At 38.9% G+C, this 67,881-nt stretch overlaps 1 protein-coding gene across 1 annotated transcript; it reads left to right on the forward strand.

The window, feature by feature from the left end:
* Nucleotides 365-49,592, forward strand: TMCO1 (transmembrane and coiled-coil domains 1). Its single transcript, NM_001167585.1, has 7 exons — nt 365-545; nt 972-1,049; nt 6,260-6,319; nt 16,403-16,449; nt 18,647-18,714; nt 29,966-30,110; nt 49,437-49,592. The coding sequence occupies exons 1-7, from the start codon at nt 476-478 to the stop codon at nt 49,533-49,535; spliced, it is 567 nt and encodes a 188-aa protein (NP_001161057.1). The 5' UTR covers nt 365-475; the 3' UTR covers nt 49,536-49,592.

Consider the following 67,881-nt stretch of genomic DNA (forward strand, 5'->3'; position numbering starts at 1 on the left):
ACCGAATTTCGGTGTTTGCGAAAGTCAATTTCTCCACTTTACACAAAACTTGGCTGAACTACCTACTTTGTCTTAGATGTGGGGCTGAGGCAGAAATTCGGACAAGTCCAAACAAGCGGATTTCGAGCGAGAAGAAGGAGCACACCCACAACAACCACAACCAAAAGCTAAGGAGCCAGATCCCACCAAGGCAACACGGTCCCAGCTGCTCCAATTGCAACTCTCGCGAGATTCGGCGTCAGCGACAGCCCCCGACACTTGCTGCTCCGTTTCCTCTGTATTCTCGCGGCTACGCAACAAGCCAGCGCGAGCACTTCCGGCGCTGCGCGCAGAAAGCGGAAGTGTTACTTCCCGTCTGTCAGAGTCGGTGTGTAACTCGGTGGTCCTGAAGTCTAGGAGTCGTGTACATTTTGCTTTCCCTGGCTCTCGAGCGCTTCCCCCCTAGCGGGTGGGAGTGCAGGGACGGAAGCGCGAGATGAGCACCATGTTCGCGGACACACTGCTCATCGTTTTTATCTCCGTGTGCACGGCTCTGCTCGCCGAGGGTGAGAGCGGCCGCTTCTCTGACGTTTGCTCAGTTCCTGGGGTGGGGGAAGGATCCCGGGCCCAAGGTCCCTCGCGCCACCAAGGTCGCGAGCCTTGCTTCCTTTGGCAGGGGCGGGGGTGGGGGTTCGTCTCCTCAACTCCAGGGAATCTTTCCTCCAGGAGCCGAAGGGATGGTGTGGAATCGATTGCCGAGGTTTCTTTGGCGTAGAGTAGATTTCGCTTGGATTTCTGTGGAAGCACCTTCATATAATGTCACAGTTGTTTTGGGTGTAGAGTAGGTTATCTTCACAGTTGAAAAAAGTTAATTACTGCTGAATATAAGGCAAAAAGTTGGAAAGCATTCTTATCCAACAGTAACCACCAATAAAGGCTGTTGTAATTGTTCCAAACATTTCTTTATTAGCCTGTTGCTTCTAATATTTCAGGTATAACTTGGGTCCTGGTTTACAGGACAGACAAGTACAAGAGACTGAAGGCAGAAGTGGAAAAACAGAGTAAAAAATGTGAGTATGGCAACATCCTTTAGAAATAGTTGCAACACATCAAGCTCGCTGAGTGGCTGTTCACAGTACATGTTTAAATAGCACCAACTGATATAAAAACCTTATAGTGGAGTTCCTGTTGTGGCGCAGCGGAAAGGAATCCGACTGGGAACCGTAAGGTTGTGGGTTTGATCCCTGGCCTCGCTCATTGAGTTAAGGACCCCTCATTGCTGTGAGCTGTGGTGTAGGCCTGCAGCTGTAGCTCCTATTGGAGCCCTAGCTCTGATTGGAACCTCCACATGCCTCAGGTGTGGCCCTAAAAAGCAAACAAACAAAAACAACAACAACTTTATAGAGATACAAAGGTGAATCCAACCTGAAGTCTCTTTAGATGCAAAATATGTAATATAAACATCAGCAGAGCAAAGGACCTGAGGGATACTTAATGTGGTGTGGTGGTTCTAAAGAGATCCCATTGGTTTGTGAGGGGCCATGGAAGCCGTTGTGATGCAGATGGCCCTGCAGTCCTTCTTGGATAGTTAGAATTTGGGTAGAGGACTAGATGGGGGAAGGAATTCCAGGCAAAGGAAATAGCATATGTACAGAAATATGGAAATTTTAATCAGTAGGGCGTGTTTGGAAAACAGTGGGTCAGTACGATTGTCTTGGGGATAAGCCGGCTTTCAGTTAGGTATGATGGTTGAACGAGTATTTGAAGAAAGGGTTAAGAACAAGTTGAGTTTGTTTTTGAAATAAAACAGGAATTCTGTAGGATACAGCTGAGGGGGCTACTAGCAATGTAGAATGAATGGTTCGTCATAGGCTTGATTTGGCTTTCAGTCTTCTACCTCATCTTAGGACTTTATTCTATGATTTTTCTTTATGTCTTCATAAGTGTTTGAAATTTTCGTTCTTACAATATCCCATTTCCAATATCCACATAGCAACTGTTTGTGGTCAGTTATTCTCCCTTTAAAGAAAAGAAGATTGAGACTCAGAAAGGTTAAATGACATATTAATGTCACAGAGCAAACAAAGAATTAGAAGCCAAACTCAAACCTTTTAAATTATGGGTTACTTATTTACTTATTCAGTGTTGATAGAGCACTTCAGCATATTTAAAAACCAAGCTTATTATCTTACCTTCACTCATGTGATCCTTTCCCAGGATTTCCCTGTTTGGTGAGCAGAATCTCCTTGCTTCCAGTGGTGCAAGCTAGAAACCTTGCTATGCTTTCTTCATTTGGCTTTTGATTTTGTTCTTATTTTGTTGGTTGGTCTTTTTTTTTTTTTTTTTTTTTTTTTCTTTTCAGTTTCCTTGTTGATCCTGTTCTTGACCTCCTGCTATAGAGAGTAACCCAAAATTTATTTTTTTTCCTCTCTACTCACCCCTTTGGTGAAGTCATTCATGTGCTTTACTTGTCAGTGACTCCCAAATTTATATCCTTAGCCCACTCTCCTGAATGTTGTATTCACATGTCCAACTGTTGACTTGTTAATTCTGCTGGAATGTCTGACATACATCTCAGACCCAACCTGTCCAACTGAACACTTGTTCGTCACTTCCAAGCCTGTTACATTGGTAGCCTTCACAGTCTTGATCAATGGTAATTCTGTCCTTCCCGTTGTCAGGACATAATCCTTGTGTAGTTATCTTTGATTCTTCTCTCACAGTCCATATCCAGTACTGTTGGGCTGCCTTCAGATATATCCACAATCTGACCATTTTACATCACCTTCACTGATAACTACCATAGTCCAAGCCACCGTCATCCTTTGCGTGAGTTATTGTAATAACCTCCGACAAGTGTCCCTGTTTCCCTATAGTCTGTTCCCAAGATAGTAACCAGAACTACCCTTTTAAAAGTGCATCAGATCATGTCTCTCCTCTGCTCACACCCCTGTGATGGTGTCCCATTTTTACTCAGAGGAAAAGCCAACGTTTTCACAGTGGCTACAGAGCTTTCCTCTTATGATTCTGATATTCTTTCCCTCTCATTCACTCTACTCCATCCCCACTGATGTGCTTGCTGTTCCTCACTATATGTTGGCCTTACTCCTATGCTAGAACCTTTCTAATGACTGTCCCCTCTACCTAGCATATTCTCTATGATAGCGGCTTACCTGCTCTTCATATCTTCTTCATATCTTTGTTCAGAGCTCACCTTAGTGAGTCTTAACTTGACCACCCTGTTTAATCAGCCCTCCTCCTCTACCATTGATGCTCCTCATCTCTCTTATCCTGATCTGTTTTCTATTTGTTTGTTTCATTCACCTGCTAGAATGAATGCTTCACCATGGCAGTGTTCTTTTTTATGATTGATGTGCCTCATGTACCTAGAAGAGTGGCTGGCACATGGTAAATGTCTATTCAATATTTATTGATTTGAATACTTTCTTCTCTCACCTTGTATGTGCACACTGTATATGTCTACTGTTGTTGTTTGGCTTTTTAGGGCCATACCCACAGCACATGGAAATTCTCAGCCTAGGGGTTGAATGAGAGCTACAGCTGCTGGCCTACACCTCAGCCACGGCAACTCGGGATCCAAGCTGCGTCTGTGAACTACATCATATTTCATAGCAACGCTGGATCCTTAACCCACTGGGTGAGGCCAGGGATCAAACCAGCATCTTCATAGATACTAGTTGGGTTTGTTACCACTGAGCCACAGTGGAAATTTCCTGAAAGGTTTTTTCTAAAAGGTACCAAGTTTTGATTCAGGTGATCTCTAGACTCATGAGTGTGCTCTAAATGTCAGTAAGACTTCTTCCATTATGTTACTTTTATAATATAGACAGTGAAAGAACACTTTAATAAATGAGAAAGAGTAAAGTATTATAGGTAATTGGATTCTTGTAACAAAATTAATTATTTGAAAACATTTATTAAGTACAAAGTATAAAGTGTTTCTTTTGTTTACAGTGGAATAGGATAAAGCTTTTAGGATAATCTATAAACTGAGAACACTAGAATTCAGAATGCAGCAATTACCAGGTCATGGGCAAAAAAGTATTTAATAGTAGACATCTTTTATTTTTTGTCAACTCTGCTATCTCCATTTCTTATGGGGTGAAGTTCTGGTGAATATGTATCAGCAAAAAGAGTTTCTTTACAACTTTATGAGGTTAAAAGAAAGGTAATTTTTATTAACCTTAGAAAAGATTTAACTAGTTTCAATCTAGTTTGCTAGAAGACCAGGTTAATTTTCATAGTATCATTTTATGTTTCTATACTCTAGTCTTCTTTTTTGTCCTTTTGTCCTTTTTTTTTTTGGCTTTTTAGGGCTACACCTGAAGCACATGGAAGTTCCCAGGCTAGGGGTTGAATTGGAGCTACAGCTGCCAGCCTACACCACAGCCACAGCAACACCAGATCTGAGCCTCACCTGCAACCTACACCATAGCTCATGACAAATGCCAGATCCTTAATGTACTGAGTGAGGCCAGGGATCGAACCCGCATCCTCATGGATACTAGTCAGCCTTGTTACCACTGAGCCACAACGGGAACTATCAGTAATACCAATTCTGCTTTTAGAATTTAGGCAGCAGTCTTAATATACTAGGGGAAAGATTCCTACCTGCCAATTCTCTTTAATCAGCTTTTAGAAATAATATATGTACTCTACTGTTTGCTAGTAAAGGAAGTATACTAAGATAATATAAGAAACAGATAATGTAAATAAAGTAAAAGTAATTTTTGGTATACCTATTGCTAATCTATTCGTAGGTGATTAAAGATAGTAAATATAAAATATAAATGTTACACTAGTCTTCAGAATCTTACTATTATTCTATTGTCATATTAATTGAAAAGCCTCAGAAAAAGCTGGTCTTAGATTTTTTTTGGCTTTCCTGATCTTCCTACCCTGTGCATGTATTTATCTTGCCAGTTGCCTGAACTATAATTGTTACTTGATTATCTGCCCTCACTAGCTTGTTTTTTAGAGGGCAAGGGTCATGTTTATCTTTTTATTTACCTAGAACAGTGCCTGTTAGGCAGCCAATAACTGAATGAATGAATTTCCACCTTCTGGAGTGAATATGAGAATGGAACTACAATTAATCATCAGAGAGCAGAATTTTAAAATTGTGTTTTGATACTTTATAAGGCAATAATCCTCAACCAGTGGTTTGAAAATCATTTCAGTTTTTTTTTTTCTTTTTCTTATTAAATGGGCCATGTTTAATTCTACACTCATTTTCTCTAGACCACAGTGTTTGGTCATAGATTCATAGATCAGTTAACACAAGCAGCAGCTATTTCACCAACAGCCTTGCTGTCTTTAAGCAGCAGCAAATGTCAAAAGTTCAGGAATAGGCCCAGAAGGATGATGAAAAGAATCAAGAAACATGTCTTACCAACTGTCAAAATAGCAGAGAAAAGCATCTGGTATCCAGAACAGCAGGTAGAAAGGGCATCAGCAATGACAGGCCTAACCCTGTAGGCTTGTTGGAGTAGCTGTCCCTACTTCCCAGTTCTGTCTTAAGGGACAAACCAGGGAACCTCATAAAAGTCCACATAATACAAATTAGTTATTTTGCCATAAGTCCCATGTAATCATCAGTTTTAATCAGAGTAGGTTTTCTTGAAAACTTGCTTATCACATTGATCTCTCCAAGTCTCAGTACCAGGATGCCACACATCTTTGTGCTAAGGTTTCCTTCTTGAACTGATCATTGATCATCCATTTTCAGGCTGCAAAATCTCTGAGGATAATGCCAGTCACTAGAGTGTCTTATCAGCTGAGCCTCAGTGTTGTTAAGAGCCATCCTGGTTCTATCAGCTGTGCCTTGGTTTCTCATGTTGAACATCAAGGATTCAGAGAACATCAGCATAAGACAAGGCCACTCTGTGGGTCTTCTGGGGAGGCGAGGGTTGGTTGTGGTCACTGGGGGCAAGGACACGGTGGCGGAAGACCCAGGGAATATTCTTTGGCATGAGTTCTCCAGGTGGTCGCCATCCTGGCCCGTTTCAGTTTTGATAATGACTTTGTCTTTATAAAGTCTTCTATGGGTATTTGATTAAAAATATTTACAATATAACTGTTTTAGTCTTAGAATTTTGTCTAGCTTTTTACTAAGTTAAAGTTAACTTAATCATGATCATAATCAAACTCATTGTGTAACTTTCTTGTAAGCTTTCATTGGTTCAGCTGTGATAAAGCAGCCTTTGTTCCCTTAATGTACTGCATAATTAATTTTTACAAGTTACTATGTTGTTCACAGTGGAAAAGAAGAAAGAAACAATAACGGAGTCAGCTGGTCGACAACAAAAAAAGAAAATAGGTAAGACGAGTTACTGGTATACACAATATTGAGGTTTTCCTGGGGAAAAATTCTTGGATGATGAAACTATAAAAGTTATTAATAGTAGTAACTCATGTTTGTATATAGGTTTATGGTTTATAGTGCTTGTATACATTATTTTACTTGATTTTCTCCACTATTTTATAGGGCAAGTTCAAGCAGTTGCTTGTTTTTTGCTCTTAGCTTTGAAATTTGAGTGTAGTAAAATGATGTTAACAGTCATGACTTTTGAACTTGGCTGAAGGTTCTTGGCATAGTTTATAAAAACGTATTGTTTTTCTTATCTGAGATGATTATATCCAATTAAGTCTGAGGTACTTGTGTTTATTGTTGCCATGGCTTCCTTACCGGTGATGGAACTCCACCAAGGCGTAGGAAATTATCTGCTGAGTAATTTTACCTAGTCTGAAAAATAATTATATGTCTTTGATTTTTCAGTGTAATTTAGAATTTAATTACAGAACGTAATTCTGTTCTAAAAAGACAGTTTATAAACGACTACATATGATTTGTATTTATACTTTATGATGCTTCCTGATTCTAAAATCAGGAAAAAATTGTTGTGAAATTGTGTATTTGGTTTAGCAGCTATGTCTGTATTCCTAGGACACTGCTATTAAATCTTAGGAGAGAACTCTACCAGGCTAGACTCTACCAGTGTCCTATTCTGGTTAAAGCTCTTCAGTTTAGCGTAGGGGTATCAGATTTTTTTTTTTTTTTTTTTTTTTTGTCTGCAGCATATTGAAGTTCCCAGGCTTAGGGTCCAATTGGAGCTGTTGTTGGGGGCCTACGACAGAGCTACAGCAACACGGGATCCAAGACTCGTCTTTGACCTACACCACAGCTCACAGCAACCCTGGATCCTTAACCCATGGAGCAAGGCCAGGGATCAAACTGCAACCTCATGGTCCCTAGTCAGATTCGGGATTTGTTTCCAACACGAGGGAACTCCTTAACCTCATTTTTAGAGATGAGAAAATTGAGGCTTAAGTAACTTCCTCTTGGTCATTCAGTGGTATGATAGGATTAAGTCAGTGGTAGAGAAGGGGTTTGAACCTGGTCATTTATAACTTTAGAATCCACCTTTTTAAGCCCTGTATTTTCTAGGCAGAAGGATAGGCATATGCAAAGGCACAGAGGGACCAAATAGCAAGGTATATACCTGGATCTATAAACAGTTTAGTATAACAAATAAAAGAAGGGGTGTGTGGAATATTAGCAGATGAGGCTAGAGAAATAAGTAGGGCCTAGTTCATAAAGGTCTTTATCAGTTAATCTAAGGTAAGGAGGTTAACTCATATCCTGAAGGCTTCCCATTACCATTAAGGGATTTAAACAGAAGTTTGAAAACAGATTTTAAGGAAGGCAAGTCTGACAATAGGTTGGAAGATTGAAATCAGAGGGCATCATTCTAGAGGCAGGGAAGTTCAAAGACTTTTTAAAGTATCCTAGGCATAAAAATGGCAAGAACCTGAACTTGGCCAATGACAATGGGAAAGGGAGTAGGTGGTACAGAGCCAGTGGATATAGAGGAGGTAGATATAATAGGACTTAATGACTTTATTTTGGTGTATGCTACATAGAGAGGAGTAAATTTGGGAAGAAGCCCAGATTTCTGATTAGGAGAGGAAATATCAGAGGAGTAGCAGATTGGCATGAGGAAGAAGAGAAGAGGATTTCTGTTTTGAACATGTTGGAGTTGTAGTGCCTGTCTTATAATAGGGTGGAAATATTTGGTACACTGTTGGATGTTTGGTTTGGAGCTGGAAGAGAGATAAAGCTACAAATAGATTTTAAAATTATATGCTTATAAATTGTAATTGAGCCCATTAGGTAAATGAGATCACACAGGGAGACCAGATAAGAGTAAGAAAAGCCAAGTGCTGAGGATGGAGAGAGTCTTGAAACAATGAAATTTAAGGGATAGTAGAAGTAGAGCTCTGAAAAAATATTGCCAGAGAAGTTGGAAAGGAGTTGCATCACAGAAGTTGAAGGGAGAGTTTCAGAGGACAGGAAGGGTCATAGGGTGGGTGTTAAATATCTAAGAGGCATAATGGCGACAATCAGGGATTTAGCAAAAATAATTTCAGTGGCATGATAAGGGGACAGAGCCAGATTATATAGATTAGGGAGATAATGCATGGTGAGGAAGTAAAGACATTGAACATGGGCAGTTCTTTCAAGTGTCTTTGCTGTAAAGGATAGGCAAGATACAAAAATAGAAAGCAGGAGTTCCCATTGTGGCTCCACGGGTTTAGGACCTGATGTTGTCTCTGAGGATGTGGGTTTGATCCCCTGGCCTTGCTCAGTAGGTTAAGAATCTGGTGTTGCTGCAAGCTTCGGCGTAGGTCGCAGACATGGCTCGGATCCCATGTTGCTCTGGCTGTGGTGTAGCCCAGCAACTTTAGCTCAGATTCAACCTAGCCTGGGAACTTCCCTGTGCCACAGGTGCAGCCCTAAAAAAAGGGGGGTGGGGTACAGATTATCCCCTGCCCTTAAACTGACAACACAAGGTATCTTACACTCAAATTATTTTAACATGGAATGCAACCTTGAATTGTTCGCTCACCAAAATGCCAAAATGTCATCAGAAGGTAAAAAAATACATATTTATGAAGAGTTGCTTATCAAAATTTTAACTGGTTATAAGACAATATTTATTAGGAGTTGCTTGACGGACAAACATCCTATCCATTCTTTTTGTTTGTTTGTTTGTTTTTGTTTTTTAGGGCTGCACCTGTGGCATTATGGAGATTCCCAGGGTAGGGGTCTAATTGGAGCTACAGCTGCCAGCCTACACCACAGCAATGCAGAATCCAAGCCGAGTCTGCAACCTACACCACAGCTCACAGCAATGCCAGATCCCTAACCCGCTGAGCGAGGCCAGGGATTGAACCTGCAACCTCATGGTTCCTAGTCGGATTTGTTTCCACTGTGCCATGATGGGAACTCCCATCCTATCCATTCTGTAGATTATAAATTTTACTCTTAAATTAAGCTAGATGATCAGAAATCTGTAAACCTAAACTTGCAGTATTTTGGACTTGACAAAATTGCTTTTCCATTTCACCTTGGCATTTGCACCATTGGGAATGTCATGAAAAACTCAGCCAGATAAAATATATTGTAGTACTACTGTGGAATGTTTTTGAAAACCTTGTGTACAAGGTGATACTCCTTTGACAAAAAAATATGGAAACTTTCTAGTAGTTTTCAATGTCAAAAAAGCATTGATTCTCATAAATATTGATTTATTTTTAGCTTATCGACACTATGCTTGAACTGATGGTTCCCTCCAGCCCCTGCTTTGAACCGGCTGCTATTAGAGTCAGATTTGCTTTTCATCCCCAGCAACTTTATAAGACCACTTAAAAGGGTTTTTGTATACTGCCCCTATCTACCATTTTTTGATTGTTGCAACTCTTACTTTCCCTTTGCTTATATTCCGCACTTGGGCTTCTTTACAAAAGTAGTGGGTGGACTACAAATAAAGAGTGATACTGCTGCCCTGAAAGAATCAAGTTCTCAGTAACTGGAGAGGGAACAGCATATTCAGTGTTTCAGAGAAGCGAAATGTTGATATCACTAGGTGAAGCTCTTTCCAAGAGCTTCAAGAATGATCTTGGATAGAGCCATTAAATTTGAAAGTGAAGTGTCTGAAGATTTTATGTTTCTCATTCTTAATTTCAGGAGCAGATATTTTCGTTATTTTTCATTTCCTTCTCATAGACAAGAAACAAACTACTTTTGACGTATGAATTTTATTTATTTATTTGTTTGTTTGTTTGTTTATTTTTAGGGCCACACCCATGGCACATGGAGTTGCCCAGGCTAGGGGTCTAATCAGAGCTACAGCTGCTGGCCTAAGGCACAGCCACAGCAACTTGGGATCTGAGCCTTGTCTGCAACCTACACCACAGCTCAAGGCAACGCCAGATCCTTAACCCACTGAGCAAGGCTAGGGATCAAACCTGAAACCTCATGGTTCCTGGCCGGATTCGTTTCCGCTGCACCACAATGGGAAGGCCTGATGTATGAATTTTATTTATTTAGTTCTTTTGGCTGCTGTCAAGTTACCTCAAGTAATGAGGAATTTAAGGATATATGTGATCCAGAATTTAGGAAAAGCTGAATTGATTAGTCACAAGAAAGCAAGAACTGTGTGAAAACAAGTGCTGCAGGCAGAACAAGCCCTGAGATAAAGCCAGACGTTGGGCTCCATTGTTAATTCTCAGTACTTCTGTTGTTGAGCTTTCCTACTTTCTCTGCGGTGCTTTCCTAGCATTTAGTTTTTGTCTGCACCTAACTTGGCTTGTGTCCTGTGGTTCTTTCTATCTTGGTACTATTCATAAAGTGCTCTCCAGGATACCTGTATCACCGCTGCTTGAGATACTTGTTATAAATAAAGGGTTCTGAGTTTTACTCCCAGGCTTTACTGAAACAGAGTTTCTAGACATGCAACCCGCGAGTCTGCCTTTTTAATAAGCTGCCCAGGTAAATCTCAGACAAACTAAAGTTTGAGAGCCAATACTATATTATTATTTTTCTGCTTCTGTTCCTGTTATTAAATGATTTACTTTTTCAAATTCCTGGAAGAAGGAATCCAGTTAACTCAGTTCATCTTTTTAATGCCATAGGTCATGGGAAAGACCATGGATTGGGCTACCTTTTTGGTCCATTGTGGCAGGACAGGGGGTGTTAGGAATCCTCCTAAGGTTGAACCTCAACAAAGACTGTGGTGAGAGGCAGATATTCCCCAGAAGGTGGCCAGCAAAAGGAGGGCAGGCATTTGCTAAATGAGATATGTATCTCCTTTCTTGGTGACTTGGAAATGTGGGCAGACGTTTTTGAAATTTATTTGGGGCCCTGAATTTATATATTTATTCTAGGCCTTTATCTATGCTTTTTGGACTTTCCATAAAAGAAGGTTGTATCAGTCATTTCACTTAAATTTTGCTTCTCCTAACATACATGAAATTTTAAAGGCATGTTGTTAATTGGTCTTCCATTCAGTACAACTAAGAATATAGAATATATACCTAACTCGTTTAATCTGTAGAGTGGCATCTGCTATTTTGATCATCTCTTCCTTATTTGAAAATGTTCCCCATCTCCCAAACTGATCAGTTGGATCAGGCTACCCAGCTGCCTCCTGAGTCCTTTCATTGATTTATGTTCTTTGACAGAAAAGACACTGGTTATTGACTAAGATAAATGAAGTTTTCCTTCTTGGTTAAATTATATTGTCTTGTAAAAGCCTACTGCTGTCAAATAAAAATATGTAACAGATTGGCTTGAGGTTTGTTCATTCTGTGGTCAGAATGAATGTCATCATTGCTATTAGTTTATTCGGTAGCTATAAAAATACAGCCTTTTTTTAGTTGGCGTGTTCCCCTCTAGAATTTTAATTTTTCCTTTTGTCTGTCATTTTGGGTAATAAATCATTCTAGAATATAAATATATCTTTTTCATACTTCCAGTTTCTTCTCTCCATGAAATTTCTTCAAATTTCACGGAGGTTGTATTCCAAAAGTTAAGTAGTAGATGGGTGTATAGAATTCCTTTCAAATGGAGGAAATGAGGTAAGCTTGTCCTCAGTATTAAATCCTGAGCTTCTAGATGTCATACAGCAAAGGATAGTTCACACAGGACAAGTGAACACTGAATGACACATAATATTTATTTACAGCTGTATTCATCTTTAAATTCAAGATCTTCAAGGGAGGTATAGAAGGTTTTAGAAACATTTTCACCCTCCTGTTGTCACCCTAACAGAATATGATAGAAACTCTAAAGGGTGTTTTAAGAACTTTTAAGGACTTAAATGTTTCATTTCTTACCGTGTCTTAACAGAATATCCTCACAAAACTTGAATCTTATATTTTAAATAGTGAGAATTAGTAGAATAGATCTTTGCTTAGCAATTATTAGAGTCAGGGTTTGGTAGTCACAATGGAAGAGAAATAAAGAAGGAGTTTAGTAATTTTCTAAGACCCGAAAGGAAAAAAGAGGGTAAAAGATAATGTGGGTCTTGGGAGAGAGAGGGAGAATAGAGCGTCTGAGATGGAATTAACTGAACTGGGATAGGAGAAAAATGATAATGGAAAGACTTCAGATTAGGCATTTCTCCCAGCAATTATTTAAAGGTACCATCAGTTTGGGGGGTTAATGGGAAGAAATGGAGGTATGTAAACCTAGCTGTGGCTTCATGGGGATATTTACAAGTGTGTTGTTCATAACTTGGGGAGTACCTGAAATCGCTTCCCTATTGGTTACATTTCCATTTGATCAGATTCGCTCTTTCCCAAATGGGCTTTTTTTTTTTTTTTTGATTTCTGAAGACTCTTACATTGTCTAGGACTTTTAATATTAAATTCCTTGTCTTTTGTAGTGTTTATGCTTCTTGAGGCATCTTAGCGTTTCGTATCAGCTAAACAGTTCAGGTTCATTCCAGATGGAACTTTGCATGCGTAGTTGACCCTTGAACAACATGGGGGTTAATCTATGTGTGATTTACAGCCAGCCCTCATATCTGGGGTTCCTATGCGTCCCTGGATTCAACCAACCACAGAATGTGGAGTATTGAAAAATATCCATGTATGAGTGGACCTATGCAATTCAAATTTGCGTTGTTCAAGGGGCAACTGTATAATAATTCCCTGTTTAAATATATATCTGTTTAGTGTGTTCCTTTATCCTCTTTTACTTTTTTTCTCCCTTCCCTTTTTTTTTTTTTTTTTAACAGAGACCTTTGGTTTGTTTTTGTCTTTTTAACCAAATTTACCTTTTTTATATAGTATCTTTTTGGTTCTGTTCTATTGAGAATGATCCCTAGTGAATGGTGAAATCACTGGAACACATAATACACACTTTTCAGGTTGCCACAGGCACAGCCGTCTTTTAATTATCCATGAGTAAAATACCTGTGCTGAGAATTAGCTTTAATTTCTTCTACCATACCATCTAGCTACATCTTGAGTGGTGCTATGCCATGAGTCTTTCAGAACAAGTCAGGAGTGAAAGCAAACATCTAAGAAACCTGACTCTGTTTCTTTTACCCCCTCCAAATCCAAATGAACATTAACTTAAAACACTACTAAAACTTACTTATATGGTGGGCACTTAAAAACAGTTTGAATTGAGAACTCTTTAGGCACAGCAGTATTGGGATGTATCATAGAGCTATGCTGTTGTATTCTTGTTAAGCTCTGGATACATATAATCTCCCTTGACACTATTTATGGTTAAAGTTTCTGTTTGGACGTAATTGACAAAAGTAGAGTCAAACTTCAGAAAAACGATGTCACTTTATTGTACTCTCAGCCTTTTAGGCTTTTTGTGCCTCTTCAGGCCATCAGCTTTATTATAAAGGACTTCCGAAATCCTTTGAAAGGGATTTTTGGTATAATGTGTTTTTGTATCAGCTCTTATTATATTCCTGATTCATTCATGAGGCAATATTGAGCATATACTACAATACTGAGCAACTAAATACATGCCGGTTACTGAGCAAACAAAGAAGAAGAAGGCATAGGTAGTCCTTGTCCTCTAAGAGCCTACTTTCTAGTTGGGTTGTTGAGAACATAAGCAGATCATTATAACAGAAGGTAAAATTTCAATGCGTATAGTGAGAGAGGTGTGCTTGGAATATTTTGGAAGCATAAAATAAGGACTTTAAATCCAGTGGCTAACACTGCATTGCCCTTATAACAGCCTCTAGCTACATTTGACTGTTTAAACTATAAATTAATTAAAGTTAAATAAAGTTAGAATTTCAGTTCCTCAATCATACTAACCACATGGTAACTGTATGTAGCTAATGACTACTGTATTGCCAGCACAGATATAGGATATTTTCATGATTGTAGAAGGTTCTTTAGAATAGCGTTGCTTAAGGAATTAAGATTTTCAAAAGGAGGTGACACAAGAGCTGATGCTTCAAAGTTGAGTACAGGCTAGCCAGGAAAGGATTGGATGGGGTAGGATAAAACATTCAAGGTGGAGGTAGGATAACCAACAATCCCAATTTTCTAGGACTGAGGAGTTTCTTAGGATGTGAGGTTTTCAGAGCAAAAACTGGAACAGTTGGGGCAAACTGGGACAGCTGGTCACCCAAGGTAAAAGAGACTTTATGAACAAAGACTAAATCAAGAGAAAAGCATCACATGTAGAGGAATTTAAAGTTGTTTGGTGTTGTAAGAACATAAAAGTTGATGGGAATGGTTGGGGATGTGGCTGCAGAAGTAAGCAGGGGCCAGATACAGGACTAGGAAGTGATATTGAAATATGAACTTCTGGAGTTTCCGTTGTGGCGCAGCAGAAACGAATCCGACTAGGAACCATAATGTTGCGGGTTCAATCCCTGACCTTGCTCAGTGGGTTAAGGATCCAGCATTGCCATGAGCTGTGGTATAGGTCACAGACACGGCTTGGATCTGGAGTTGCTGTGGCTCTGGCGTAGGCCGGTAGCAACAGAGCAGATTAGACCCCTATATAACCTCCATATACCGCAGGTGCAGCCCTAAAAAGACAAAAGACAAAAAAGAAAAAGAAAAAGAAATGATCTTCTAAGGATAAAAATCCATGGAGTGATTTTAAGCTGGAGAGTATCGTAATTGTGTTCAGTTTTGCCTTTTAGGTAGATTTGACATGGATTTATGTGGAAAGTGGATTTGAGGGAACAAGTTTGGAGGCAGTGAAACCTGTTAGGAGAGCTGAAGTAATAGTAAGAGATGTGAGAAATCCTAAGGAAGGAAGGAAGTATATTAAGGAGGAAGCGAGGAGGTGGATTTCATAAATTATTTATGAAGTATAATTGGTAGGACTTGGTGTTTGATTGGACGAGAGAGTAGGGAGTCAAGGATGCACCAAGGTTTCTAGCATAGATGCTTTTCTATCCGTCTTTTCATGTCTCAGTGGTAGTCCTTTCCCCCTTCTACTTGTTTTATGCCTCTTTACCTTTTAGTCAACTCTTAACTCCGATCCTCAAACTCCCAATTTTAAAAACTTATTGCATTGTAAGAGAACTGACTGCTCAGGTAGAAAAGGAGCTCCAACCCCTGGATACACCTTAGCTCCATCTCATTTTGCTCATGTTCTTCCATGTATCTTCACTATCCCCACTCTCTCCTGCCTGTATCCTTTCATCTCAGGGAGAACAAATTGGATAGGAGCCTTCAGGAAAAGGGATCTTATATTACACCATGTACTGTTTGGAAACTGCAATCTAGTCTGCAGTTCCTGTAGGCCTGTTCTTCTTCCTTTTCTTTACCTTCCTGAATTTGCCAGCCCTTAACACCAGTTTAATATATTCCAACTGAATATTTTTAATTGCAAATGGTATTACATTTTTATTTAATCTCTTCCTATGAGGGTGCAGATTCATGTGTGTTTTGTTCATTTCTCTCTTGTGCTCAGAAAAGTGCTTGGCATGTAGTAGGTAATCAATAAATATTTGTCGAAAAATAAATTGATCCTGGTGGTAAAGTTACATGATCAAAGAAAGCAAAAGCATAATATATAGAGAGATCATTAGGTTAGGAGTTAATAAACTTGGATTCTAGCCCTGGCTTTGCCATAAAACACTTGCGTGGTCTCTGAGAAGTCACTTTTCCTTTCTTGGGCCTCAGTTCCTTCATAGGTACAACAGTGAAGTCCCTTATGTTGATGGAGTACAGTAAATAAGTGCATTAATGTGCTGCTGAGACTTCTTTAGCACTTTCGGTTTTGTGTATATAACAATTTTCTTGAAATATATGTCAAATTGTCTAGCTTTCTAAGTAACTTAACTATGAAACTATGCTTATTTTTAGATTGACTAAACTGTAATATGAAAGAACTTGAGTCTTAAAGTCATCTTAATTAGCTTTTGATTTTTAGACTCCGTGCTCTCTAAAAGAAACCGAAAGGGAGGGAGAAAATATGAGATGGGTAATTAATGTCTGAAACCTAAGTATATTTTAGGTATTCAGCTTATTATTAAGTTATACCAGTCCGTGACAGTTTAACATTTGCTTTGTGCTCAGCACTGTGTATACTGACCAGTTGATTAATTCTTTGCAGAGAGGCAAGAAGAAAAACTGAAGAATAACAATAGAGATCTGTCAATGGTAAGAGTCTTAAATATAACTTTGTCACAAACCACATGTTTTTTAGAAAAAGACTGTGATTTGCATCAAGTACACTCTGCTTATCATTTCAGAAATTTATAGTTTATGAAAGCTATAAATAATATCATGGTTGTTGCTGGACCATATAGAAGTGAACATATGCTTACTGGGCTGAAGCTTCTTGTGAGTAATATGAATGAATAGCTTTTTTAGGCTGTCGCAGAGGTCATAATTGGTCCCTTTCACACAGTTTTTATTAGCTTCCCCCTTAAGTTTTCAAATAAAGTAGCTGACTTTCTTTTTCTTCCTCATGTTATTCATGAGTCTTTGGCTTTATGGTGACCTGTAATCCCAACATAGGAGTTGGAGCATCATAGATAGCCTTTATTGTGGCCATTATGATTATGATTAGCTGCACTTGCGGAAGTTCCTGGGCCACAGATCAAACTCGCACCACAGCAGTGATGCAGACTGCTGCAGCGACAACACCAGATCCTTAACTCAGTGCACCAGAAGGGAATGAACTGAGGCCTTTATTTTTTAAGAGGCTTTTGGTTCTAAGGGTCAGGCAGACAGAAAGGAAAAGTGATTTTCTTTTTTTTTTTTTTGTCTTTTTTCTTTTTGCCATTTCTTGGGCCGCTCCTGCGGCATATGGAGATTCCCAGGCTAGGGGTCTAATCGGAGCTGTAGCCACCAGCCTACGCCAGAGCCAGGCAACGTGGGATCCGAGCCGCGTCTGTGACCTACATCACAGCTCACGACAATGCCCGATCCTTAACCCACTGAGCAAGGCCGGGGATGGAACCCGCAACCTCATGGTTCCTAGTCAGATTCCTTAACCACTGAGCCACGACGGGAACTCCTGATTTTCTTTTTAAAAGAAAAAGTGATTTTATTAGCCATTTACTCATTTTTTTACAGTTATTTTATTTATAAAAAGTAGAGTTTGTTTAAGCATGTCTTTCTGAGGCTAATTATATTGCTTGACTAATTTTTCTTTTTTTCCTTTTTTTTTTTTTTTTTTTTTTTGTCTTTTGTTTTTTTGCCATTTCTTGGGCCGCTCCCATGGCATATGGAGGTTCCCAGGCTAGGGGTTGAATTGAGCTACAGCTGCAGCCTGCTCCACAGCCACAGCAACATGGTATCTGAGCCGCATCTGCCACCTACACTATAGCTCACCAAAACGCCAGATCCTTAACCCACTGAGTGAGGCCAGGGAGCGAACCTGCATCCATATGGATACTAGTCGGGTTGGTAACCTGCTGAGCCACAACAGAAACTCCCTGTTTATTTATACTTTTATGGCATAAGTAATTAAGATAGGTGTTAGCTACAGGTAACAAAATACCTAGTAGTGACTCAAGCATATGAAAGTCTTTTTTATTTGCTCAAGAGGTGCAGAGATTGGTAGTCCTGGGCATGGTCATGTCATTAAGGACTCAGGTTAGCCTTCCTTAGCTTATAGTTGTTTGATGATGTTTTACTGTCAGGCATTTTTCATTCTAGGCAAGAAAAATGGGCAAAAGGTCTAAAGGGATGCTAGCCAAATTTGTCCCCTCTCATCTTTTTTTTTTTAATTAAAATATAGTTGATTTACAATGTTGTGCCAATTTCTGCTGTACAGCAAAGTGACTCAGTCATATATATATATATATACATTTCTTTTTTTAACATTCTTTTCCATCATGATCTGTCCCAGGAGATCAGATATAGTTCCCTGTGCCATACAGGAGGACTTTGTTGTTTATCCATTCTAAATGTAATAGAACTACCAACTCTCAGTCCATCCCTGTCTCTCCTCCCACTCCACCCCTCTTGGCAACAAGTCTGTTCTCCATGTCTGTGAGTCTGTTTCTGTTCTGTAGATAGGTTCATTTGGTATTTCTGTCTTTCTCTTCCTGACTTACTTCAGTTAGTATGATCATCTCTAGCTGAAAGGTGTGTCCTTTTTAAAATTCTGGTTAGTACATGTGTTTGTAACTCATTGGCCAGAATTGGGTCCACATGGCCACCCCAATACTATTCCTCAGAAAAGGACAAGGACAAGAGGCCTTGAAGGTGGAGGGTGGGTTAGCCAATTAACAAGTTTTTGCCAAGGAGCACCTTATAAAAATGAAATGAAACCAAAACTTTTGGGGTATGCTTTAGTGGTGGTTTTTCTTTAGTGTGAAATGACAATTCGTTGGTCTCCTTATAGGTTCGAATGAAATCCATGTTTGCAATTGGCTTTTGTTTTACTGCCCTGATGGGAATGTTTAATTCCATGTGAGTATCCTTTTATATGGTTTTATCTAACTACTGCTATATGTGTGTGTATATGTGAGCAATTAACTTTTTTTGGTAATATTTTGTTTTGATGGTTCAAATTTGCAGAAGTATTAAGAATAGCATATCCATTATCCAGGTTCACAGTTGTTAACATTTTGCCTCACTTGCTGTCCTTTTTTCTGTTTCTCCATATCATATGTGTACTCATTCATACATTTTTTTGTGTATTTTTCTTAATCATTCAGGGGTTTGTTACAGGCTTCATACCTCTTTACCCATAATTACTAAAGTGTGTATTTCCTAAGAACATGGACATTCTCTTAATTAACCTCAATCCAATTATCAAAATCAAGAGGAATTTAATTTTGATAAAATACAATTATGATAATTTTTTCACCCTCTTAATATTGGGGATATCTTACGTATAAGGTAATGACTTAGTATTATGGGGCCTCTAAAAAGAGTTTAATATATCCTTGGGTTTTTAAGTTCCTTACTAGCATCCTGCTTCAAAATGAAGGTAGTCATATAGAGATGCTTTGGCTCTTAAAATAGAGCCTTAACCACTATAATCTTGTTTAATGATAAGGTAAGTTATTATTGTCTAAACCAGCATATAGTAGGCCTGAGTGATTGTGAGAGACTGCTTTTGAGAGAAGCTGAGAACATATCCAAAAACAACAAGCAGTCATTTATCACTTTTCAAAGCTCACCTGGACTGTCCCATGTCTATTAGAATCCTCCTCAGTCACTCTTTTCCTTCCCTTTCTTCTACTCTTCCTCCCCTGCTGCTTTCCTCTCTGTCTCTCCCTCTCTTTGTACCCATGTCTTGCCCCTACCTCCAGTCAGTACCTCTCCCTACCTGTTAGAATGCCTACTTTTGCCAGGCATTCTAAGTATTAGAATATAACAAATAAGATAAGTTTTCTGCCCTCAGTAATATCGAAATTTTATGGGGAGAAAAAACAAATAAATAAATACATGGATGGATGTTACAGATATGTGTCTGTGAAGTATAGTAGGCAGAAAAAAAGGAAGCGGTTATTTTTACCCTGGTGAAGGACTAGAGAGAATGTCCAAAATGGTTTTAATGCAGAATTTCCACTTAACTGATGACTGCTAAAATCATAGATCTTTAGAGCTGAAACAAACCTTTGGAAGAGTAAATAACTTGCCCAAAGGATCTAGAAGTCTCATAATTTCTAATTTCTAATTCTAAACTCAGTATTCTCTTTTCACTGCTATACTGTCTCTCATTTCTTAGGTATATATCACCATGGATTATCAGACAAACCACTGAAAGTTTTTATAGTTAACTAGTAAGTTTCATTGGTGTAACTCAAATATTCATAAGTTTGTCACATTCTGGACAGTATAGAGCTGGCTAAATACTCTTTTTTTTTTTTTTTTTTAAAGCTATTTAGGGTTGTGCCCCATGGCATATGGAAGTTCCCAGGCTAGGGGTTAAATCAGAGCTGTAGCTGCTGGCCAACACCACAGCTACAGCAACCTGGGATCTGAACCACATCTGCGACTTACATCACAGCTCACAGCAATGCCAGATCCTTAACCCACTGAACGAGGCCAGGGATCAAACCTGTGTCCTTATGGATACTAGTCAGGTTGGTTACTGCTGAGCCATGATGGGAACTCCCTACTCATCCATATTTTTAAAATTTGATACTTAACTGCTTATTTTTTAAAATAATATTTTTATAGGTTAGTGATGTGTGTGTATAGTTATTCTTACTGGTCTTGGCTTTGCTATGTGATAACTACAAATTTGAATCCTTCCTTTGTTTAAAGTTCAGCATTTGATTTTATTCCTTGGTCTTATGTACAGATGGGTTCTAATGAAATAGACTGACTAAGAAGTAACTGTGGGGAATATAGCCAATCTTTTATAATAACTCTAAATGGAATATAATCTTTAAAAATTGTGAATCATTATGTTGAACACCTAAAACTTATGTAATATTGTAAATCAGCTGTACCTCAATTTAAAAAAAAAGAAAGGATGGTGGCCATTTCTACCAGTAGTAGTGTTGCTTTGTACTCATGTGATTTCCTTTCTTCTTTTTTTTTTTTTTGTCTTTTGTCTTTTTGTTGTTGCTGTTGTTGTTGTTGTTGTTGTTGTTGCTATTTCTTGGGCCGCTCCTGCGGCATATGGAGGTTCCCAGGCTAGGGGTCGAATCGGAGCTGTAGCCACCGGCCTACGCCAGAGCCACAGCAATGCGGGATCCAAGCCGCGTTTGCAACCTACACCACAGCTCACGGCAACGCCGGATCGTTAACCCACTGAGCAAGGGCAGGGACCGAACCCGCAACCTCATGGTTCCTAGTCGGATTTGTTAACCACTGCGCCACGACGGGAACTCCTGATTTCCTTTCTTAATGTTATTTGTGAACATATTGCTGTAAGAAAGGGGCATCTACTTCAAATATATTATTTTCCCCCAAGGTGGAACCTTTTTCGTTACTTTTTTCCTCTAATTATTGAAATAATACATTATTTCTGGAGAAATTCCAATAATATATAAATGTATAAAATATAAAGTAAAAATCACTCTGCCTTCCTCAAATAGAGTAAATGTCCTTCAAGATTTGTACTTTTTCACTCTGTGTACAAACAGTTAGATATTTGTATGTATTAATTTTCATACCCCTAGATGATTATTTTGTAACCTGTGATAATTTTTTAAATACAATAATGTAACTCTTACATAATCATTTTTAATGTCGTAAGTATTCCATTGAGTAGATGTACCCTAACTTTTATATAATCTTCTATTAATCTTCACATAGAATATTCAAGATAGTTTGTACACCAGTGTATACTTATTTTCCTCAGGTATATCGTAGAAGTATTGCTTGGTTAAAATTTTGATAGAAATTGTTCTCTAGAAAGGTTTCATTAATTTATATTTTTAGATTATTACCCCCCAGTACTTGTGAGTGATTCTTTCTCCATATACCTGTCATCACTAGGAATTATATATCTGTTTAATATTTGTAAATCTAATAGTTGAAAAATAATATTTCTTTTACAATTTGCATTTTTTGTGAGATTTAGCATCTTTTCATATACTTACGTTTTCCCCTTATTTTCTATTTCTAAGAATTCGTTATGTTTTGAGACTATTAAACTCTCTTTTTAGAGCTATATGGAAAATATTAATTTTTATGTCTAATTTGTTACTCTTTTCTGTTTTATAAATAATGCCTTCCTCATACTGGATTTTATAAATTTTTTTGTGTGTCTTTTTTTTTTTTTTAGGACCCTACCCATGGCAAATGGAGGTTCCTATGTTAGGGGTCAAATCAGAGCTACAGCTGCTGGCCTGCATACCACAGCCGCAGCAACATCAGATCCGAGCTGCGTCTGCAACCTACACCACAGCTCATGGCAACGCCGGATCCTTAACCCACTGAGCAAGGCCAGGGATCAAACCAGCATCCTCATGGATACTAGTCAGATTTGTTTCCCCTGAGTTATGACAGGAACTCCTAAATTTTTTTCTTTCTATTTTTTATATTTAAATTTTGTTTAATTTCTTCATTTTCAGCTTTACTAAATTCTTGGCCATTGTCAATATCAGGTAGTGAATAAATAATACGTATTTTCCCCAATGATTTGAAATGACTTGTTTATTATATATCAAGTAGCTTCCTAAAGCTTATGCAGTAGGTCTTAACCAGAAGTATGTTTCAGAATAAAAGTTTAAAAAAAGAATTTTCTTTCTTTTTTTTTCTTGTTTTTTTTGGCCATACCCACAGCATGTGGGCCTGGGGAACCATAGCAGTAACCTGAGCCATAGCAGTGACAAAGTCACATCCTTAACTGCTAGACCACTAGGGAACTCAAAAAAAAAAAAAAAAAAGGAATTTTCTTATACTAGTAATACACAAATACTTCTAAAAAATTCAAACAATGTAGAATAAAAAGTAAAAATGGGAGTTCCCACCATGGCGCAACAGAAATGAATCCAACTGGGAACTATAAGGTTGTGGATTCGATCCCTGGCCTTGCCTAGTGGGTTAAGGGTCTTGTGTTGCCATGAGCTGTGCTGTAAGTTGTAGATGCAGCTCGGATCTGATGTCGATGTGGCTGTGGTGTAGGCTGGCAGCTGTAACTCCAATTAGACCCCTAGCCTGGGAACCTCCATATGCGCAGGTTAGGCCCTAAAAAACAAAACAAAAAGTCAAGGTGAACCCAAATGAGTTGAAAACTTATGTTCATGCAGAAAGAAACCTGTACACAGATGTTTACGGCAGCTTTATTGATAATTGTCATAATTTGGAAGGAACCAAGATGTTCTTAAATGGGTAAATGGATAAACTGTGGTTTGTCTAAATGGTGGAATATTATTCATTGATAAAAAGAAGTGGGCTTGGGCATGCAAAGAGGAACCTTAAATGCGTATTACTAAGTGAAAGAAATCAACCTGAAAATCTTACATAGTATATATAACATTCTAGAAAAGATAAAACTATGGAGACTGGAGTTCCCGTCGTGGCGCAGTGGTTAACGAATCCGACTAGGAACCATGAGGTTGCGGGTTCGGTCCCTGCCCTTGCTCAGTGGGTTAAACGATCCGGCGTTGCCGTGAGCTGTGGTGTAGGTTGCAAACGCGGCTCGGATCCTGCGTTGCTGTGGCTCTGGCGTAGGCCGGTGGCTACAGCTCCGATTCGACCCCTAGCCTGGGAACCTCCATATGCCGCGGGAGCGGCCCAAGAAATAGCAACAACAACAACAACAAAAAGACAAAAAGACAAAAGACAAAAAAAAAAAAAACAAAAAAAAAAAACAAAACTTTGGAGACAGTAAAAAGATCAGTGGTTGCCAGGGGTTAGATGTGAGGGAGGGATGAATAAGCAGAGCACATAGAATTTTTAGTGTAAAACTGTTCTGTATGTTAATTAGTGGTGATAACATGTTGCTATACGTTTATTAAAATCCAAGAGTGAACCCTAATTAAACTATGGACTTTGGGTGATAATGAAGTGCCATTGTAGGTTCAGCAGTTTACAGTTATGAATAATGCTTCTATAAACATCCGTATGAAGGTTTTTGGTTTTTTTGTTTGTTTGTAGGGCTGCATCCACGGCATATGGAAATTCCCAGGCCAGGGGTCAAATAGGAGCTACAGCTGCTGGCCTACACCACAGCCACAGCAATGAAGGATCTGTGTTGCATCTGCAACCTATACCACTGCTCACAGCAACACTGCATCCTTAACCTACTGAGCGGGAGTACAGAGATCGAACCCGCATCCTCATGGATACTAATCAGATTCATTTCCACTGCACCACATTGGAACTCCTGTGTACAGGTTTTTGTGTGTGAACATGTTTTCAACTCCTTTGGATTGATACCAAAGAGCACAATTGCTAGGCCGTATCCGTGTTTTTATTCTGTTCTTTGTGTCCTGAACAGTTATATATATATATATTTGTGACTAAGACTGTGAGTACCTAGAAGTTAAAGGCTATATATCTATTTTTATAAATGGGCATATGAAATTCAATGTCTAGTACATATTTTGATTGTATTGAACAATATTCATTCTTTACCAAAATGTCTCTTAGTTTCACCTTGATCATCTGTTTATTGTAAAATGGAATGCATTATGTCTAAAATCCACTGTATTTATTTTTATTTTTATTTATTTTTTTGTCTTTGTCCTTTTAGGGCCGCACCTGCGGTGTATGGAGGTTCCCGGGTTGGGGGTCTAATCGGAGCTGTAGCTGCTGGCCTACACCACAGCCACAGCAACGCTAGATCCAAGACACATAATGTGATCTATGCCATAACTCACGGCAATGCCGGATCCTCAACCCACTGAATGAGGCCATGGATCGAACCCGCAACCTTGTGGCTCCTAGTCAGATTCATTTCCACTGCCCCATGACAAGAACTCCATTTTTGTTTTTTATTTATTTATTTTTTTGCCATACTCATGGCATGCAGAAGTTCCAGGTAAGGGATTGGACCCTCATCACAGCAATGACTCGAGCTACAGCAGTGACAGTGCTGGATCCTTAACCACTAGGCTGCCAAGGAGCTCCTCTAATGTCTATTGCAGTCTTAAAAGTTATTGAGAAGTCAGATTAGACTAAAATAGAAAGGATTTGGGGAGCTCCCATAGTGGCACAGTGGAAACTAATCTGACTAGGAACCATGAGGTTTTGGGTTCAATCCCTGGCCTCGTTCAGTGGGTTAAGGATTCGGTATTGCTATGAGCTGTGGTATAGGTCGCAGACATGGCTCGGATCTGGTGTTGCTGTGGCTCTGGCGTAGGCCAGCAGCAACAGCTCTGATTGGACCCCTAGCCTGGGAATCTCCATATGCCTAGGATGCGGCCCTAAAATGACAAAAGAACAAAAACAAAAAGGAAGGATTTGAGCTCCTAGATTGCCAGAGAAGCCATAGGAGGCACCAGATTTAGCTATTTCCCTTTGGTTTCTCTTCCTGGATCATTTCCATAAATCTGAAACAGTATAATCTTTGAATTAGAAGCAATCTTAAAAGTCATTTAACACATTGCTTCTGTGTTAATACAGAAATCTCTCCAATATACTGTAGCAGATAATTTTCCATCCTCTTTCTAATTACTTTTAATGATGAAAGGCTTAAGGGTTTCTGAGATAATAATACAGTTTTGTTGAGTAGTTTTTAGGGTTTAAAAGTGGTTGCTTTTACTGAGCCAAAATAAGCTTCCTTGTTGTTCTGTTCATGAGTAGTGGTCCTACTCTCTAGAATTGCAGAATAAGTACACTTGAAGAAATAACTGACCTATTATACGCCATCTCTCTGCTCCTTTTTCTTTTTGTTTTTGTTGTTGTTGTTGTTTTTACTTTTTAAGGGCTGCACCCGTGGCATATGGAGGAGGTTCCCAGGCTAGGGGTCTAATTGGAGCTGTAGCCGCTGGCCTACACCAGGGCCACAGCAATACCAGATCCAAGCTACGTCTTCGACCTACACCAAAGCTCATGGCAACGCCGGATCCTTGACCCACTAAGCAAGGTCTGGGATCAAACTTGCAGCCTCCTGGTTCCTAGTCAGATTCGTTTCTGCTGTGCCATGACGGGAACTCCTCCCTAGTTATTTTCATTATTAGGCTAGGCACCAATTCACTTAGCTATTCCTAAGGCCAGCTTTTAGTCTCCTGGAAAAATGAATTCAAAGGAATTTTTTTTCCTCCACGTTTGTGGCTGATTTAAGGTCTCATGCATGGTAAATGTTCAGTTTCACATAAATGAATAACATAGGACATAAAAGTTTTTTTCTTTTTTAAAAAGCTTTTTCCAGCTTTATTGAGACACTTAATTGATACATAATATAGAATATTGTGTATGTTTAAGGTATACAGAGTGACAATTTGATACCCATATATATTGCAAAATGATCACAACAATATGGTTAGTAAACAGATCCTTTATCTCACGTAAATATCATTTTGTGGTGGTAGTGGTGAGAACATGTAAAATTTACTCTCTTAGCAACTTTCAGGTATATAATACAGTATTAACTATAATTACCATGCTGTACATTAGATACCTAGAACTTACTCATTTTTTTTTTTTGGTCTTTTTTTGCTATTTCTTGGGCCGCTCCCGCGGCATATGGAGGTTCCCAGGCTAGGGGTCCAATCGGAGCTGTAGCCACCGGCCTACGCCAGAGCCACAGCAACGCAGGATCCGAGCCGCGTCTGCAACCTACACCACAGCTCACGGCAACGCCAGATCGTTAACCCACTGAGCAAGAGCAGGGACCGAACCCGCAACCTCATGGTTCCTAGTCGAATTCGTTAACCACTGCGCCACGACGGGAACTCCAGAACTTACTCATTTTAAAACTGGAAGTTTATACCCTTTGACCAGCCTTTCCCCATTCCTCCTCTGGTAACCACCAATTTAATTGTCTATTTCCAAGGTCAACTATTTTATTTATTTTTATTTTTTTGCTTTTTTTAGGGCTGCACTTGTGGTATATGGAGGTTCCCAGGCTAGGGGGTGAATCAGAGCTACAGCTGCTGGCCTATGCCACAGCCACAGCAATGCCAGATCTGAGCCGCATCTGTGACCTACACCACAGCACATGGCAGCGCCAGATCCTTAACCCATTGAGCGAGGCTAGGGATTGAACCCACATCCTCATGGGTACTAGTCAGATTTGTTATTGCTGAGCCACAGTGGGAACTCCCTGAGTTCAGCTTTTTCAGATTACACATTTAAGTAATATTGTACAGTATTTGTCCTTCTCTGTCAGACTTGTTTCACTTAACATAGTGCCCTCAAGTTTCATCCATATTGTCACAAATGGCGAGATTTCCTTTTTTTATTTCTGAAAAATATTCCGTCGTTTATGTACAATATATGTATTACATTTTCTTTATCCATTCAGCTGTTGGTGGATGCTTAGGTTATTTCCATATCTTGGCTATTATGAACAATACTGTGGTGATAGAGAAGTACAGAACTCTTTGAGATAGTAGTTTATTTCAGTTCCTTTGGATAAGTACCTAGACATGGGATTTCTGGGTCACATGGTGGTTCTGTTTTTAATCTTTTGAGATACATCCATACTGTTTTCCATAGTTACTATACCAATTTACATTCCCACCAGAGGTACACAAGGGTTCTCTTTTCTCTACATCCTTGCTGGCATTTGTTGTCTCTTGTCCTTTTGATAATAGTCATTCCAACAGGTGTGAGGTTTTGCTTTACATTTCCGTATGGTTAGTGATGTTGACTACCTTTTCATGTACTTCTTGGCCATTTGTCTGTCTTATTTGGAAAAATGTATATTTAGATCCCTTGCCCACTTTTTAATTGGATTATTATTGTTGTTATTATTATTAATGTTGTTGTTGTTGTGTTGTTTGTTTTGTCTTTTCTAGGGCCACATCCGTGGCATATGGAGGTTCCCAGGCTAGGGGTCTAATTGGAGCTGTAGCTGCCAACCTACGTCAGAGCCACAGCAATGAGGGATCTGAGCCACGTCTGCAATCTACACCCCACAGCTCACAGCAATGCCGGATCCTTAACCCACTCAGCAAGGCCAGGGATCGAACGCACAACCTCATGGATCCTAGACAGACTCGTTAACCACTGCTAATAATAACCATGTTATTATTATTTGCTGTTCAGTTGTATGAATCCTGTGTATGTTTTGTATATTAACCCCTTATTAGATATATAGTTTGCAAATATTTTCTCCCATGCCATAGTTTGCCTTTTCATTTTGCTATTTCTTTTGCTGTGCAGAAGCCTGCTTTTAAAATTTTTTTTTATTTTTTTGTTTTTTAGGGCTACACCTGCAGCATATGGAAGTTCCCAGGCTACGGGTTGAATCGGAGCTGCATCTGCTGGCCTGTGCCACAGCCCCAGCAATGCCAGATCTGAGCTGCATCTGTGACCTACACCACAGTTCACAGCAGTGCTGGATCCTTAACCCACTGACTGAGGCCAGAGATCAAACCCGCATCTTCATGGTTTCTTGTCAGGTTCATGACCTGCTGAGCCAAAATGGGAACTCCCCAGAATCTTTTTCATTTGATGAGTCACATTTATTGACTTTTTTTTTTTCTTTTTTTGCTTGTACTTTTGGTATCCTTTTTAAGTCCTTAATCCATTTTGAGTTAATTTTTATGAGTGGTATATGATAGGGGTCTAGTATCGTTCTTCTGCATGTGAATATCCAGTTTTCCTGCACCATTTATTGAAGAAGCTATCCTTTTCCCCATTGAGTATTCTGGGCTTCCTTGTCAAATATTATTTGACTGTATATGTGTGGGTTTACTTCTGGGCTTTCCATTCTATTCCATTGGTCTACATGTCTGCTTTTATGTCAGTACCATATTGGTTTGATTACTGTAGTTTTGTGATATAGTTTGAAATCAGGACCTTTGGTGCCTCTAGCTTTGTTCTTTCTCAGGATTGCTTTATTTAGGATCTTTTGTTATTCCATATTAGTTTTAGTATTGGTTTTTTTCTATCTTTGTGAAAAGTAGAGTTTTGATGGAGACTGTATTGAATCTATAGATGGCTTTGGACAGTATGGACATTTTAGCAATATTAATTCTTCCAACCTTGACCATGGATATCTTTCCATATATTTTGTGTTTTCTTCAGTTTCTTTATCAGTGTCTTATACTTCTGAGGGTATATATAATATCTTTTTTGCTTCCTTGATTAAGTTTATCCCTAAGTATATTATTGTTTTTGATTCCATTGTAAATGGGATTTTTTTTTTTTCAGGTCATTCATTGTTGGTATATAGGAATGTTGATTTCTATCCTGAAACTTTACTGGATTTATTTATTAGTTGTAGAAGGCTTTCTTTTTGGTTACAGTTTCAAATTTAAAATAGCAAGGAGCATGAAGACAATCTACGATAAATTTGTTGGGTGTATATGTTAGCAATAGGAGAGGTAAACATTTTGGGCTCTATTTATTCCAGCCCTCTTTTCACAATTTAACTCCAACAGAGGATAGTAGAGTAGCATACCTAGAAAGCATACTGTTTATAGCATATAACAAGAAAATATTGGAACAACTGTGTATCATACTTCTTGTGAGCAAATGAGAATATTTCTTCCTGGAAAAGTTATTATTTTTGTTTTGCTTTGTAAGGTTAGTAGAAGGGAAAGATTACTTCAAGCAGATTTTAAAGTATTTTTGTCATATCCAAGTAATGACATTTTGTGATTGAGCTCTTTCCTATGTAAATATATGCTAGTAGTAAGTGGACAGTCATGCATATATAGAGAACATGTCAAATTCATTCTGTCCTATATTCTTTGGAGTTCAGCTGTATAAGAAGCTCTTTACAACCACAATATAGTTATTTTCTATAAAAATACTTGTGTTAACATATAATGAAAATTGCTACCTTTTAAGTGATTTGGTAAATATTTTAACATTTCTCAGTTTTTAATTTATAAAACAATAAATATTGATGTAATCTCTAGACAAAACCATTTTATGGCCCATAATAATTTTTCAGTGTTAAGGGATCCTGAAAAAATTTAAGAACCATTAGTTTAGAAAAAGGTTGATTGGAAAAAAATCTAGGCCCTTCTTTATATCCTTGTACTGCAAGTCTCTTTTTAGAATGTCACCCTTTCTTTGTTTTTTAGAGATCAAGGGACTTAAAGTTCTATTTCTGTCCCAGATTCTTCTCTGAAACTAAGAAGCTTGTCAGTCTTCCAAAAATAACTGTTCTTTGTTTTTTCCTTTTTAGATTTGATGGTAGAGTGGTGGCAAAGCTCCCTTTCACCCCCCTTTCCTACATCCAAGGACTGTCTCATAGAAATCTGCTGGGAGATGACACCACAGACTGTTCCTTCATCTTCCTGTATATTCTCTGTACCATGTCAATTCGACAGGTGAGTGACCACATCCACTATTTAAGATGTATATCCTTCCTTGCTGTCATGCTGTAAATTAGTCTACTTCTGTAATACTGAAAGAATCTACCTCTTGCTACTGAGATCTTTCAGTTACTTGATTTAGAATTTCAGTATATTGGAGTTCCCATCATGGCTTAGTGGTAACAAAGCCAACTAGTATCCTGAGGACACGGGTTCAATCCCTGGCCTCACTCATCGGGTTAAGGATCTGGCATTGCCATGAGCTGTGGTGTAGGTTCCAGATGTGGCTCAGATCTGGCATGGCTGTGGTGTAGGCTGGCAGCTGCAGCTCTGATTGGATCCCTAGCCTGGAAACATCCATATGCCACCGCAGGTGTTGCCCTAAAAAGCAAAAAAAAAAAAAAAAATTAAAAAATTTAGAATTCCAGTGTATTATCTAAGGCTGCTTTAAATGTGTGTTGGTTTAAATTACTCATCCGAAGGAATGGGGAGTAGCCATAAAATCAAACACTGTTTCCACATCCCATTTTTAAAGTTCTCGGTTTGTTTTGTTTTTTGTCTTTTTCTCCTTTTAGGGCCACACCTATGGCATGTGGATGTTCCCAGGCTAAGAGTCTAATTGGAGCTGTAGCTACCAGCCTACACCAGAGCCACAGCAACGCCAGATCCGAGCCACGTCTGGGACCCACACCACAGCTCATGGCAACACTGGATCCTTAACTCACTGAGCGAGGCCAGGGATCAAACCCACATCCTCATGGTTCCTAGTCAGATTTGTTTCCACTCCGCCAGGACAGGAGCTCCAAGTTTGTTCTTTATTGCAGCTATTTAAAGGTAGAAAAGTAAAGAGTGGGGTTTGTCTTCTCACTCATTTCTTTATTTATTATACACTAGCTCCTTTTGGCACTTCAGGAATACAAGTCAACAGAATAATTTGGTGACTTTAAGTTATTCACTGTTTTTTTTTTTTAATTAAGTTATTCACTGTTGAGATGAAGTCTAGTTGTAGAATTTACATTCGAGCAACATGATCAAATGCTGATAGTGAAAAAGAAAGAGTGGTATAGGGTTTTGAGAGCCTAGAAGAGAGGCATGGCATTTAATTAGTGGGGGATGATTCAGGCAGAAACTTTGAAAGAATGAAGTGATTTTTAAGATGGGATTTTTTTTTTAATTAAAATATAGTTGATTTACAATGTTGTGCCAATTTCTGCTGTACAGCAAAGTGACTTGGTCATACATATATATACATTCTTTTTTAAATATTCTTTTCCATCATGGTCTGTCCCAAGAGATTGGATATAGTCCTGTGCTATACAGGAGAACCTTGTTTATCTATTCTAAATGTAATAGTTTTCATCTGCTAATCTCAAACTCCCAGTCCATTCCACTCCCCACCCTGGCCCTGGCAGTCACAAGTCTGTTCTCCATGTGTGTGTCTTTTTTTATTCTGTAGATAGGTGCATTTGTACCATATTTTAGATTACACTTATAAGTGATATCATGTGGCATTTGTCTTTCTCTCTCTGACTTAATTCACTTAGTATGAGAATCTCTAGTTGCATCCATGTTGTGCATTGAGATTGGATTTTTAAAAGTAAAAGAGGTTAATTAAAGTCTCTGGCTCAAGAACCATTGATATTTCAGAGCTTGATTCAGGTTTTGAGCGTACTGCCATTCAGCAGGCATTGTAGTTGGGAGGCTGACACATGCAATAAATATGAATGTGTTGATCATTTCAATGTTTGTTACATAAATGAGACCTTCAGAGTTGTTTTTCTCCTTTTTTTATTTTATTTTTTTAAATTTGCTTTTTAGGGCCGCGCCTGCTGCGTATGGTTTCTAGGATAGGGGTCAGTCACATCGGAGCTGCAGCTGCCAGCCTACACCACAGCCACAGCAACGTGGGATCCCTAACCCACTGAGCAAGGCCAGGGATCGAACCTGCAACCTCATGGTTCGTAGTCAGATTCATTTCCGCTGTGCCACAACGGGAACTCCTCTCCTTCTGAACGTTGTGTATAGCAGCAGGTTTTTTTGGTTGGTCTGGCACGTTGGAATCAATAGGAAATGGAATCATAGTTTGAAGCTCACAAAGATCTTTATGATCTTACCAGTTAATCTTTCCCTGCCTCATCTCTTACCTCATGCAACACTCTAGCCATTCTGACTTGCCTAACAGGTTCCGTGTTCCACTCACCAGACTTAGACTTTCTGTGAATGCCTTCCTTCTATCTGGATGCCTCCCACCTTCTTCTTTTGCATATAAATATAACTAAGTTTGAAGGGCTTCCTGGGATCACTTTCTGACACTTACTGCATTTTGTAGGATAGATGTGAGAGGGACATGACCAGATGCAGAAGTACCAGAGACTATTACTATAGTCTAGCTAAAAGCCAACATGGTCTAAACTATTTCAGTGAGGAAAGGGATGCAAAGGAGGGGACAAAGTTGAGAAATGCATAGGGGTAAATCAGCAGATCTTAGTGATTGATTTAATGCAAGAGAGAAAGGAGACACTAAGGTGGTTTCTACATTATGACTTTGGTGACCAAATGCAGGGTGGGAATAGAGGAAAGAAGAGTAGGTTGGTTAGAAGACTTGCTGTTTCAGGTGCTTGTGGGGCAGCTGAGTGTGTATGTCCACCAGGAAGTTGTATTCTTGTATAGCTGAGGTGTATACTACATTTTTTGAAATGCTTTAGCATTTTTGCTTATCCACAGGTGAAAGCCAAGACAGTGACAACACAGATCTCTTTGTTGGTTTAACAGAGGTCCATCGATAACTAGAACATTTGTCTTAAACTTGATTGAATATGAAATATTAAAATTATAGCTAGAAAAAAAATGTTGATGAACTACAATGATATGTACATTCTACTTTAACAGAGAGGAATTCTATTTTAATTACATACAGATGTTACTACTTTATTTGTAATGGCTCACAATAGTGATTTTAGATGTACCATTTGCGCTGCTGCCTGTTCATTGTTACCTAGAAATCACCAAAATCAACATCTGAAACTGTAAGTTTTTTTTTTTTTTTTTTTTTTTTGTTTGTCTTTTTGCTATTTCTTTGGGCCGCTCCTGCCGCATATGGAGGTTCCCAGGCTAGGGGTCAAATCAGCCTACGCCAGAGCCACAGCAACGCGGGATCCGAGCTGCGTCTGCAACCTACACTACAGCTCATGGCAACGTCGGATCGTTAACCCATTGAGCAAGGGCAGGGACCGAACCGCAACCTCATGGTTCCTAGTCGGATTCATTAACCACTGCGCCACGAAGGGAACTCCTGTAAGTTTTTTTTTTTTTTTTAATATTGAGACTTTAATAAACATCTTTTAGTAATTGATAGAACAAACAGATTAAAAAGGTACTAGACATATAGAAGATATAGAAGACCTGAACAACATGTAGAAGATATAGAAGACCTTAACATATAAAACTAGCAAAACCTAATAATTGCAAAATAAATGTTTTTTTTTACAAGTAACCATGAAGTACTTAGCAAAATTGATCATTACTAGCAATGAAACCATCTTAACATGTCATAGGATTCAAACAGTATTCAGCTAGTTCCCAAATCAGAATGGAATTAATCTATAAAGCAGATAAAACAAATACCTGAAAATCCCCAGATGTTTGGAAATTAAGAAACAAATTTCTAAATAGAGAAATATGCTTCATAAAGTGAATTCCAGTAAAAATTAGAAAATGTATTAAACTCAATGTGAATAAAAGAATTATATATATCTCAACATGTGAGATGAAGCACAGATATGCTTACAGAGAAATTTTAGCCTAGGGAATTCCCATTGTGGCGCAGCAGAAACAAATCTGACTAGGAACCATGAGGTTACAGGTTCGATCCCTGGCCTTGCTCAGTGGGTTAAGGATCCTGCATTGCTGTGGCTGTGGTGTATAGTCCAGCAGCTGTAGCTCTGATTCGACTCCTAGCCTGAAAACATCCATATGCTGCCAGTGTGGCCCTAAAAAGCAAAAAATAAATAAATAGATAAAATAAAAATCCTTTTCCAAAAATTACATTAACATCGGATTTAAAAAAAATTTCATTCAGTATAGTTGACTTACAATGTTGTATTAGTTTCAGGTATACAGCAAAGTCAGTTATACACATAGCCATTTCTTTTTTCCCATATAGTTAAGTAGATTTCCCTGTGCTATATAGTAGGTCCTTGTTAGTTATCTATTTTATATACAGTAGTATGTATGTGTTAATCCCATCTTCCTAATTTATCCCTCCCCTCCACAGTTTCCACTTTGGTGACCACAAGTTTGATTTTGAAATTTGTGAGTTTGTTTCTGTTTTATAAATAAGTTCTTTTTGTATCATTTTTATTAGATTCTACATGTAAGTGATATCATATGATATTTATCTTTGATTTAGTATGCTCATACTAAGATTAGCACTTAGTATGCTAATCTCTCAGGGCCATCTGTGTTGCTGAAGATAAAATATTTCATTCTTTTTTATGGCTGAGTAATATTACATTATATCTATGTACCACAACTTCTGTACCCATTCTTCTGTTGATGGACATTTGCTTCCATGTCTTGGCTACTGTAAATAGTGTTGCAGTGAACATCAGCATACGTGTATCTTTTCAAATTACAGTTTTCCTTGGATATATACCCAGGAGTGGGATCATATGTTAGTTCTCTATTTAGTGGGTTTTTGGGTTTTTGGTTTTTTTGGCTGCACCCACAGCATGTGGAAGTTCCTAGGCCAGGGCTCAAACCCATACCACAGCTGTAACCAGAGCCACAGTAGTAACAATGCCAGATTCTTAACCTGCTGAGCCACAAGGGAACTCCTACACTTAGTTTTTTAAAGAACCTCCATACTGTTCTCTATAGTACTACACAAAATTACATTCCCACCAAGCCAAAAAAAAAATTGTTTTTGAAAGGAGTTCCTGTTTTGGCTCAGTGGCCACTATGAGGATGCAGGTTCGATCCCTGGCTTCACTCATTGGGTTAAGGATCCCAGCTGTGGTGCAGCTGGCAGCTGTAGCTCCAACTCGACCCCTAGCCTGGGAACTTCCATATGCCACAGGTGCAAGCCTTTTTTAAAAAAGAAAAAAAAAAAAAAAATCCCACCAACAGTATAGGAGAATTCCCTTTTCTCCATACCCTCCCCAACATTTATTGTTTGTGGACTTTTTCATGATGGCCATTCTGACTGGTGTGAGGTTTTGATACCTCATTGTAGTTTTGATTCGTATTTCACTAATAATTAGTGAAAGCACATCTTTGCATGTGCTTTTTGGCTATCAAACTTTTTTTTTTAATGAAATAAATGTTACAAATGATTATTGAGAAAGTTCATCAAGCTGATCTTTAAACTCCTTTCAAAAAATCTGATGAAGCAAAAAAAAAAAAAAAAAAAAAAAGGAGTTCCTGTGGTGGCTCAGCAGAAACGAATCTGACTGGTAACCATGAGGACACAGGTTCAATCCCTGGCCTCGCTTAGTGGGTTAAGGACCTGGCGTTACCATGAGCTGTGGTGTAGGTCACAGAAGCAACCTGGATCCCGCATTGCTGTGGTTGTGGTGTAGGCCAGCAGCTGCAGCCCCTAAGCTGGGACCCTCCATATGCCGAGGGTGCAGCCCTAAAAAGACCAAAAAAAATCTGGTGACGTGTATGTGTATCAATGAATTATATCAGGTTTGCCATGGTCATACAGTGATCAGCAAACTTTTTCTCTAAGTGTCTAGATGATAAAATATTTTTACATTTACTTTTCAGACCATATTGTGGCTGTCACAACTACTCAACTCTGCCATTATAGTATGAAAACAGCCTTAGACAATATGTAAATGCATGAGTGTGGCTGTGTTCCAATAAAACTTTATGTACAGAAAACAGGCAGCAGGCCAGCCACAGTCTGCAAATCCCTGAAGGTTCAGGCAGAGACTGCTACAAACTCTGCCGGTATGGCGTGAAAACAGTCCTGGACAATATGTATGTGAATGAGTGTGGCTGTGTTCCAGTAACACCTTATTTATGAAACCAGTAGACCAGCCATGCTAACTTCTGAGAACCAGAGGGTATAAAATGTGCTACAAAGTTAAAAGTAGGAATATCTACAGATACTAGACTGGTAGAGCTTAACGACATAATTGCTTATTGAATACAAAAAAGGGGAGAGGGAAGGGGCAGCACAAAAACACAGAAGAATTCAATGTGTTTGTTTACAGCCATGGAGTATGTATGCTCATATTTTTAATTTCCACTTATCCAGTTCTATACATTGAATAAGAGAAAAGTATATAGGGCTATAGTATAAGTATCCTGAGATAATAAAAATCTTGGGGAAAAAATCACTGAAATGGCCTCCTTTTATAATTAGGTGCAAAGAGTTTCTGTACTGTTTTCCACTGTTTGTTAGTTTGTATACTGGATAATTATGAATTTGTATCCAATCTGAAATAACTTTAGCTTTTGAAATATTACTATGGAATGTGTGTTTCTTTTTTTGCATTAAAATGCTTGCTTGCTCTTGCTCTTTCCATGCTTTATTTTAATTTGTTGTTTTATTTACTTTTAGGATCTTAGGTTACATGGTAGTTAACTCTACATGCCTGTGAAATCAGCCATCATAAATTGAGGCTTTCAGATTATAGAATGCAGTATGAATCCCTCAATGAGGCCATTCTTAGGCAGAGAAACAGGCCATTTGGTTTCCAGCTATACACTGAAGCATAACGTAATTTTGAGAGAACATAATGAATTGTTTTTTTTTGGTTTTGGGTTGTAAATTTGAATAGTGATTGGTCATATTCTGCCTTATAAGATTTTTTGTCTACTTGTAATTTTCATCTTTTGCTTTCCTCTCCAACTCTTTTAAGGGTTCTCAATTGCCTGTATATACTTGAAAGTTTACACCAAGAAGGCACATGTGAAACAAACAGTAGATACTGCACTTAAATATAAACTTATAAACTTGGCCAATTGAGCATACCATTTTTTACTCCCTAGAGCAAGGTATGAAAATTCATGTTTCCCCTAAGATCTTGTAGAAATGGTCAAACTTTAGGAGTTTTACCAATCTAATAGATAAGAATTGCTATCTTGTTATAGTTTTAATTTGTATTTGGATTGAGCATCTCTACTGTCTAAGAGCTGTTCATGTAGTTTTTTCTTTATTTGGTGGGTGAGACACTATGTTTTTTGCCTATTTTGCTATTAGGTTCTTGGTATTTTTATTAATTAATTAGATTTGAAGGAGATTAGCCCCTTTGTGTGATACAAGTTACAAATAATTTTTGCAAATCATCATTTTTGTTTCAGTTTTTCTTAGTGTAGTTTTTGCCATGCAAAGTTTTTAGAATTTTTTTTTTTCTTTTTTGGTTTATTAGTCTCTTTTGTTTTTTGGATTTTGGTTCATGGTTAGAAAGTTCTTTAGTACTCCAAAATTACAAAGAAATTCATCCTTGTTTTCTTTTAGTAAAGAAGGTTTCATTCCTTACATTTAAGTCATGGGTTGATCCATTTGCAGTTGATACTGGTGTACCTTATTTATTCTTTCTTTGCTATCTTTTACTTTGCCAACTATAATGTGATTTTTATGAGGGAAAACATGAAAACATGGATTCATTTGAGATCATGGGTTGCCTACCTTTTTTTTTTCCCAAAGACCAAGAAGCTAGAGGGTCAAAAGAATACACTGGGGTAAATGATTATTCTTAATAGAATTGGTGTGTTTTTGAAAACAGTGAACCCCTGTCAGAAGCCTGATATTAGTATTTTCTCTGGAGGGCCTGTATGAATTGCTCTTTGAAATTTTAAAGTCTGTTCAGATCTCAGCGCAAGTGTTTGGTTGGGGTCACTCCTACTTTTTTCACATCTTGTATGATTAGGTCTTTTGGAATGCATGGGTGTCATAAGGTGGGCAGAGTCATCTGAACCCCTGGAGTAAAGGAATATGGAAGAGTAGCTCAAAACATGTGTCATGACTAATCTCAGGGTTTAAACTTGTCAGTCCAACTGCCCATGGTAGTTTTCCTGAGGAATCCTCAAAGCAATCGTTTGTTATACTCTGAAGCTACTTTCTGGTTTCCTGTGTTCAGTAATCTAGTGCTTTTAGTCTTTTGTGTTTATTGTGGTAAGGTAGACATAACATAAAATATACTGTTTAACCATCTTTAACTGTACAATTCTGTGATATTAAGTATACTGTATATTGTTGTACAACCATCACCACTGTCCATCTATAGAACTTTTTCATCTTCCCAAACTGAAAATTTGTGGCCACTGAACGCTAGATCTTTTCCCCCTCCCCTCAGTCCCTGGCAGCTACCATACTACATTCTTCCTTTGTGAATTTGACCTCGTGTAAGTAGACTCATACTTACTTTCTTTTGTGACCGGCATGTTTTCAAGGCTCATCCATGTAGCATGTGTCAGAATTTCCTTTCTTTTTTAAGGGCGAATAGATATTCCACTGTATGTATCTGCGACATTTTGTTTATTCGTTTGTCAAAGGACAATCGGACTGCTTCTTCTTTTTTGGCTATTATGAGTAATGATGCTGTGGGCATGGTTGTATAAATGTCTGAGTTCCTGTTTTCACTTATTTTTGCATAGATACCTACCAGTAGAATTGCTGGGACATACCGTAATTCTATGTTTAATTTTTTGAGGAATCAACATAATGTTTACATAGCTACTCACTATTTTACCCAATACTGTTAATCTTAAAGCTTCAGTTCACCACCAGCTTGAGATCATTTTCAAAAGAATACAAGTGATTTCTCATGCTTTTGTTTCAGTGAGTGAAAACCATAATTTCATTTAATCAGGGTTAATGTTTATGCTAAATGTGTAAGAACAAAGTGTATTTTATTCACCTCCAGCAATGGTGGAGTGGCTTTGCTTCCTTTTTTTTTTTTTTTTTTTTTTTTTTTTTCCTTTTTTGCCGTGCCCCCAGCATGCAGAAATTCCTGGGCCAGGGACTGAACCCATGCCACAGCAGTGACATGGCTGGATCATTTAACCACTAGGCCACCAGGGAACTCCTGGTTTTGCTTGTTTTAATGGGGAAGGCTTCACACAGTAAATTAGAATATAGCATCTAGGAGAGTGAGAAACATTTTATTAATATCTTTAAAGTGTCAGTTTAATTGCTGGAGTAGATATTTTTATCACAAGCTTTCCAGAATTTATTTTTTTCTTTTCTTTTCTTTTTTCTTTTTCTTTTTTTTTTTTTTTAGGGCGTCACTCACGGCATATGGGTTTCCATGCTAGGGGTCAAATCGGAGCTGCAGCTGCTGGCCTACACCAGAGCCATAGCAGTGCCAGATCCAAGCCGCATCTGTGACCTATGCCGCAGCTTGAGGCCACATCGGATCCTTAACCCAGTGAGCAAGGCCAGGGATCGAACCTGCCTCTTCATGGATACTAGTCGGATTCTTAAGCTGCTGAGCCACAACCGGAGCTCCCCAGAATTTATATTTTTAATATCTTTTATCTGTGAAAGATTATGACTACATTTGCAAGTGTAAGTTAATAACATCTCTATGGTATTAACCAGAATCCACTTCTTTCACTAAATGGTATAGTGTAATTAAATCAGCTAGCTCTAGTCCCTTCATGACATCATGACAGTAACCCAAGCACACACATGCTAAATAGATAAATAGATAAATAAATAGATATAGATTTTAAAAGTATCACTTTAAGAACAACTTCTAACTTTATCATTGTCATGTGACTATCATAACATAAGATGGAGGTATAATATTAGACTGAATTAAGGTATTTTTGCCCCTGTCTATAAGAGAACTTATTTTTCAAGGAGAAGCAGAAACTATGCTGATCATATACTAAATTTTAAGACACATTCCTACTTCAGAATCTTTAAAATGGTAGAGAGCAAGGAGGAATGCATTATACTGTTGAGGAAATACAGTATTTGGAGGTAAAACGCCAAAGTTTGATTCTTATTGCCACTTACTGGCTGAGTGTCTTTGGGGAAATTATAACCTCTCAGAGTCTCAGTTTTCACAAAGGTGAAAAGGGGTTTAGTGTACAAACTCACCGCATTATGATAATCAGATGACAGTGGTATAGGAAGTTAACCGTTGTTCTTAAGGAGATACTTTTTTTTTTTTAACCAATTAGCGCCTATCCCCACCCTTGGGGTATTTTTAAAATGAGTATTTTTTTCTTAGCCCAAGATGGTTTTTTTCCCCCCACAGGTTGAAACATGGCGATATGTCATATTAACTGAAAATAAATCTAATTACCTTTCCTCATTTTATCTTTCTCCTTTTGTTTACTTCCTTAATATGTAGTGATCAGTGATTAGCTGCCTTGACCTTCACATCACTATTTCCTTTGTGTGAATTTGTAGCAACGGAAATGGTAGGTCTGCCAGCTTTTTTCAGAGGTGTTAAGTTAGTCCGGGGTAGTGGTGGAATTTAAGAACAAAAGGAAATTTTCTTAACTCCTAAAATTAAGAGACATGCTTTTTTATCTTTTCCTTTTCTTATTGTGAGTCAGTAGTGATTGAATAAATAGTCGTCTTCTCTATAGAAAGTGCTCTAAATCTTAGAGCAAATACAAGCAAACTAATCTGGTAAATAACTAAGGGAAAACTGGTCTATTCTTATAAATTTATGTGATAGTAAAAGCTTTGCACAGAATTCTCTTTGCTTTGAAAGCAAAAAGGATTAATGGTTCTGAGAAAAGTGGAAGAGTTTCTTACCTTTTTTTTCTTTTGTTATCCGCAACTTTTTTTTTTGGCTACATCTGCAGCATATGGAAATTCCCGGGCCAGGGATCTAATTCAAGCCATAGCTTCTACCTATGCCACAGCTACAGCAATACCAGATCCTTAGCCCACTGCAACAAAAGCGAGAACTCCTGTCGTCTGCATCTTGATATATAACTTTATGGATGTAATGACTATAACTTGAAGAAGTCGATGAGAATTTGTCAATGTCTCCTTCAGCAGACGTATGTGATAAAAATAAGTAAATTTTATTTTTTTTCTCATCCTTTTGGCTTTCCCAGGAAAAGGAATTTTGGTATGGCTTATATATCTGTAAAAACAGGTTCTAATTATGTCATGTCAGGATATCTTAAAGTGATCAAAATGATAGAAGGTCCAGATAGATGCCTGCCATCTCCTGCATCTCATTATTAATTTATGTTACATTATTTAAGGATTAGAACTTAATTTCAGCATAGCTCATCTGTAAGTAAGGTATTTTCATTTGTAGTATTTAACTTCAAATCGGAGAATGCATGATTCAGAAAGTGATAAAACTACTGAGAAGAACAGGTTATTCAGGCATGAGTATAATCTGATCCCCTTGAATTATTTCAGTGCGTGAGTTCAAGGCTTTATTAAGAATATTCCTGTCCTTGCTGGAGATTGATTCAAGTCCTCATACTATGCCAGGAATTTTTCTTTAATTCTAAGAATGTAAGAACAAAAAAAGTGATTTCCTCTATACGCTTATGGAACTCACAGTTTATGTGGGAAGACAGACCCATTAAGTAATAGTAGAGTGTGATTGATGCCCTTTGTGTATATGTGCTTGCACAAAATGGTGTGGGGCGGGGTGGTGGGGATTGGGGGAATGTGCTGTAAAAGTAAAATGGCTTCAAGAATTAGTTCTTCGAAACTAAGATTTTATATAAGGGGACCATTTAATTTGTATCTTGAAGGATGAATGGGGATTTCCAGTCGTATCAGAATATTAGCGTAGAATGAGAAAAGTCATAGAGGCTTGAAAGTGTGGGATGAATATAGAGACCACTGAGTTGAGAATTGTTGGTGGAATGTAACAGGAGATGAAGCATGTTACTGCTTAATGACAGTCTGTGCCTCACAGTATAGTGTTAAGTGATTACTCTGCTTCTTTCCATGTGTTTCTTATAGTGCAAGTCTGTTAGTGGCACATTCTCTTAATCTTCGTTTAGCAAAAAATATTTTATATTTATTTTTGAAGGTTATTTTCATGGGATATAGAATTCTAGGTTGACTCTTTTTTTTTAATCCTTTAAGCATTTTAAAATGCCTTTCCACTATCATCATCATCTTCTTTCCACTGTTTTCATTGTTTCTGATGAGAAGTCCTTCATATCTTTGAATCCCTGTAGATAATGTGTCACTTTTCTCTGGTTGCTTTCAGATGTTTTTTTTCTTTAAGTTTGGTTTTTAGCAATTTGAGTATGATGTGCCTAGGATATTTTTTAAAAATTATCCTGCTGGAGCTTATTGTTTTTATAAAATCTGAGAAAATTTCAGCAATTATTTCTTCAAATATATTTTTTTCTGCCCCATCCTTTCTTCTAAAGATTCCATTTACATATATGTAAGACCAATAGTCTTATTGGTATTGTCCAATAGGACACTGAGTGTTCAATTTTTAAATTTTATTTATTTATTTATTTATTTTTGTCTTTTTAGGGCTGCAGTTGTGGTGTATGGAAGTTCCCAGGCTAGGTGTCGAATTGGAGTTGTAGCTGCTGACTTTTGCCACAGGCATAGTGCCACAGCCTCGCCAAATCCAAGCCTTATCTGGAACCTACACCACAGTTTATGGCTATGCCAGATCCTTAACCCACTGAGCAAGGCCAGGGATTGAACCCACATCTTCGTGGATACTAGTCAGGTTCATAAGTGCTGAGCCACATCGGGAACTCCTGAGTGTTCAGTTTTTTAAAGTCTTTTTCTCTGTGTTCTTTAGATAGGATAATTTCTAGTAATTTGTTTTCAAGTTCACTGATTCCTCTTTCACCTGTTTCATCATCTTAACTCATCCAGTGATTTAAAATTTTTGACTGTAGTATTTTTTAGCTCCAGAATTTCCATTTGGTTCATTTTGGCTTTTCTCTTTCCCTGCTGAGATTTCCTATTTGTTCATTTATTATGAAACATATATATATTTTTTTATATCCTTAAGCATAGTTACTTAGCTGCTTTACAAATTCTTTGAACTGATTCTAATGTTTGGATCATCTCAAGGTTGAACTGTATCTGTTGCCTATTCCCTTTAGTATTTTCCTTGGTATGTCTTGGATTATATCTTGGGCATTGTGAATGATAGGCTGTAGAGATTATAGATTCTGTTATTTTAATAAGTGGGAATTTTTTTGTTTGTTTAAGTGTGCAATTAAGTTGGCATTCAGACTCCAAAGTCTTTCTTCTTTGTGGTATGCAACACCTGAAATCTCACTTATTTTAGTTTTAGCTCGGCTGTCTGAAGGCAAGTCTCATGCATGAATGGTTTAAGAGTCAGCCAGGGATATGGGTGGAGTTTAGATGTAGAATTTTAAACTACCCAGTGGTAGCTCTCTATTTTCCAGAAATTTTTTCCCCTTGATTTTCAGGTGTTGTAGTTGACCTAAATCCTGTCGTTTGGTTCTTCAAACCAATAAGGCTACGGTTTCATTCTGAGTTTTGGATACCCCTCACAGTGTCATCTGGGTTCTACTATCCATTGTGAGATTTATAAGTATAAAAAATTTTTGTCTTCATACACAAAACTAAAATTCAGAACATTTTTCTTGACTGAATGAAAACGTCACTTGATTCCCTAATCCCTTCAAAAGAGACCTTAATTACAAAAGAGGCCTTTGGACAACCCAGGACTGAAAAATTCATTTAGCTTTACAAAGGAAATGGGGTTACTCAGGTGCAGATTTGATGTGCTCATCTTCTTTTCAGAATTTTGATTTCCACTATGCAAGAATATGTGTTGAAGTCTGCAATATAATTTGTTAAAACATAGACACGTTCTAGGATGTTAGAGCCACAGCCACACAGGACTGTGGCTCCTTGAATGTGCTTGCTGAGGAAGTTTGAAGGACCCAGCAGGGGGCTTCAGATTCCCAACACTATTTTATCTATTTTCTGTGTTGGATTTTTACATGAGATTTTGTTTGAAGAGAGAATTCTGTGGCTAAAGGATCTGAAAACAATTCATCTGGCGAACCCTCTTCTTTTAAATGTAAGGAAAATTGAGATTTGGTAAAGTAAAAAGATAGTGCTTATTGTTTTCTTTGCCTAGTTTGCTAGTACTGGAAAACAAGTCTTCTGACTGCTAACCCAGTACTATTTCAGCTATACCAATATTGTACTATCATTAAATATTTAATCTCTGTGTTATTCTCCTAAACAGCCTATTTTGATATAGTGTGAAAATCCTGGGACTATTGGATGGGGCCATTTGAGGTGATTGGATTTTACACACAGCATTATGAATAAAGTAAAGATTATGTTATGGGAACTTGATGAGAAATTGTAATCAATTGGAAAAGAAGGCTGGTTGCCAGATGCTAGAGGAACTAATGAAGAGTGAAGAGAAGACTGCCATGGCTGAGTTATTTTAGCTAAATGACTAAGGAATAAAATTTAGCAGAATATTTTATTGCCTGTGACCTGGGTCTTCCCAAAATATCCAGTTAGCAACCAACAACTTCCTTTTCTTGATCACCGGTCCTTATCCTTTGCAGAGAGGAAGGAACGCAAATCCTGTAGTGGTATTTTTCTGGGTTTCCTGCCAAAAGAAGGCATGATTACGGGAAAATGTTTTTCCTTTGTTTTTCCCTTCTGACTCTTCAGTTGTTACCCTGTTATATAGGACTAGACAGAAATTCAAAATAATTGTTTTATATTTTTCTAAGACCTTATTATATCTTACATTTTACTTCTCTGTTAAGTGTTCTTCTATATCATCCTCATAATTAAAACTCCTGTCTTTTAGCAAAATGCATATTTCTAAACTAAATCTTCCTAATTAAGAAGGCCTGAAAAATTGGAGGAGAATTGAGAGACTGAGAAAGCAGTCAGGTCAAGTTTACTGGATAAGAGTGTTGAAAGATATAAAGGCGATAACATATGCAAACATCCGAGCCGAATCTGTGACCTACACCATAGCTTATGGCCATGCTGGATCCATGATCCACTGAATGAAACCAGGGATCGAACCCTCATCCTCATGGACACTAGTCCAGATGTGGCTCAGATTCGATCCCCGGCATGGGAACTTTCATTTGCCGCAGGTGCAGCCAAAAAAGGGGAAAAAAAGAAAAGTATTTTTTTACTTTTATTTTGTATTTAATGATTTTATTTTTTCCATTATAGCTGGCTTACAGTGTTCTGTCAGTTTTCTACTGTACAGCAAGTTGACCCAGTCACACATACATATTATATATACATTCTTTTTTCTCACATTATCATGCTCCATCATAAGTGACTAGATATAGTTCCCAGTGCTATACAGCAGGATCTCATTGCTTATCCATTCCAAAGGCAATAGTTTGTGTCTATTAACCCTAAATTCCCAGTCCATCCCACTCCTCCCCCTCCCCCTTGGCAGCCACAAGTCTGTTCTCCATGTCCATGATTTTCTTTTCTGTAGAAAGGTTCATTTATGGCATATATTAGATTCTAGATATAAGTGATAATCATGTGGTATTTGTCTTTCTCTTTCCGACTTACCTTACTTAGTATGAGATTCTCTATTTCCATCCATGTTGCTGCAAATGGCATAATGTTTTTTTATGGCTGAGTAGTATTCCATTGTGTATATATACCACATCTTCTCCATCCATTCATCTGTCGATGGACATTTGGGTTGTTTCCATGTCTTGGCTATTGTGAATAGTGCTGCAGTGAACATACGGCTGCAAGGAAAGTTTTGTCCAGATATAAGCCCAAGAGTGGGATTGTGGGGTTGTATATGGTAGTTCTATGTATAGTTTTCTAAGGTACCTCCTTACTGTTTTCCATAGTGGTTATGCCACTTTACAATCCCACCAACAGTACAGGAGGGTTCCCTTTTCTCCACACCCTCTCCAGCATTTATTATTTATGAACTTATTAATGATGGCCATTCTGACTGGTGTGAGGTGGTACCTTATAGTAGTTTTGATTTGCATTTTTCTAATAGTCAGTGATGTGAGTTGAACATTTTTTCATGTGCTTGTTGACCATCTGTATGTCTTTGAAGAAATGTCTGTTCAGGTCTTTTGCCCGTTTTTCCATTGGGTTGTTGGCTTTTTTGCTGTTGAGTTGTATAAGTTGTTTGTGTGTTTTAGAGATTAGGCCCTTGTCTGTTGCATGGTTTGAAATTATTTTCTCCCATTCTGTAAGTTGTCTTTTTTTTTTTTTTTTTTATGGTTTCCTTTGCTGTGCAAAAGCTTGTCAGTTTGATTTCATCGCACTGGTCTATTTTTGCTTTTATTTCTGTTGCCTTGGGAGACTGACCTGAGAAAACATCGGTAAGGTTGATGTCAGAGAATGTTTTGCCTCTGTTCTCTTCTAGGAGTTTAATGGTGTCTTGTCTTACATTTAAGTCTTTAAGCCATTTTGAGTTTATTTTTGTGCATAGTGTGAGGGTGTGTTCCAGTTTCATTGTTTTACATGCAGCTGCCAGTTTTCCCAGCATCGCTTGCTGAAAAGACTGTCTTTTTCCTATTTTATATTCTTGCCTCCTTTGTTGAAGATTAGTTGACCATAAGTGTCTGGGAAAGAAAAGTATTGCACTGCCTGGATTTCCATGAACTTCAGCCTTGGTTGCTAAAGTGCCTGTTGTTTTAGCATTTTTGTTGTTGTGGTGGTTGTTGCTGTTAGGGCTGTTTTCCATCTCTAGCAGTGGCTTGTGTCTAGTAGTTGTTTATATGTTTTTAGTTCATAATGAGACTACCTTTTCAGTCTGCCTTTTCTACCCATTCAAGTCTGCCTCTCAAAATATTTCCTATTTTCATTTCATTTGTCTTTAAATCCATACCTATAATTTAAAGGGCATCAGAGGTTTTTATACTGGTCTTTATCTCTAAAATGATAAGGACTCACTTAATTGACCCCTTTGGTCAGAAAAACTGAGCAAAGATGCCTTGTATATTTTGTCTAGAGTGTATTATGGTAAAAACATGTAACGAGGCAGATGTATTTATCAGCAGCTAATTCTGTAATGTCTTATTTCAAATATTATCTTTAAAGTGATTTCCCATCATGCCTAGCTTAATGTCAGATGTATTGTAGTTGGTCAGTACTTACTGATAAAATAAAAATGTTTATCTTATTGCTTTGTGCAGTGGATTTCAAGAGGGAGTATGGAGTAGCTATTTTTATTATGAAAGTAATACAAGTATTCTTCAGCTTTACTAAGGAGAAGTAACCTGAACTACTAAGGATTGGTTTTTCTTTTTTTTTCTTTTCAAGGCCACACCTGTGGCATATGGAAGTTCCCAGGCTAGGAGATGAAATGGAGCTACAGCTGCTGGCCTTCGCCACAGCCATAGCAACATGGGATCTGCGCCAAGTCGGCAAGCTACGCCACAGCTCACAGCAACACCAATTCCTGACCCAGTGAGTAGGGCCAGGGATCAAACCCTCATCAGATTCATTTCTACTGCACCACCATAGGAGCTCCAGGATTGTTTTTTCTTGTTTTTAGATTTCCTCCCTCCCAGCAGGAACTCCAGATTTCTTTCTCTCTCTCTCTCTTTTTTTTTTTTTTTTCTTTTAAGATCCTTACCCACAGCATATGGAAGTTCCCAAGCTAGGGGTCAAATCAGAGCTGCAGCTGCCAGCTTACACCACAGCCATAGCAACTCGCAATCTGAGCTGCGTCTGTGACCTATACCACAGCTCACAGCAATGCCAGATCTTTAACCCACTAAGCGAGGCCAGAGATCGAACCCACATCCTCATGGATCCTAGTTGGGATCATTAACTGCTGAGCCACGAAGGGTACTCCCACTAGTTAGTTCTTAACCCACTGAGTCACAGTGGGAACTCCCCAGATTTCTTTTTAAAGTAAACATGATCCATAGTATTGTGAGTGATTGCACAAATAAAGTTTTTTATAGTAAATATAATTTAAATTTAAATAAAATTAAATATGATTTTTTATGTTAAATATAATTTAAAAATTGTCTTCATATTTAAATATTCTGTTATATTCTGACAGAGTGTAATCTCTAGAAATATAAACACCTACCTCAAGCAGTCATCATTCATAAGGAGCCTGAATATAGATGTTTTCATAGTGCTTTGTACACAGTAGGTGTTCAATAACTGTTGAATGAATGCATACAAGTTAACGTGCCTACCAGGGGGCTGAGTTTGTTCTGAAGAACTTTACAGAGGAAGTACTGTGTAAGAGAACTCATTAGATTAAGAATCAAAACACATGGGTTTTAATTCTAACTCTCCTCTTCACTTAACTTTAACATTGGACAGCCCTTCCTCCTCTTCCAAGTTTTAATTATAATTTCTCAAATATTTTATGAAAGAATTGAGGGAGAACAGTTCGATGATCTCTTTAAAGTTTTCACCTCTTACAAATGCTGTGCAGAATCTTAACTGACCTTTCCTTAACCTTTTTGCATTCACAAGCCCTCTGCCTTCCCCCTTTAAGGCGTACTGATTCTTCCCCACATCGCACTATCCACTCCTGACTGCTCCTTAGGACGCCTATACCTCTCTGCTTCCACCAGTTGAGTCATTGCCTTTCAAGAGCCAATTCTGTTTATCCCCAACTGTTTGTGCTGGTTTTACTTCTTGTTGCATTTATATGATTTACTTTAGTTTAATGTTATAGTAACGATGAAATCTGAGTATAAAAATGGTTGTTTGGAGTGCCCTTGTGGCACAGTGTATTAAGGATCTGGCATTGCCACTGCTGTGGTGCAATTTCAGCAATTTCAGTTGCCGTCCTGGGTGGAAACTTCCAAATGCTGCAGGTAGGACCAGGAAAAAAAAAAAAAAAAAAAAAAAAAAGCTGTTTTTACGAGAACTAGTTTCATAAAGTTGAGTTTCTGAAAACCCCCAAACTATTAAATTTAAGTGAGACAACTGAAAAAGATGAAGGGAAGTGCTAAAAATCCAGGAGGATTCTGGACTCAGGTTACTTTGCAAGATTCTGAATTCTCTTGCTTCTTTCAAGAAATTGAAACTGAATATTTTAGTTTCAGCTTCACTTCATGCAATAATGACTAAATCCAGCCATAAGACCTCCATTCAGAGAAGAGGCTTGGCTACAAGAAGTAGCCAGTGAATGTACTGTGTATACTTTGTGTTGAAACAAAAGATTACTTCTTTTTGATTTTACACTTGAAAAAAATCAGCTTCTTTGGTTAGTAGCTCAAGGTTCCATCAGGTAAGAGGGCTTTTACTGTTATGTGATCTCCATAACGTTGTAGGCCTTTTAAAAAGTAACATAGTGGTAGTCATCCTATTTTAGATCATATCAGTACTTTTTATTTATATGGCTTCTCTTTATATGAGATCTATGTTCAACACATTTCTCTATATCTCATATTAAAACATAATTTGTATTGTTTCCTCTACAGAACATCCAGAAGATTCTTGGCCTCGCCCCTTCACGAGCTGCCACCAAGCAGGCAGGTGGATTTCTTGGCCCTCCACCTCCTTCTGGGAAGTTCTCTTGAAATCAAGAAGAACCCTGAATTCCTGTCATTCTTTTTAGACATTCAAATCAGACTGGCAACTATTTTGTAGCAAGAGCCACGGGCAGCCTTAGCACTTGGGCCACTTTCTAATTTTATTTCTGGGCTTTTTGGGTATGATTCACATGAGAATGGCACCCAACAAACATGATAGTGCTTTTGGTCACAGATTAATATTTTTAAACAAATGTGTTGATTGGATAAGCTCAGGTGATGTTTATGTAATGAGAAAAAATTTCTTATGTTGCTTACACAAATATTCTGTGGGACTGACTTTCAGGTATGTGCTGTGTGCCATGTACCATGGAACTTGGCTTTTCGAGAGCATTTAGAGATCTGGAAGAAAAATTTAGTTTATGTAACTTAATTGGAACTATTTGTTGTTGTTTTTTTCAAGTCAAATATATGACCTAAGATCAATAAAGAGGCCAAAATTTTAGCTATTTCATCTACAAAGAGAGATCTGTTTTGTTTTATCATATTTCTAGGTACATGTTTTTAGTAATCTGAACATGAAGGTAAATATTGACCAGGAAAGGGTAATGTTTTAAATGTACTATTTTATCATACTTGCCTCATATGCTCAAAATATAGTGTTGTCCTATTATAGAAACTGGAAAGCGTGAAAGGATAGGAAAGCAGTAATCCAAGTGAGTGCAAAAATGAGAGTTCCCAGAAGTTTCCTTTATACCCTTGTATGGTCTGTTGGCCTCTTGGGAAGGCACTCTTAGACGACCCCTGGAGCCAAGGTCATAGTTATATGAGGTTAATCTTGCAGAGCTTCCTTGTAGTCACAGTGGCCTTCAGTTCCCGCCATGCTCCTTTGTAAAGGATGAGAGGATGCTTTTACTATGATCTTGCCCCCTAATCCATGGAACTGGAAATCTGGTGTTGAGTGATATCTCTAGGAATAAGTATGTACATTTATCAGTAGTGTCCTTAGATGTATGTATTCTGGCAGTGGAAAGATACATTATTTGCAGTGTAACAACTGTTAAGCCAGACTTCTCAGTGGCATAAAATCCAGAAGATAATGGGATAATGTTTTCAAAGCTGCAGAAAATAATTGTCAGCAGAGTTTTATGCACAGCTAAACCATAAATTTGGGGGCAAAATTGGAGACAGTATTTTCAGAGCTACAGAATCCCAGATAATTGAATTATTAAGGGATATATTTCAGGGACAAAAAAGAATACCAGGGGCGAAGTTCCCGTCGTGGCGCAGTGGTTAACGAATCCTACTAGGAACCATGAGGTTGCAGGTTCGATCCCTGCCCCTTGCTCAGTGGGTTAATGATCCGGCATTGCTGTGAGCTGTGGTGTAGGTCGCAGACGCGGCTCAGATCCTGCGTTGCTGTGGCTCTGGTGTAGGCTGGCAGCTACAGCTCCGATTCGACCCCTAGCCTGGGAACCTCCATATGCCGCGGGAGTGGCCCAAGAAATGGCAAAAAGACAAAAAAGAATACCAGGGTCAAGGTATAGGATATAGGAAACAGGTCAACACAGAAATTGATAAAATATATGGAGAAATTTAAATGTTTTGTGGATTATCTAGTTAAAGGATTGGAACAGTCCCATGAGGTAATTACTAGTCTTACCCTCATTTAACAGATGAAGGAACTGAGGCCAGAAAGATTAAGTAACTTGCTCAGCATCCCATTGCTTACTGAGTGGCAAAGTTAGGATTTGAGCCCAAGCAGTCTAAAGCCATACAGTCCAGGCCTCAAATGCTATGTTCTCTATAGTCTCTCCGTAGTAGGTGGTGAGTCTCTTCCCATAAGTTAAGTTAAGATAAGTTTCCCTTATCTCCTTAACTCTGAAGTTGGGGGTCAGGCTTTTTTGTTGTTGTTCTTGTTTCCTCAAAGCTGTCACATAGGTGGGAGGACAGCAGAAGCTCACTAAAAGCAGATGAAATGGAACAGAAATCTCTATTTCAAGGGTATCTTTATCAGAAAAGATGCCTGATAATGGATGGTGATGACAATTAATGGTCTTTTCTTCATATCATTAAGTATTCCAGGCAAAATAGTAAAAAGGGTGGTAATGAAGGAAATGGTGACCATGATAACAGTGATGACAAAATGATGAACTGTCTGCAAGAGAACATAAGTGAAGAAACCACGCTCAAAATTTTGCCATCACTTTGGTAAAGTGAGAATAATATAGTTCATCCTACCACCTTAGGGTTTGAAGCTGGTGCTTTCTGATCAGATTTCTATGGATGAGATTTTTCATAAAGTATATTTCAGTAGAAGAGGATAAATAAGAGGGAGAAGGGGAGTTCCCCTTGTGGCTCAGCGGTAACGAATCTGACTAGTATCCGTAAGGACGTGGGTTTGATTCCTAGCCTTGCTCAGTAGGTTAAGGATCCGGTGTTGCTGTGAGCTGTGGTGTAGGCCAGCAGCTACAGCTCTGATTAAACACTTAGCCTGGGAACTTCCACATGCTGCACGTGCGGCCCTAAAAAGCCAAAACAAGAAGAAGAAGAAGAAGAAGGAAAAGAGATAACATCTATTCACCCTATTTCTAAAAGGGCACAGTAGCAGAGATGTGTACGGAGAAAATAAAGCTATCACACCACAAGAATGTAAGTTCAAGGAGATATTAGGGGCTACTGCAGCCTCACAATTAGTTTCTTAAGTTATTTTCCCTGAAAAATTTTCAAGACTCGTCATTTGGGTGACTAAATTCAGACTGTCACTGAACTAATGGAGATGACATTTCAAGTCAGAGAAGCCTCTGAACAGCTCTCAAAACACATGATTTGGCTACTATGTAAAGGGTAGGATGTCCCCTTTCCAGTTAAAAAAATCAGGCATTATTAATATTTATAATTAGGCTACTCAAGTTATACTCATAATATACTTAGTTGTAAACTTTAAAAGAAGTGCAGGTAAGCCTGAATTTATTAACAGATAACATTTCAAAATCTAAGCCAGTTTGAAAACTGGAAAGCAAGTGTACGTACTCATAGGCCTTTGACGAGATCGTGGTCCCTCTTCTCCCATTTGCAAGTTATTCTGTTCAGGAGGGTCAGTTGGTTAATGAGCACCCAAAATTCCCTTACATCTAAACCAGGCTCATTTTGTCACATACTAGTATGCAGTAGGGTTTTCAGCACACTTCAGCTTAAGTTGTGTGTTTTGATACTGCCCTTCCGTACAAGTAAGAGCACCATATGCTCCTTTTTTGGATTAATTCTACTTAAGTTAAACAATTTTTTATTTTGCTTGATTTTATTCCTTCTTTTGAGTTTTAAAACTTTTTAGAATGGAAAAAACCTCCAAAATAAATGAGAGGTTTGGTTTGTTTTTTTTTTTTTAAGGTATAGTATAAAGAACACCCAGATAGCAGCTGTTCATCTTCAGCATTATTAACTCATGTCCAATCTTACGTCCACCCCCACTTGCCTCTCTCCCTCTTACACTACTCTAAAGCAAATCCTAGGTGTTGTCTCTTTTACTCATAAATATTTCAGGGCTTTATGTATTTAAGCTCAATACCTTTTTCTCACTTTAAAAGACTGACAATTCCTTGATAGCATAATTGTCTATAAATGTCAAATTTTTAAAGTTGTTTTTTAAAAATCAAGAGCTACGTAAGATAGCCATATTGCAGTTGGTTGATAAGCATTGTCAATCTCTTCTAGTCTATCATAGTGGTTCTCAAACTAGAATACGTCAAAGTCACCGAGATGGCTTGTTAAAACACAGACTGCTGGGCCACCCAGAGTTTCTGATTCTAAGTCTACCGGGGAGCTTGAGAATTTGCACTTCTAACAGATTCCACCCACGGTGACACTGATGTTGGTTAGTTTGAAGTCCACTCACATTTTAGTTCCCTACCATCTCTTTTGTTTCCCCCCTTGCTGTTATCTTGTTGAAGAAACTACATTGTTTACCGTGTAGTTTCCCTCAGTTTGGATTTTGCTGATTGCATGCCTGTTTTACACACTGTTGGTTGTCTCTTTTGCTAGTCACTATTACTAATTAATTAGGGATTGAAAAATTGTGAACTTCTAATCCTAGTATCCATTTATTAGGTAAAATACCTCTATAGGTAGACACTTGCCTTCATCTACTGTTTGATTACTGTTTGATTACCTAGGGTTAAATTTTTTTAGGAAAAGCAGAATAAATGCTTGATTATCTGGTTTTCATAATAATGAATTGTTCAGTACTATCCTCCAGGGGCGAACAGTCTGTGCATTTGTGTGTGTGACATTAGTAATTCATAGGTTTAAACATACCTGATTCACGTCAATTCGCTGAAATTATTTTTCCTATGGAAGCTCAAATTGTCCCATTTATGGCTGGTGAGAGGTTTTTTTAGGTTGGCTCCTGGGTCTATTTGCCGTGACCCTAGTTTTCCTTGGTAGCATCTTTGCTATGATAAGATGTCCCAGGGCCATCTCACATTTCCTGCCTGACCTGAAAGCAGCACTTTCTCTAAGGAGGCCTGACTCTTTTTACTGGGAAATGGTATTTGGAAACTGCAGTCAGAGCACTGCATGCCCATTGAGACTGGGTTACTAGGTTTTTAGGCCTTTTTTGTGGACCAAGATAGGTAATATGTTTTGTTGTTGTTTTAAGATAAAATACCTCATGGGTTTATACCATAAATTTATGCACCACTTAAATTCAGGGCTACAGAGTTTTTATTTAATTTATTTGACTTATGTCTCTTAATTCTCATTCTGAGATTTCCAATTTTCAGCGCCAGAAACGATGGCCTGTCATATAATTAGTCATTAGCATAATCCCACCATATCCACCCAAAAGTCTCAGAATATCAACATTGGTACCAGTAACATGGTAACTGAAAATAATTGAAGTTTTTTTTAGTGGTGTGGAGGATTCTTTAAAATACATCCCAGGAAGTTCTCGTCGTGGCTCAGCAGAGGCAAGTCTGACTAGCATTCATGGCGACGCAGTTTTGATCCTTGACCTCACTCAGTGGGTTGGGGATCCAGCTTTGCTGTGAGTTGTGGTGTGTGTCTCGGATGTGGCTTGGATCCCCAGTTGCTGTGGCTGTGGCGTAGGCCAGCAGCTGCAGTTCCGATTGACTCCTAGCCTTGGAACCTCCATATGCCATGGGTGCAGCCCTAAAAAGACAAAAAAAGATATATCCATTGTGGGTTCACAGTCAAATTACTGAGATATCAAGCTACAGCTTTCTTTTTTGATTTTATGCCACCATTTCCATTCATTTGTTTGATTTTATTTTTCATTTGGGGAGCATGCCCTTCGATTTTACCTTATAACACAACATATAATGTTTTCATAGGTTTCCAGACTAGCCCACAGAAGCATATTTAACCCTACCTAGAGATGGGCACCTAACTACCCACACTCCTTTTATGGCTGTAACCCACTCAGAAGCCCCTAAATGTGTTGAAAGATGGGCAGGTACCTAATAGTATCAGGAACAGTTGTATTTTAAGCCAGCAGTGGGGATGGCAGGGACACTACCTTCAGTGACACTGCTCCCTTATTCTTACCCACACTTGTTGGATAAAGGGAGGAGATCCAGTGGGGGAGAAAAGACCATGTGAGGACATCACTAGCACTAACTCAGTCATGTCCTCATCACTGCTGCTTAGGTTCCCTGAAATAGCTTCCCAGGTAGTCTCCTTTATTCTGGTCTCTTAGCGTCACTCCATCATCCATCCTGTAATGGCAGTAATCTTTCTAAAATATAAATCTAATTATGTTGCTCCTCCAAGAAGAGTTATCTACTGGCTCCCGGTAGCCTGTAAGTAACGTACGTAGCGTAGAAAAAAGCATCTTAGTCTGGATCACCTTTCTCCCATCCCCCACCCTCATCCATATCTCACATACGTCCTAGCCTGTTGTCAAGTAGATTTATTTTTGAAATTCTGCATTTTTCACATTCTTTTTAGACGTTACTACTTTTCTCTGCCTGCCTGGAATGTTCTTCTGATTTTCTCCTGTTTCCTTCTTAGCTTGGGTCAGGCATCTCCTCTTCGTAAAAGTTTTCTCTGACCTGGACATGGTGGTGGTAGATTTCTTTTCCTTGAATCTCAGTTTGAACTTTCCATATATGAGTCACTTATAAAAACTGGGCCAATCTCTTAACTTTCTGAGCCTCAGTTGCCTCATCTGGAAAATGGGGTTAATACTCCAGTTAAAATTCTCTTATCCAATATCCATTTAGATCTGAATTTTCATCTAGATTCTCTTAGTTCCCTCTGAAAAGCCTGTTGCCAGATGCCCAAGGCATACTGGCTGCTCTCAGCCGCGCTTAACGCACTTTAGCTCTTAGCTCTCACCAGGGAATTGTAGAACATTACTTGTTTTACTTGTTACTTTTAATTATATATGCATTTACTAAGTGTTATGTAAATTAAAAAAATATGGGTGCAAAAGGAGAATTCATCCTTGAAAACTGATTTGAATGGCATAGAGTGACTCAATAAAAGCAAGTTGCCAAAAATAATTGGTTGGACTTATATGTGGGTAAAATAACAGAGACTGAGAAGAGTAGTAAAAATTTAGAAAAATTCAGCACTCATATTCTTTCTTGGTGTTTTAGTTATTAATACTCTAAAGAAACCAAAATGAAATCAAAGATAATAATACATTTTGGTCTTAAAAACATTTTACTTTGTGTGTATATATATAACTGAATCACTTTGCTGTACAGCAGAAGTTAACACAACATTGTAAATCAACTATACTTCAATAAAAAATTATTTTAGGAAAGCATCACCATAAATCATGGAATTTTTGTCATCACAAGTTCCGTTTAAATTCTTCCAATTTTTGTAACCTGTATTTGAGATGGAAATGTTTGATGCATGGAAAACAAAATAAAGTATTCTTTGAAATAAGCAAGCCAGTCATGATGAATCAAACAAAAAGATACAGGAGTTCCCATCATGGTGCTGTGGAAACGAATCTGACTAGGAACCATGAGATTGCAGGTGGAATCCCTGGCCTCACTCAGTGGATTAAGGATCCAGTGTTGTCATGAGCTGTGATGTAGGTTGCTGATGCAGCTTGGGTCCCACATTGCTGTGGTTGTGGCTGGTGACTACAGCTCCAATTTGACCCCTAGCCTGTGAACCTCCATATGCCGAGGGTGCGGCCCTAAAAAGACAAGACCAAAAAAAAAAAAAAAAAAATGCATTTTGGATTTGATGCATGCAAACAAAACGAAACAAAACAAAAAACCCCAATGGGACTCCAAACAGTAGAGTCATATTCAAGGAAAAAGCCTTGGCCCTATATCAAAAGTGAATTATGTTTTAAATTAAATGTTAGGTTTTAAATTAAAACTGAGGTACATATTTTTTTTTCATGATTCTGTGATTAACTTTTTAGATTAACCTACAAATTACTGGTTCAAGTCATACCAGCTACATGGGTTTTTCCCTCACAGTGTTTTTGATGGATTGTTATGTAAAGCAACTGACATCAGATGCCTGACATATTGAAAGCATTTCATCTTCAAACACAGCAGTCCTATAAGGTAGATAGATTATCTTTTTATTGTCCCAATTTTATGTAACAGCTGAGGTTCTGAGATGTTAAATGATGTATCCACGTAACTGTCAGAATCAGGAAGAACCCAGAGACCCTTAGGTTTCAGGGTCCATATTCTTTCTACGACAGCACCCAGTAGGCTGACTCCATTGGGTCCATTGGTGAGCTGGAATCTTGTCTGGACTTGTTATCCTGTATGTGAAGGAAGTGTCTTCATGTAAAATAAGCTGGCCTTCCCAGAGGGTATATTTAAGTGACTATCACTGCCTCTTTTTCCCTCTCTTTTTTTGCTTTTTATGGCCAGACCCTGGCACATGGAAGTTCCCAGACTAGGGGTCAAATCGGAGCTACAGCTGCCAGCCTACACCATAGCCACAGCAACGTGGGATCTGAGCCAAGTCTGCAAGCCACACCACAGCTCTCGGTAATGCCGGATACCTGACCCACTGATCTAGGCCAGGGATCGAACTCTCATCCTCATGGATACTAGTTGGATTCATTTCCACTGCACGGCAGAGGGAACTTCCAGAAGAAATATTAAAATTATTATTAAACCAATTAGGAAATCGTCCAACTGTCACCAGATGAATATGGAAGAGGATAAACATAAATCTACTAAGAGATGATATTTTGAATGGCTGCTTTCTGAAGATGGAGGCTAACCACATTTTTTTAATGCAGAAAATTATATTTGGATCCAAGGCCATCTGGCTGCTTACGAATATAATCAATGGTTATTTTTTACACAAGTGATTTTTAGGTTTATAATTAATTACTGCATCCATTTGCTGGACAGTCAATTCAATCATAAACAGAAGTCATACCAAGCAGGTTGAAAAACCCTGAAACCTGCTTGAGCTGGTGACAGGCTGTTCTTTTCCAGAGAAAAATTCACTTTTAAGTGAAATGGGACAATAACTTTAGAGCAGTGGTTTTAAAACCTTCTTGACAACTCATGGTAAGGAATATGTTTCATTATTGTAGCCCAGACAAGAAACAATGTTTTTCCTTCTATATGCACTCGGATAACTTGATTTTTCAAAAAATTTAGTGACATTTTCTAAATGGCATTTCCACTCTTTTTTTTCACAGTGCTGCTCCAAGAACACTCAGATATAAACAGTAATGTCAGCTTGGGCAGGAAAATGGAAATTCCACTGGCTTCCCTATTTCCATTTATATCCCTTGACTCAGGGGTGATATTTAAAATGTAAAAATTTTAGCATTCCTGTCATGCACAGCGGAAATGAATCCGACTAGGAACCATGAGGTTGTAGGTTCAATCCCTGGCCTCACTCAGTGTGGCCATGAGCTCTGGTGTAGATTGCAAACGTGGCTCAGATCCTGTGTTGCTATGGCTGTGGTGTAGGCTGGCAGCTATAGCTCTGTGGTGTAGGCTGGCAGCTATAGCCAAGCCTGGGAACCTCCATATGCTGTGCATTCAGCCCTAAAAAAAAAGCAAAAAAAAAAAAAAACAAAAAACTAGATTTTTCAGATGAACAAATTTCATTTCCTTCTAGTCTTGATTATATCCCCTGTTGACAGGATAATTTAATTAAAAGTCTTATCTTCCAATAAAAAATAATAAACCAATTTCCTGCTTATCTCAGGAGACAGGATTTATTGATATACAATATAGATAAAAGCACCCAGAAGATTTCAAAATAACATCAAGTACTATTAGACCTGCTCTCAAAAATTACATAGCTACAGATATAGAGAGGTTGTAATCTCTAACTCTGGTAAGAGTCAATCCTTAAAAGTTTTTTTGTTTTGTTTTGGTTTTTTTTTGTCTTTTCTAGGGCCACACCTGCAGCATATGGAGGTTCCCAGGCTAGGGGTCTAATCGGAGCTATAGCTGCTGGCCTACACCACAGCCACAGCAACGCCGGATCCTTGACCCACTGAGCAAGGCCAGGGATCCCACCTGCAACCTCATAGTTCCTAGTCAGATTCATTTCTGCTGCACCGTAATGGGAACTCCAAAAGTTCTAGCAATATGAATATCACCTCCCCATTGGAATTCTTCTCAGTCAAGATCAACTCAACAGCACCAGGCTAAGTGTAGAATTAATAATACATAGTCATTATCCTCAAGATCAAGGATGAACAACATGAATGATTATGATGTATGTTGCCATATATGTAGCTACACAGAGCAAAGGAAACCACTGATTCTGTCTGGAAGGATTTGGGGGATGGGTTAGCAAAAATTAGTAAAAACAAAACCCCTGCCTTCAAACAAGGATGGCAATTACCACATTCTGAGGTAATAGGGTTAGGATTCCAACATACTTTTTTCAAGGGACACTATTCAACCTATAACATTTCCTAATTCAGTAAAATCCAAAGTTTCTGCAAAGATTCTATGAGACCCAATGAGATGTATTCACTCCCCCGCTTTCCCCCCACCCCTCTGTACTCTCTGACAACAGACCCCCCCCCCATCCTCTCTCTGTCCTTCACTCTGATCCTGACACAGGGACTTCCAGGATGTTCTCAGTATACTGAGCACATTCTGCCTCAGGGCCCTTGCACTTACTTTTCCCTCTGCCTGAAAAAGTCTTTTTGCATGGATCTTTTTTTTTCCCCCTGCATGGGGCTTTTTTTTTTTTTTTTTCTCTCAAAGCTAGGAAATCTTTTCCCAGATGATGCCCAGCCTTCCCAGTGCCCACTGGCTGTATCTGGGTTCCAGGCTCATTCCTAGGTCCATCAATGCCAAGGAGAATAAGACAACCCTACCTGGCTTAGTCTACTCAGAATTTGTCCTAGTTGTGTGGTGAGGGAAATAGACAATGGAACAAAATCCAGGATCTGCAAGCCTGTGAAAAGGGAGAAATGGCTTTGGGTCGGATACAAATATTAAGGGGTATATAGATAGTGACTCAAGAGAGGCCATTCAAGGTAGAATTGAGCTGCTTGAGGGGGCAGCCTGGCCCAGGGTGGGCCTCAGCCTCTCTTTCTCTGTATCTTGCTATTTGCCGCCACCTAGTGCAGGAGTATTTCTTTACATCATGAGCAAGCATCCGTCTTCAAGTTTAGGGGCATTAGAAAAATCCACTTGGTGGACAAAATTTCAAAAATGCAATAGATGTTTGAATAGGTGGACCTCATTCTTGAATTCCATCTTTGCTCCATAGGTGTGCTTTTTTCTAATTGTCCTTTATCCCAACTCCCGCTAAACCCACTGCTTATGTGTGTGTGCCACCTAGTGGTGAGAATTTATCCTGCAGGCTCTTCAGGGGAATGAGGTGCTGGTTCTTTGGAGCCATTAGCCCACTGTAAGGCAGATAGGACGCCTGCAGAGTGGACCCCACGCTGAGGGGATTCTGTAATAGGGCTAGTGGATACTGGAATAGGGCCAGTGGGAGGCTCCTTGTGGTTGAGCATGAAGACACAGATCTCAGAGATGCACAGCAGGTATCCTTACCTTTTTCCCTTCCTAGATGCTTCTGCCACTCCTCAAACCCCTCAATATACTTCCAAGAAGACAAAAACAAAATCAGAAAGGCTTGTTTCTTCCTTGACATGGCAACCATCCTTAAAAATAAGAATGAAAGAGAGTGGGTGGACCTGGAAGTGTACCCCTTTTCCTGCTGGTTGCCCAGCAGTGTGTGTCTTCTTATTGCTTGTTTCCATCCAGCCAAACCCGTCTTTCTCCCTGTGTCCCTTTTCCTTCCACCGAGTCCTCGGCAGCCCCTGTCCTTTGCTTAGACTTTACTACAGCCTTGGGTTTTTTATTTTTATTTTTTGATTTTTAGGGCCACATATGGAAGTTCCCAGGTTAGGGGTCAAATTGGAGCTGCAGCTGCCAGCCTATACCTCAGCCACAGCAACGCGGGATCTGAGCAGAGTCTGTGACCTACACCACAGCCCACAGAAGCACCAGATTCTTAACCCACTGAGCAGATCCAGGGATCGAACCCCATCCTTATGGATACCAGTTGTGTTTGTAATCTGCTGAGACACAATGGGAACGCCCAGCTACAGCCTCAGTTTTATCACAGAATACCCCAGCTACATTACCTGAAAACCTGCCTTTCTATGAAGGTAAATATAATTACATAAATGCATCTGATATTACATGGTAATTCACAGTCCTCTTTTTTTTTTTTTTTTTTGTCTTTTTGCTATTTCTTTGGGCCGCTCCCGCAGCATATGGAGGTTCCCAGGCTAGGGGTCGAATCGGAGCTGTAGCCACTGGCCTACGCCAGAGCCACAGCAACACGGGGTCCAAGCCGCGTCTGCGACCTACACCACAGCTCACGGCAACGCCGGATCGTCAACCCAATGAGCAAGGGCAGGGACCGAACCCGCAACCTCCTGGTTCCTAGTCGGATTTGTTAACCACTGTGCCACGACGGGAACTCCCCACAGTCCTCTTAAACAGAAACTGCTGTTCCTCTGACTTTGCTAGCTAAGGACCAGGAGGTGGGAATGACATGCCCTTAGCTATCCATCGCCCCACCCTCTGTTTTTCAAAAAGCCTGTCTTCTTTTTGTTAATATTTATTTTATTTATATTTTTCCTGAAAAAAGAACATTTTTGTTTTATTATTTTGAAAAACAAATAAATGGCATATATCATTTTAGTAGTTTCAGGAGTACAACATACTGATTTGATATTTGTATATATTGGAAAATGATCACCTATAAAAAGTCTAGTTAACACCCATCACCACACATAGTCAACACAATTTTTTTTCTTATGATGAGAACTTTTAAGATCTACTCTCTTAATGAGTAGCTTCAAATATACAACACAGTATTAGTAACTACAGTCACCATGCTGTACATGACATCTACTTTTTAAAAGACAGCGTTCCCATCGTGGCTCAGTGGTTAACGAACCTGACTGGTATTCATGAGGACATGAGTTCGATCCCTGGCCTTGCTCAGTGGGTTAAGGATCTGGCGTTGCCCTGAGCAGTGGTGTAGATCACAGAGATGGCTCTGATCCCACATTGTTGTGCCTGTTGTGTAGGCCAGCAGCTATAGTAGCTCCAACTCGACCCCTAGCCTGGGAACCTCCATATGGCGCAGTCATGGCCTTAAAAAGACAAAAGACAAAGTAAATAAATAAGTAAATAAAGAGGAAATGAAATGAATCTAGTGATTATAACATACATACTTAACTTCACAGTCTACTTAGCAAATTTCATTCCAACAAGGTCATCAGGCCACAGTGTGGGGATGCAGGGACATCATTTAGAAGTAAAACCTGTCCTCTTTTCAGATTGGTATAGCGTCAGTCTACAGCACCTTATCCCTTTCTTAAAAAATAGCATTTTTTTTTTTTTTTTTTTTTTTTGGTCTTTAGGGCTGCACCCAAAACATATGGAGGCTCCCAGGCTAGGGGTCAAATTGGAGCTGTAGCCACTGGCCTACACCACAGCTCATACAACACAGGATCCTTAACCCACTGAGTGAGGCCAGGGATCAAACCTGTGTTCTCATGGATACTAGTCTGATTTGTTTCTGCTGCATTACAGGGGGGAACTCCTAGGTATCTTTCATTTTTTTTCATTTCTTATTTTTTGGCTTTTTAGGGTCACACCCTCAGCATATGGAAGTTCCCAGGCTAAGAGTTGAATGGGAGCTACAGCTGCTGGCTTATACCGCGGCCACAGCAACATGGGATTCAAGCTACATCTGTGATCTACACCACAGCTCATGGCAATGCTGGCTCCCCAACCCACTGATGGAAGCCAGGGATCGAACCAAATCCTCATGGATACTAGTCAGATTCACTTCTGCGGTACCACAGTAGAACTCCCAGGTATTTTTTAGATGGGATAAAGTGTCATGATGAGTAGATTTTGAGTAAAGCAGACCATCCTCTAAGATGTGACTGGAGCCTCATCCGAATCCTTCTGCTTCCTTCCCGAGATGCTCCCTCCAATCCTTTATTCACAGAGCAGACAGGGTGAGCTTTTAAAAATTTTTGCTGGATCAGGTCACTCCCTTGCTTTACACCTTTGATGGCTGCCTCATTGTTCTTAGGGTAAAATCCAGACTCCTTTCCATAATTGGATGCTTATCCTTCAGCTTCACCTTGAGCCACTCTCATCCATCTTGGCAATACACTGGCTGTCACCCAAAGTCATCAGTAGTTTCTAGACTATGCTTGTCTCTTCTCCATCTGAGGAATTTCATGCATTTAGCCCTCTCTGTCAGAAATGCTCTGCCCTCAACACTTTCCTTTCCTAATTTCTATTTTTCCTTCCAGTTTTGGCTTAATCATCACCTCCTCTGTAGACACATCTGTTTATTTACCACCCCCCCACAGCATTTGGAAAATCACAGCATTTTCCAAATTTGTGATTGCGTATTTATCTGCTTATTCTCTATCTTACTATGCTTAAGTCTTAGTTCATGAGCATAGGGATCATATTTGTTTTATTCATCACTATGAACTTCATGCCTGGCCCACAATAAAATTCTGTTAAATGAATAGATGACTAGAACTCCTGAAAAGTATTTATTTTTTAAAAAATTATTTTATTGAGGTATAGTTGATTTACAATGTCATGTTAAGATTCTTTTAACCCGCTTCACCAGACTGGGAACTCTCTGCTATTCAGGTTCGTATATGCTCAATGTCTAATTCCTCGTCCTCCAAAAAATGGGAAGGCAGGTGAAAAACCACCTACATGTCAGATTTCTCAATGGTAATGTTATAAACTGGAAGATAATAGGGTGTTAACTTCAAAATTCTAAATGAAAATTATTTTCAATTTAGAAGTCTGTGCTTACCTAATCCCACATACTAGATCACCTAGATAGATCATCAGTCATGAATGAGGTGAGAATGAATTTTTTTTCAATCAGGCAATCTCCAAAAACTTACCTTCTTTATATCCTTTCTCAAGAAGTTACCCCTAGAGGAGTTCCCTTCGTGGCTCAGTGGTTAACAAACCCAACTAGAAGCCATGAGGATGTGGGTTTCATCCCTGGCCTTACTCGGTAGGTTAAGGCATTGCCATGAGCTGTGGTGTAGGTTGCAGATGTGGCTCAGATCCTGTGTTGTTGTGGCTGTGGTGTAGGCCAGCAACTGTAGCTCAGATTAGACCCCTAGCCTGGACACTTCCATACGCCACACCTAAAAAAAAAAAAAAACAAAGTTACCACTAGAAAATTTCTTTCAACATCTCTGACTGAATTACTGTTTATTTGCTTATTCAACAAATATTCATCAAGGACTGAATCCTAGTGTCAGGGTGCCTAGATCAGGAAAGCCATTAGATCTCAGGTAAGAAAATCATACTCTATTTATAAAGAACATGTGCATACTCAAGGCTTAAAATGGAGTCCAATCTCTGAACTATTGTAAGAGAAAGTCCTTTCTCATAAATATGGGCAGGAAGAGGATTTTGAATAATTTTTCCTTTACTTTTCGTGTGGATGTTTTTCTGGCTCCTCACTGAAAGACTTAAAAGACTAATAGACATATTATTGTATCCATGAACAGAGAAAGTGTGTGTGTGGAATTCCTGATGTGGCTCAGTGGGTTAAGAGCCTGACTGGTATCTTTGAGGACGCAGGTTTGATCCTTGGTCTCACTCAGTGGGTTAAGGATCAGACATTGCTGCAAGCTGTGGTGTAGGTCAAAGATGTGGCTTGGATCTGGTGTTACTGTGGCTGTGACTGGGGCTGGCAGCTATAGCTCCAATTTTACACCTAGTCTGGGAACTTCCATATACCACAGATGCTGCCCTAAAAAGAAAAAAAAAAGTGTGAAGTGTGTGTGTTTCTGACATAGTTCTAGAAGATGGAGTGAGAGCTGGCTACTCTCCAAAGATATTCTCTTTTCCTCCTGAAGGGTATATCAAAGAATTGCATACCACTAATGATGAAATTAAACCAGAGCAGCATCCTGGCAGCTAGATGACTTGGGGGTGAGGTGAAGTGAAGGGCCATGGCAGTTCCCAAGGGCTCCCTCCTGTGGGAGCCCTGGAGATGGAAGAATAGGATCTAGCTGATCTTCACCTCCAGTTCCCTGGGGAAGGAAATTCGGGTATGGAGGTGGCTTTAGCGGCACCCGGGCTTGGCTTTAATCAAATTGCGAGGTAGGCAGTTTCTGTCAGCATCTGCTCCTCCTTTAGCAATGATTCTGCTCCTCCCTTTTCCTGCCCACCCCCCAACCTCTGCCCTCCATTGTGCACCCATCCTGGGTGTGCACACCCATCTGTCTGTGTGCTGTTCTCTGTCTCTTTAAATTTTCACCTTGACCCTATACAGCTGGCTGACACACTCTGTGGCTTCTCAGTTGCTCTGGGAGTATTGCAAACAAGCTCCTCGCAGGAAACTTAGAGGTCCTTTTTTTTTTTTTTTTTTTTTGTCTTTTTGCTATTTCTTTGGGCCGCTCCTGCGGCATATGGAGGTTCCCAGGCTAGGGGTCGAATCGGAGCTGTAGCCACTGGCCTATGCCAGAGCCACAGCAACGCGGGATCCGAGCCGCGTCTTCGACCTACACCACAGCTCACGGCAATGCCAGATCGTTAACCCACTAAGCAAGGGCAGGGACCGAACCCGCAACCTCATGGTTCCTAGTCGGATTCGTTAACCACTGCGCCACGACGGGAACTCCTATAGTTTTTTTTTTTTTTTTTTTTTTTTTTTTTTTTTTTTTTGAGGTCCCTTAAATCTTTTCCCCAGGACCTGCTTTCTGGATTTCAAACCCCGCCTTTTCTTTGATAGATGACTGCCTAATAAGAGCGAATTCTGATAGCAACTTTCATGGGGACGTTTTGACCCGGATAGCAACATTTGGACCCAGTGTAGTGAGAAGAAATATGCATTGGACTTGCACAGAGCTGAATTCCCATCCCAGCTCCTCTGGGGGATGAGGGGGGAAGCTCTACAACCTTTCTTAGCTATTTACCTCAGCTTCACAAAGAATGATAAAACCCATCTTGCAGAATTGCCACTGAGATATTTATGAAAGTGTCACATATGAGCTCTTTAACTCAATCTGTGTTTTTTTGTTTGTTTATTTTTTGTTTCGTCTCTTTTTAGGGCTGTACCCGAGGCATATGGAAGTTCCCAGGCTAGGGGGGTCGAACGGGAGCTGCAGCTGCCAGCCTACGCCACAGCCTCAGCAACTCAGGATCCAAGCCATATCTGCCACCTATACCAGTTCACCGCAACGTCGGATCCTAAATCCACTGAGCAAGGCCAGGGATCGAACCCGCATGCTCATGGATGTTAGCCGGATTCATTACTGCTAAGCCACAGTGGGAACTCCCTCGATCTGTGTTAATCCCATTTTCTCTCACAGATTTATGAGCAGTAAGTGAGAAAATAAATGTGAAAGGTTTTGCAACCTATAAAGTCTCTTTACATGTTGGGTTTTGCCAATAATATATATTAATGACACTAATAATAAAAGCAGTGATAGGCAAATGGAAGAGCTGAATATTTTGGCAGAGGTTTGCCCTTTTTATAATTTATGAATTATATCAACAGACATGACCGCATATCTAAAATGAACATCAGGCAGGAATCATGATCTGACATGTCAAAATGTGTTTGTTGGGGCAGAACATTATAAATAGGAATTGCTCCCTCCTCCCCCTGGATAAAAACCTTGAGATGTATGGTCTCTGTACACACAAGTGACCATCCTTGCTCCAGTGATCCTGGAAATCTACTTTGCTCCTCACCAACTCATGATATGTTTCAAGTCTGCTTCTAACCTCTAACAATAACAAAGGTAGTAGCTGAGTTTGGTCCCAGGTTGTTTTAAATTTGAATAATGCTCTTTCCATTTGAGGACTGTAGAAAGTAACATAATGTCTTTTCTATCAAAGGAAATCTTGGTTACTCCATTTTGCTGGGGGTTTTGGCTGAAACGCCTTCCTGGGACACCCCCCTCCTCTTTCCCTCCTCTCCCAGGAACAATTGTTTCAGGTTAGCCAATGGAGAAGAATGTGCACCCTGACCTGACCAATGGGAAGGGGACAGATACATCACCTGTGATAGGGATAAATAGGGAGGGTCTTTTCCTCTTTGCCCCTGCTTTTTGAGTACCCGCACCCTTCTGCAGAAGTAGAGAACCTTGTCTAGATCTCCCCGTGTTCACGTGTCTCATTTTCTGACACTGAAGATCTGAGCCATCTCCCCAACAGGACAAAGGCCTACAAATCTCATAGCATTGAGAGGGTTAACAAATTGGCATAGGGTTCTGGAAAAGCTGACCAGTGTCATTTATTTCTATTTTAAACCTGAAAATCACCCTCCCTAATATCATGTTGGAAATAAAAGGAAAAGAAAAGAACATTGAGAAAGACTGCAGCCCCTAGGAGAGAAACATGCCTGCAGGAAATCATGGAATGTAAAAATGGCCAATTAATTTCTGTTCATGAAGTCTTTGCAGCATATGCATGGGAGTGCAGTCTGAAGAAAGAACAGGATTGCTTTTGTGTAAGCTCCCTTAGCTGACACGATCTTGCGAGTCCCTCCAAGTGGCTGTACAGAGTGTCTTTTTTCCTCATACCTTCTCATGAGGCCTTTGGTTTTTATAAACTATTATGTTTTTGTTTGTGCTATTTGTCATCGATAGCATTCACACAGCTCTTTTAGAATTTAAAAAGCAGTTTCACACGACAATATTGTATGTTTCTTTGACAGTCCTTCCCTTGGTCTTTACCATAACTTTTTAAAAAAAAAGACTTAGGAGTTCCCATACAGGCTCAGCCTAAATGAATCTGACTAGGAACCTTAAGGTTGTGGGTTCATCCCTGGCCTCGCTCAGTGGGTTAAGGATCCGGTGTTGCCGTGAGCTGTGGTGTGGTTTGCAGGTGCGGCTGGGATCAGATGT

Source organism: Sus scrofa, chromosome 4 (genome assembly GCF_000003025.6).
Source record: "Sus scrofa isolate TJ Tabasco breed Duroc chromosome 4, Sscrofa11.1, whole genome shotgun sequence".
NCBI classification, from domain to species: Eukaryota; Metazoa; Chordata; class Mammalia; order Artiodactyla; family Suidae; genus Sus; species Sus scrofa.

Excerpts from the sequence above, each read along its gene's own strand:
- TMCO1 (NM_001167585.1), top strand. The coding sequence starts at position 476 with ATGAGCACCATGTTCGCGGACACACTGCTCATCGTTTTTATCTCCGTG. Across the intron at positions 1,050-6,259 it reads GGAAAAACAGAGTAAAAAAT|TGGAAAAGAAGAAAGAAACA; the intron begins GTGAGTATGGCA and ends TGTTGTTCACAG. Across the intron at positions 30,111-49,436 it reads GTACCATGTCAATTCGACAG|AACATCCAGAAGATTCTTGG; the intron begins GTGAGTGACCAC and ends TTTCCTCTACAG.